General features: G+C 39.3%; 1 long non-coding RNA gene across 6 annotated transcripts; it reads right to left on the bottom strand.

Moving 5' to 3' along the window:
* Positions 1-21,454: 21,454 nt before the first annotated feature.
* LOC149253252 (uncharacterized) lies at positions 21,455-66,279 on the bottom strand. Of its 6 annotated transcripts, XR_016266164.1 has the most exons (4): positions 65,926-66,279; positions 65,760-65,840; positions 42,997-43,331; positions 42,609-42,846 (listed from the first exon to the last, which is right to left on the bottom strand). It is a non-coding gene; the product is annotated as an uncharacterized LOC149253252 (long non-coding RNA). The 6 variants fall into 6 exon arrangements; XR_016266169.1 differs by lacking the exons at positions 42,609-42,846; positions 42,997-43,331 and adding an exon at positions 21,455-21,720 and having other exon boundaries at positions 65,926-66,277; XR_016266167.1 differs by lacking the exons at positions 42,609-42,846; positions 42,997-43,331 and adding an exon at positions 41,308-41,663 and having other exon boundaries at positions 65,926-66,277.
* Between the last annotated feature and the right edge of the window lie 5,810 nt (positions 66,280-72,089).

Genomic DNA, 72,089 nt, shown 5'->3' with positions numbered 1-72,089 from the left:
ATAATCACAAGCAAAACTGAAGAATCATAACTGCAGTTCAGGCCAGGCATTCGGAGTAAACCAAAAGCAAATGTCATTCAAGTAAATCAAAACCAAATCCCATTATATTTTCCTGAAGGGTTTTTTCTTTCAAAATTGGAAATTCCAGTGTAAAACAGTTACATAGCGGTACTGTAAAAACAAAGTCGTAAACGTTCAAACCGTGAACGACAAACCCTAGGTGAGGGTTTCAAACACCTACTCATACATAGCTATAAACACACAGACCTTTGAATGACAAACCCTAGGTGAGGGTTTCGAGAGAAAATTGCATCCACATATAGAAGATGGTAGTCAACGAAACAATGGAAGTCCAGACCTCAAAACGATAGAGCATCACTCACAGCGTGAGTCAAACGACAAGCATTGAGCCATACGACCAGACAGCGTGAACTGAAACTAGATCGAGGACTGAAGAAAATACAAAGAAGCAGAGCCTACCGGACCAGACCGAGGCATACAACGCCGAGACCTCCAATCGTAAACCCTCAATACCTGCACAGCGAATGACACACATGTGTTAGAAAATATATTGTTTCAGAAGTGAAATTTCTGTTGAGGGAAATGTTCCCCTAGGGCTTTTGGGTTGAAACCCTAGCAGACTGAAAGTTGTCTATACAGAGAAACACACATTCACACAGCCATTATGCTATTATAAGAAAATTCTATGATAAGGGAACGTATCTTAGGCCCTATTTTTGAAAAGGTCCTCAAGGGTCCAAACCCTTCTTCAAGTTCCTCTTGCTCCTTTGTCCTACAAAACAACCAATTCCAAAGAACACAGCAGTATATGGAGAAAAACTTATAAAGAAACCATCTTCATGTTATAAAGAAAGGTAGTTAGTTATGAAATATAAACAACCGTTCACATATGAATTCTAACATGAATATCATAAACATAAAGAAGATTCATATCAGGAACCAAGACATGTGTTTCTTTTATTATAAACAAATAAAGTACAGAAAATGAATAATTTCACCTGAGTCACCTTCCGCAGGCTCCAAGCAAAGCTTCCTTCCGGATCCGTCCAACCTCCTTCCATGACTTACTCCATGATGTCACAAGTAGTGGATGAACATCAACACACAATGAAACAAGAGTTTCTTGTACAAATGGGGGAAGTGCAGAAGGCACAAGGGTCTTCAGACCTGGTCAGGGGGAAAATCTCAGCGTAATAACCTTTCTCTTTCTTCTCTCCTCCTTAGGCCTTCCCATTGAGGTCTTTTTATACCTCTCCCAAAGTAGTTTTTTAGTTGGGATTTGGTTGGGAACAGTTGGGCCACGGACACTAACAGGTGATCAGTAGGTAAAACCCGCGATCTCTGCCCGAAAATAAGGAGTTTTATATTTTTTAAGTGTTTTAATACATATACGCGGGTTGGGTATATGCCTACCCACGTATACACGCGTTTAACGCAAGGCATTGTCACGTATAAGGGATAAAACACTGTTTTTTAAATTTTAGGACCAGGTCTGGAAGGAGGGGTTTCCCTAGGCCATGAGTGCAGCATCACAAACCATAAGAGTGAGATTTGGAGCTATAACAGATGCCCCCTAATATATGAGGTCCAAAGGGGTACATGATGGCCGAAATGTATTAAGCAAGTACATGGAAAGGAAATCTGTCAAACACTGAGGAGGACTTCACCAGAATTCGGCCTGCCAAGCCACAAAAGGAGATCAGAAAAAAACACTCTCTAAGGCGAGCACACCCATGCTCAGAAAAAGTAAAGCATGTCCGCATATCAAATACAAGCGGATCCACTAAGTATACAAGTATAAATGAGTGGAAAATACATAATGGATCATCTGATCATGATCGAACAATTACATGTCTGAATATCACATATAAGACTGTCAATGATGCTGAAAGATGCAACGAATCACTGATATCAAAGACTGATCCCAAAAGGTACCAACTGAATATGATGGAATAGGATGGTACTACACTGCCAACTCAGGTGCCAGCATATAGAATGTTGCCATGACTGACTGCAACATATAAGGTGGAATGGTATCAACTAGTAGCAACAGGAGCAACTGTTAAGTGAACCAATGAATGCTGATACAACCTGAGGTCTTCACCGATCGCCGTGGTACATTTTTACACCATGGGAATAAATGATCTGAAGTCCACCATGTGAGAAATCGTTTGATCACCGGTCATTGATGTATAACGCTAACAAACGTGATACTACTCACCGATAATGATAATGAGCGTTAAGGTACCCAGTACAATCTAACAAGTGTGAATAGATGAGCTGGAGTCAAACACCAATAAGAATCTATCGATCAGGAGACAATGATGGTTTCCCACTGTCGATAGCGAAGGATCCGCCACTAATGACTGCAAACCCCAAGGTCTGCCAAATGGACTCTAAATCTTTGCCCCAGAGTAATGAGTCAGAGTCGATAGGAGAAGATCTGCTAGAAGGAAGGCATTAAGGCATCCTTCATCAATCTAGCACGAGTGTAACCCGTAGGCCAATAATGTGGAAGGAATCGCACGAAAGAGATGTAGTAACCCAACCGAAGTACGTTTCCGGCGTACACAAGATGTGGCTAGCGCATGACAGAAACCCTCTGAACCAACCAATAATGGAAGCTGACACAGAGGCGAGGTATCCACTAATAGGATCAAATGGAAACCAAGGTACTGCACGAATCCCAATGTGTGATCATGTAAGCTGATGTCAAAACCAAGGGAAACCACTCAGTCAAAGACCCATGATACTGATCGATGCTGAGCACAAATTGACCTATCAATAATGAAAATAGGGCCAGGGTGCAGCTCTAGGCCTGTCCTCAGAGCAAGGTGTCGTCATCGATAAGGACAAGACCTGCCAGCAAGAAGTCAATGGGGACCTTCTCAAACCGGCACGAGTAAAGGACCAATATCGCTGATGTGATGATAGACATGACACTGACAACCAGAGATGCTGACTGAAAAATGAGTCAAGAGACACCGCAGAGAGGCCGACTCAGGCTAACTTCCCTTGAACAAAAGCACGACTCAATGTGACTATGTGGCAACATATGATGACTCTGTATAAGTTCGTCATGCTGGAGGCATGAACGAACCCTCCATATGATTGGAAGAGATAACCAATCGGGGGAGAACTGACTCAATAACAAGGTTAAGGCATACCTAAGTCAAACTAAATCCCGCCCAAACGGAGAAGACTTTGCTTTGAGTGCTTTGTTCAAGGGCGACACGACTGACTCTAGCTGCCAACAATAAATGGAAATACTGTCTCGTTCCCGCTCTTTTTGGAATATTTAATTTTTTTTGTCTTTTTCTGTTAAGCTTGAAAAAGAATAAAAGAATGCTATGGTATTGTGGAAAGAACGAGTGTCGGTGAAACAGATGATCTAGTTCCCGGGGATGGAACATTCATATGCTCAATGCAGGGAGGTGAAAACTGGTCAGTGACACTCAAAGGTGTGTTCCTTCCACGGGTCAAGGTGTGTCAAGCTGCAGAAGTCAAAGGTATGCAAGGTTGATTTTGCAGTCGTCATGGTCAAAAGTTGGCTTAAACACGAGTCCAAGTGAAGCCGGTTCTAGGCCAAAAGGTGCAAGTGGTCAACATGCAATGTAGTAGTACAACTCAACGCAAAGGAGCCTCTAGGGTATAAGGCCAGAACAAAGCGAAAAAGCTAAGAGGAATGAGTCTTCAACGCATAAGTCATGGCGGGACTACAGAGGACTCCCGAGCCTACTAAAATCGGAGCAGCATGGGCAACAAATGTCAGTGAGGTGCTAACTACGATGCCCATGTAAAGGATGGCTCTACCATCGTGTCATGATTAAAAAATCGGCGAGTGAATATGGTTTACGAACCATAACACGATGGGATCGACCCTATGGCAGATGCATCGGCAAATGGAGGCTAGTATGCATAATGCAACGGAATAATGGTGTCCCTAACCTATATGCCAGTGAAAACGATACCTGCCATGACGGGTCAGCAGTCATGGAACCGTCTCGAAACTGTCGAAAAACGTCCAAAATGTCCTGAAAATCAAACCATTCTCGACATTCCAAGCTCCCAAGTTAAAAGTCACATGAGGCCAAACAAAATAAAATTTTGAAAAAAAATTAGATTTTGGACTCACCATTTTCACCATTTGAGTTTGAGAGCAAAGGATTTGGAGCAAAAGGAGCAAACTTCCCATAGCCAGATTCAACCGTTCAAATTCTTCAAAAACCTCCAGGTAACTCTTATACTTAGCTTGCAATTGATTGTGACAGGTTTTAAGATTTTTAATTAATGTTTCACCGTTGAATTTTTTGCCAAAAATTTCACTGCGGCGTATACGCGAGTTGGTAATATGAAACCCGCGTACACGCGGGCCCTATACGCGACTGTGTGCACAGGGACCCGCGTATACGCCGCGAACATTTTTTAACCAAAAACTAACGGTTGAAAATCATTTTTTGCTCAGAATGCCGGTCATGTGGCGAGAAAGGGAGCATGCAGTGGTGGATAATGAATTCATGAACGATCCTGATGCTTTGGAAGCCCTACGGGGATGCGGTTTGCTTAAATTCTTCAAACTACCGAATATGAAGGAAAACACACGTCTGTTTGAGATGCTCATTGATTATTGGGACGTCGAGGAGGAAGCCTTTATGATTGACCAGATGCCGCTCAGGGTAGAAGTGGAGGATATCTATTTTATCACGGGCCTTTCCTGAAGGGGAGAGGTAGTACATTCCCGGGGCAGGGCACGGAGCAGTCTCACGATAGAGGACTACGTACAGATATATTGCCCGAGACATCCCAAGAAGGTTGGGAGCCAGATTTCCATCAGACGTGGCGAGTTTATCACTGAGGATAATCCTGTTCACTATAGCTCGAGTGAACGGATCGTCCTCTCTGCATCAGGCATCACGGCTAACCATGAGCGTGGCAGTTGACTGTCTCACTACTGTGTTCGACTGGTGTACTCCTCTTCTGGCCAACATGAAGAGCCAGCTCACTTCTATCAAGAGGAGACAGACCAAAAACTTTGGATATGGGACTATCCTGTGTACTTTCTTTTTCGATTAGGTTCCCGCACTTTGCCCCAGGGTAGCAGTTTCCATCAGCACCCCACGAGATCCACGCATGGGCCGGTGGGCTGATATGATGAAACGTCTGGGGGTGGGGAGGTCCCAAGGACTGCCTTTGACGATGACTTCTTTACCTGGTGGGATCAGCAGATCATCGCCGTAGATGACTACCCCTATGCTGGGCTAGATTTCCGAGGAGATCCTGATCTAGCATTACCGCCGAACGCAGCATGGGGCGAGATTGGTAAGAATTTTTGATTTTATGATTTTTTGGATTTTTCAAATATAATGATGCATTTTGAAAAATATTTTTGATGAGATTCAAATGACTGATATGATGATCATGTTCCAGACATTGGGCCGGTACGACTAGATGGGTTCCCGCGGCATGGATGGTGCGGCTGAGGAGCCGAAGAGGCGGCTGCTGATACAGAGCGGACTCTACATAACGTCCAGCGACACTTGGCGAGACTGAGCTGCTGAGTACCGATGGCTGCCATAGAGGACCTTCCCGAGGATATGCAGCGTCATGTGGTTGGCATGCCACGTGACTGGGTTCGCACTTTTCGGCGTGTGGCCAATGCGATAATTACCTACTTAGCCGCTCATCTTGAGCCGGGGCATTAGATATGCCGGACATGATTATGGACATTTGAGTCTCAATTTTGTATATTTTTGGACAAACATATGTACACTCGAGACGCTTTATGAGATATATATATATATATATAGTTTGACTTTTTTATGCTTGATTTTATTGTGATAAATGATTGATGTGCCAGTCTAATGCTTGATTAGCAATAGAATCAGCTAACCAATTATGAGATAAGTAAATGATCTTTGCAACAACCTCACCCTTAAATACTGGAAATATAAACATGGATCCCTTACCCGATAAATGTTGTTTAATTGTGACACTATCAACTGAGAATTGAGATAAACTACCTACGAGTCGATCCCATGAGAGATTGCCTCGGATAATAAATTAATAACGGCAGTATACATACGCCTCTTGATACCATCAATTGACCAGTTGGATAATAAAGTACCCAAGCTGCGGAAGCGAGATTCCGAGTGTGCCGACTAGCACCATCGGCGAACCCAAAATAGACCAAGTCATCCATCAACACCTGCCACAACGGACCAAAAAGTGTTGATATCAAAAAAACTCTCGACGATATATGTACAAATATACATAAAGTACAAAGAAGCCATTGCTTAATTCCTACTTAAGCAAAGTACTTCTTTAGGTAGAGCCCGTCAGGGGGCTCCGCCAACTCGCTCCTAGGGATGTTTATAGGTACAGTTATTGAACCAATCAATATACTTCCTTCGGCGAATGACTGTGTTGGAGCCAAAGGGACCGTACAAACATCTCTAGTTGGACTAGAGGACCTAGATTCGACTTCATGTGAAGGGGAATGAAAACATGACCAACGATGTAGATCTTCCAAAGGTTGATCTACAGCCGTCATTGCTTCGAATATCGCTTCGTCAGATGGAAAAACAATATCCGAGCAATCCAACACAGAAGTGGAATCAAGGGTCCGAGCATGAGCCACATCACCATCTATCTCTTTCCCAGAGGAAGTAGTAGAATGGTTATCTGCAGAGTTATCGATAGATTCACATCTAGGTTCTACTACAGACATAAGAGATTCTATTCCACCCACCTTGCCGTCATCTGATGTGGTCACAGATGAAGATAAGGTTCCAGGATCCGAAGAATAAGGAGTTTGAACAAACTCTCTCCGTAAAGGGTCTCTGGAGGATGAAATTGTATCTATTCTAGCCGTAGGAGGGGGAAGATCAAATGTACCCATCAATGAAGAGTACATCCCGACTCTTAGATTCTCAGTAGGTGGACGGGGGTTATCCACTAAGGGAACAGTAGAGTCCGAAGTTGCTCGAGGATCGACTGGAGAGTAATCCAATTGATCAACCTTAACGATTTTCCCTTCATGAGGAAAGCAAACGACACGAAACAGAGTCGAAACAACGGCTTCCATTTCGTATACCCAGTTCCTTCCTAAGAGGAGATTGTAGTCTAGGTTAGCATCAATGACTTCTACTTCAATATTAACGACCTTCCCTCCAACACATATAGGAAAGGTCGGGATAATCCCGTATGGCCTATGAGAATGACCATCAAACGCTGTCAAGAGGGTAGGTGAAGGAACAACCGACGGTGATCCAATGGCCTTCCAGCATGACATAGACATGACACACATGGAAGCTCCCTTATCTATAACCGTCCGAAAAATATTCGTTTTCTAGTAGGTAGACTTTATCTGGAGAGCCATGTGATGAGGAAGTCTCGTTTTGACATTATTCATATCAAAAGTGAGAGCTAAGGAATTACTTGGATCCACTGCCCCCATTGCTGATAGCAAGGCACTTCTTTGAGCAAGACATGACTGGAGAACCTCTAAAGCGGACATAGCACATGGACTCTGAGCCAGATCCTCAACAATGGAGTAATTCTGGGTTGCCCTAATATTAGGGTTGATAGTCGCGCGTTTAGCGGAACCTTTCGGTACTAGTGGTATAGTCTCGACAGAAGGTCGCTCAATATGAAGTGGGTTGTTAGTTTCGGGAACTGATCTACCCTTGGAAGTTTCACCTTCACCATAATTGCGTGACCGTGTGGCCACATTAGCGTGAGAACCCATCATGAAAACATTTGATGACTTGTCCCCTTCCTGGTTGCCCCCTGCGGAGGTACCAAGATTTGAACTCGCGCTAGCAAGAAGTTGCTGCCCTTGGGGAAAAGAGTTGGTTAACACAGCTGGAGAACTAGAAGTCCCTTGCTGCCCTAACAAGCGCTGAGCATCTTCAATATTGGGGCAGAGGTGAGTTAAATGGTCTCCACTGCACAACTTGCATGGAAACTTAACTTTCTTTCTAGACTCATTTCTACCACCACCAGCGTTATTGCCGGATTTATTTGCGTCAGCCTTCCCATCCTGGTTCTTTTTCTTACCTCGTCCTTTCTTTTTCCCATTGGAATTTTGATTTCCTTTGGGGTTATCAGATTGGACGGCATTAATCGAAGAGGTTTGGGAAGCCGGAGGGTTAGACGATGTGACTTGGTTGTTAGAAGCAGTTTGTAAAGACAACTGTTGCAATTGGTTCAACAAGTTCACCGCATTTGTGTCTACCGACCCAACGATACCATCCGCGTGGGGACCTGGCTTCGACTTAGCTATGTCAACCTTAGACCCAGGAGCATCTGGCAAGTATTTTTGTAGGATCCCAGACTGAGAGTAGATCAATTCTAATTGTTGGGCCCTAAAAATGGCTTGCTCCTCAGAATAGACTCCAGACGTGGAGACATCCTTAGAGATCTCGGGTTGTAAATATTTCAAAAACCATTCGAGACGGTACTCTGGAGGGATTTCGGCTTTAATGCGCCTCTTTCTCCGTCTCCATTCCTGAATATGGTCAGAAATGTGAGTTGCCTTATCCTGTCGAAAAGTGGCCAGAAGTTCAGTTCCGGCATCATAACAGACAGGCAACTAGAAATGATTTAAGAAAATATTGGCTAAGTCAGCGAAAGATGTAAAGCTGCCCCCTGGAAACTCTATATACCATTTGGCCGCATTACCAGTCAAGGTGCGTTGAAACAGTCTCAACCTAATTGAGTCATCGATAAGGGAGTTAGATGAGCACCACAAATGGAATGTGGTTACATGGTCGCCTGGGTCTTCACCTCTCTTCCCTTCGAATTTTGGAATGTCCGAAGGGAGTTTGGTTGGGACCGGAGGCCAGGCCGGATTGTACTTGATTGGATCGTTTGTTAACTTAGTGAGATCTCGCAAGTTCAAAGTTGCCAGAAACGGAAGCCTAGGAGAACCTTGGGGATTCCACCCAGATTGGGCGGAGCTCCTTAAATTCTGAAAAGATTGGCCTGGATTTTGGAAGGCACCAGGCTGCCTGAAGTAACCAGCAGAACCGGCTGAACCAAAAAGCAAGCCTTGTGATCCAGCAAAATTCGGAGTTCGCCTAGGTCTTCACCTCTCTTCCCTTCGAATTTTGGAATGTCCGAAGGGAGTTTGGTTGGGACCGGAGGCCACGCAGGATTGTACTTGATTGGATCGTTTGTTAACTTAGTGAGATCTCGCAAGTTCAAAGTTGCCAGAAACGGAAGCCTAGGAGGACCTTGGGGATTCCACCCAGATTGGGCGGAGCTCCTTAAGTTCTGAAAAGATTGGCCTAGATTTTGGAAGGCACCAGGCTGCCTGAAGTAACCAGCAGAACTGGCTGAACCAAAAAGCAAGCCTTGTGATCCAGCAAAATTCGGAGTTTGACCAACTCCGGCCGCAAAGCCTCCATAACCAGCAAAGTTTCCTCCTAAAGTATTATAAGGAGTTGATAACCCCTGATACGGATTCCAAGCCGAAGCTAAGGGAGGAATACTTTGAAACCAACTAACTATGGAGTACGGCCTATTCCCTTGTTGGCCGATAAATGGATTCCCAGTTCCCGCGCCACTAACCCCAGGGTTAGTCCAACCTTGGAAAGGATTACTGCTTTGTCCTATAGAAGAAAAAGGCATTGATCCTATCGTCGGGTTGGAATGTGGTATATGACCACTTCCGAAAGGGAAACCCTGGAATGAAGCCGATCCACCCATCATGGACGTGGCGGCACTAAACAGAACTGATGAAATACCCTGTGAATGGATCCCAAATGGAAAGAATCCAGAACCAAAAGCATTGGTTTGGGCATTTCCACTCGTGGACGGAATGGAGGTAGACCCAACTAAAGATGTGCTAGCAAAAGATCCAAACAAAGAAGCAGAGGAGATGGAAATCGTTCCTCCCCCTTGCACCGATGTTGGAGTCTGCATAGTCGTAGCACTTGTAGTAGAAGCCATACTTCCAGTAGTGGTCATCGATGGTAAGCGCGTAGCGTAACCTGGACTTGACGGTCTATGCGTCGGAGTCCCAACGTATTGTAATACGTTCGGATGACTAGATGGTATGGGAGAATTCGGAGCCGCTAACGACTCTGAGAGTTCTTCTACCTCTATGTTATTCTCCGCTTGAAAGAGAACTCGAGAAAGAACTGGAGTGTTCCTCTCTTGTTCCGCAGAAGTGTCAGGCCTTGCTTGAATACTAATGCCCCCGAGAGGAGGATCAATCCCCGATGCGTCAACTGCCATGGGACGAAACCCACCAGCAGTATTACCTCTGCGCCTTCTAGGAGAAGGCTCTAAACTTGGTGGTGAAAGACCACGAAGTCTTCGAGACCGTCTGGGTGATCGGTCAGCCACTTTGAATTTCTTGTTAAGATCTAACTAAAGACTCAAAAAATTGAAAGCTAGACCAACTAAGAGCACAGAGCACACACTATAAAGTCCCTAAAGATAACAACCAGTCAAACAACTTCCAAGTATTTCCGCTCCGGGTGATTAGGACCAGACACCAAAATACAAGAAAGTGAATGAAGGGGCCTTCCGAAGATAGTCTGGGATGATGAGGGCCCAGTCTTATCAGCGAAGGTATCAGAGGAAGTTACGCTGACCTCCTAACAACAACCTGCGCCGGTGCAAGCCCCCAAGCTTCGCAAGGGTGCCCTCCAGTAGTACCGTTGAGAGTGATGCAACGTCGACCTCAGGTGCCACGGGATTCCCCTCCGCAGCCACCTGTGTAGATCCTTAGGAGTAGCAACTATGGATACCAACTTGTCGCAGAAGCCAGGCGGAACAGTGGTGAGGTAAGTTCGGACAAGTAGGAGAGGGGGCATCTCTCTTCCCTGTCTTCACAGACCCTCGTGCTTAACTCCTAGATCCGGAGCTTTCCTGGTCTTCCTAACGCTATTGGATTTTCACTCGCTATTCAGACTCCTACGTTTGACGTTTAAATGGCCTTGGAGAGTTAACTCTCCACTCGCCTAATCCAAGGCCCTAAAATCCTAAAACTTGTTGGTGTATCTAACTTACAAAAAAGTTTTAGTGAATTTTAATTAGCGCTTGATTTTAAAATAGGTTGTTTTTTAAGTCACGAGATAACGGAAATGAAACTAGTGGTGTTTTTTGACGCAAAAGAAATTAATAAAAACCTAACTACATGCACATGCACTTGTTTTCATTTTTCGATGAAAAGCAATTTCTACAGGGTTCAGAGGAACTTCTAATAAAACAAATTTTTTCTTTTCTTTTCGTTAATTCACGCTTCACACTCCCAAAAGTTAACAAAGCTATGTATGCCTAAAAAGATATGCAAATCTATCCTAATGCAACAAAAATATGCTGATGCAAGATTCTAAACCACTCTAAAAACAAGAAATGAAAGTTGCTTGCTTATCAATTTTTATTTTGCCACTTAAAATGTCTAGATGGAATATGATATGCTACCATTCATTTCGTCTAAACACTAAAACAAGTTCCAAGACAAACATAAAGCACTTTCATTCACTAAAAAGAAACCAAATGAAAACAAAGTTCAAGAAAGAAAAACTAAGTTTTTCAAAAAGTTTTCTTCAAAAACAACAACAAAAAAGTCTTTTCAAAAATGCTCTCAACAAGACTGAAACTTTGTGACTGAAGAATAGGCAACAAACACTTTTGCAAGTTGACACCACACAATGGATGAAAACTCAACAAAAGAAATGTGTTTAAGGATGCTCTTAACAATCAAAAGTAGCAATGAAAGCTTTGGCAACAAAGACCAAAAAGATCAAAAAGACAAATTTCAAGAAAGTGTCAATCAACAACTTTCATGAAACAAAGAAGTGGATGGTCACAAAAAGCGGTTTTGTCAAGCAAACAAAAAATCACCAAAAGCAAGATTTAACACAAAGATTGAGATCAATCTTCCTGCCCTGATGAATCAGAGCAGCCAAGATTCCTAGCAAGAAATCTTGCGTGCTTTAGCAAAAACGATGATGCTTGCAATAACAAAAACAAGACCAATACCCCTTACAATCAGAGAGAATTTGGAACAAGATGCTTGCTGTAAAACAAACAACTGATACTAGAAAATGACTGTTTCACACTGAATCAAACTACCAGACAGACCTTCAGAGATAAAAAGATTTAAAAATCTTGAAAATTGCTATATTTACGCCAATGTACTGATGTACAGACTGCGTGTATACGCCACTGTAACTAAGGAAACCTGCGTATACGCGGGTTCACTTAAGGAAACATGCGTATATACGCCTCTGTAACTAAGAAAAATAGCATATATAAAAGGTTTCAAGACAAATAAAAAACAAACTGAAGAAACTGGCAAAACTTATAATTCAAGAACAGACCACACAGCAATAGCAAGCAAACAGGCAGCTGAGCCCTGATTGGCTTGAAAACACCTAAACTAGGAACAACAAGAGTGTTGTCCCCAGTGGAGTCGCCAATTCTGTTGAGGGAAATGTTCCCCTAGGGCTTTTGGGTTGAAACCCTAGCAGACTGAAAGTTGTCTATACAGAGAAACACACATTCACACAGCCATTATGCTATTATAAGCAAATTCTATGATAAGGGAACGCACCTTAGGTCCTACGTTTGAGAAGGTTCTCAAGGGTCCAAACCCTTCTTCAAGTTCCTCTTGCTCCTTTGTCCTGCAAAACAACCAATTCCAAAGAACACAACAGTATATGGACAAAAACTTATAAAGAAACCATCTTCATGTTATAAAGAAAGGTAGTTAGTTATGAAATATAAAAAACCATTCACATATGAATTCTAACATGAATATCATAAACATAAAGAAGATTCATATCAGGAACCAAGACATGTGTTTCTTTTATTATAAACAAATAAAGTACAGAAAATGAATAATTTCACCTGAGTCACCTTCCGCAGGCTCCAAGCAAAGCTTCCTTCCGGATCCGTCCAGCCTCAAGCCTTTAACAAACTCCTTCCATGACTTACTCCATGATGTCACAAGTAGTGGATGAACATCAACACACAATGAAACAAGAGTTTCCTATACAAATGGGGGAAGTGCAGAAGGCACAAGGGTCTTCAGACCTGGTCAGGGGGAAAATCTCAGCGTAATAACCTCTCTCTTCTCTCCTCCTTAGGCCTTCCCATTGAGTTCTTTTTATACCTCTCCCAAAGTAGTTTTTTAGTTGGGAGTTGGTTGGGAACAGTTGGGCCACGGGCACTAACAGGTGATCACTAGGTAAAACCTGCGATCTCCGCCCGAAAATAAGGAGTTTTATATTTTTTTAAGTGTTTTAATACATATACACGGGTTGGGTATATGCCTTCCCGCGTATACACGCGTTTAACTCAGGGCAATGTCGCGTATAAGGGATAAAACACTATTTTTTAAATTTTAGGACCAAGTCTGGAAGGAGGGGTTGCCCTAGGCCATGAGTGCAACATCACAAACCATAAGAGTGAGATTTGGAGCTATAACAAGTACAGAGCCTAGAGAGAACAACCAATGGAAATTGCATCCACTTTACTTGAGAATTTGCAGTGAGAGCCGAAGACAGACATTCCACCCAAAGTTCTGATTAACTGCGGCGACGAAGGAGCAAACCAGGTCAGAAGCTATGGAAAGAGAATTACAAATTGAAACAGAGAAGAAAGACTACCTGCGTTTTAAGCCGAGGATGAAAGAATGCCATCGAGTTGAGCCTGGAGACAAGCCAATCACTAAGTTGCCAACCAGAACGAGAAATACCAGCACAAAACTTGAAATACGGCGGCCTGTTGAACCAGCAGCAGAAGGAAAACAAACCACAACAAAAGTATCACTTACCCAGGTGGCTACAGGGCAAACCACAACTGCTAGTGAACCAAGGTTTAAGAACAACCACATTCACAGCAAGGAGCCAGTACTGGAAACAACCAGAGGCGCGCCCAAGGCTCGCAGCAAAGCTGCTTACCAAAACTTACAGAGCTCAGCAGAGCAAACCCTCGGCAAGCCAACAGCAAGTGACCAAAATGAATGACAAACGAAGGGTTCAGGCATAGAAAGGAGCGGGAATACGAAGTCCAAGGCAAGTACCCATTCATAATTGTGTAATTGAATGCCACATAATACAAACCCAAAATATCCGACAGTGCATTCCTCCCACGTGTAATCACAACCGATTTATTCAATCAAACATATAAACATCACATAATCATTTTAATTACGACAGACTGTAAAGTGTTGGGATGGTCCCATCAAAGTGGTATCAGAGCAGGTTAAATTGATTAAAGACATGGAAATAGGAAGGCGAGGTCGTGGCAGAGGTGCTCGAAGGATAGCGGAGGAAGGACTGAGAGAGGAGATCAGAATTCTCGCTGCTCGTTTGGAGGCAATGGAGGCAGGGAGAAGAAGAGACCTGGAGGTAGGCGATGACAGCGAAGAGGAAACTAAAGCAGCAACAGATGGACCGGAAGGTGAGACCCCAGAAGTGAGATTGTTGAGGTCTGTTTTAGTGGCAAGCAGTAAACCCAAACCAGAACTCCCAACCTATGACGGCAGCCTATCCATAGAGGTTTTATTGGATTGGATAACCGAGATGGATAAGTATTTCGAATGTGAAGAAGTTAGCGAAGACCGGAGAGTTAGGTTCGCTGCGACGAAATTGAAGAGACACACAGCCCTGTGGTGGGATAGTGTCCAGACGGAGAGAAAGAGATTGAACAAGATGCCGATTAAAACCTGGTCAATGATGGTGGCCAAGTTGAAGGGCAGATTTCTGCCGAAAGATTATCAGATTGCACTACACAGGAAAGTGCAGAATCTGAGACAGAAAGGAATGATGGTAAGGGAGTACATAGAGGAGTTCTATAAAGTAAACTTAAGAGCCAGATATACAGATGATACCGCAGAAAGAACAACCAGGTGTGTAAAAGGGTTAAGATTAGAAATCTTAGATGAAATTAGTATTTTATCTCCAAAGAACACTGAAGAAGCGTATCAAAGTGCGATGAACGCTGAAGAAAAAATTATTAAAAGGCAAAATGCCCGGAGAGGACGAGGAGCTGGCAGGGGAAAAGGCCAGTCATATGGCAGAGGGCGGACTGCTAGTAGTAATGAGGAAGGCAGCAGTTCTAGAACTTCCAGATCAGCGGACAGAGGTGATAATGCGAGAGGCGGTAGGTCATCCCAGCGAGGCAGGGGAAATGGTCGAGGAAGAGGGGCTCGTTATCAATATTACATGTGTCATAAATGGGGACACAGATCGTTTGAATGTCCAGAGGCAGATCAAGCTGGATAGCGGGGTACATATGTTGCACAACTAGAAGAAGCAGCGGCACCTCCCCAAGAAGCAGAAAATGCTCCAGAGACAGGGGAAGCCCTGGTGCTGCACAAGGTGTTGTTAAAACCAATCAAGGAGGTTACCGAACAGACACAGCGGAAGGATTTGTTTAGAACAGTTTGTAAGTCACGGGGTAAGTGTTCTAAGTTAATTATTGACAGTGGTAGTACTGATAACTTAGTGTCCACAGAGATGGTAGAAAAGTTGGAGTTGAAGCGCTTGAAACATCCCAACCCTTATAGAGTCTCATGGCTGCAAAAAGGTCGTCAGTTGCTGGTGGATGAACAGTGCGAGGTGGAGTTTCAAATAGGCAGATATAAGGATAAAGTCGTTTGTGACATCATGCCGATGGATGTATGTCACATACTGCTAGGCATGCCTTGGCAGTACGACAGGAAAGTGGTACACGATGGATTGACGAACTGTTATAAGTTTGTCAAGGATGGAATCAAGCGTACGCTTGTGCCCATCAAAGAAGAAGGGACAGCAGGGACAAGTGAACCAAGAGCATTGTTGGTTAGTGGAAAACAGTTTCTAAAACAAGTTGAGGACAGTGAGATGGGTTATGCAGTTGTAAAGAAATCAAGGACATTGTTGTTGCATACAGTGGTATCATATTTACCTACAGAAATCCAGTAGATGTTGCAAGAATTCACGGATATAGTGGTGGATGACTTGCCAGACAAATTACCCCCCAAAAGAAGTATAAGTCATCATATTGACTTCATACTCGGAGTCAGTTTGCTGAACAAAGAAGCATATCGAATGAGCCCCAAGGACAATGAAGAGATTAGGAAGCAGGTGCAAGAATTGCTAGACAAGGGATTGATAATGGAAAGTTTGAGCCCTTGCACAGTGCCAATGGTTCTCGCCCCCAAAAAGGGAGGAGAGTGGCGGATGTGCACAGACTCGAGCCATCAACAAAATCACCATCCAATACAGGTTCCCATTGCCACGGATGGATGACATGATGGATTGTTTAAGCGGGGCAGCTTATTTCTCTAAGATAGACTTGAAGAGCGGGTACCATCAGATTCGGATACGAGAGGGGGACGAATGGAAGACAGCTTTTAAGACGAATGAGGGACTGTACGAATGGTTGGTCATGCCATTTGGACTGAGCAATGTGCCCAATACATTTATGAGGTTGATGAATGAGACGCTGAAGGAGTACATCGGGAAATTTGTGATAGTGTCCCTGTGCGACATACTAATTTTCAGCAGGACAAGGGAAGAACACCTTCAACATGTACGGAAAGTTCTGGAAAAATTACAGCAGAATAAACTGCTCATAAACTTGAATAAATGTAACTTTCTGCAGAAGGAATTGATTTATTTGGGCTTTGTAATAGCATAAAATGAACTGAAGATGGATCCGGAGAAGGTTGCAGCGATAGTTAATTGGCCATCTCCGAAAAATTTATTCGAGGTACGTAGCTTTCATGGACTAGCGATTTTTTATCGGAAATTCATAAGGAATTTTAGCGAAATTTGTGCACCTATGTTGGACACCATTAAAAAGGCCAGTCGGCCTTTTCGATGGACAGATGCAGCGGAGAGAAGTTTCCAGTTATTAAAGAGAAAGATTACTGAGAGGCCGATCCTGAGATTGCCAGATTTCAAGAAGCTTTTTCAGGTTCGCTGTGATGCTAGCCGTATGGCTATTGGAGCTGTACTCAGCCAGAAGGATAAGCCTGTAGCGTTCTTCAGCGAGAAGCTAAATGAAATTCGACAGAAATATTCATCGTATGATAAGGAGTTTTATGCTGTTATATAGGAATTAAAACACTAGAGGCATTACCTGTTGGGAAACGAATTTGTGCTGTTTTCAGATAATTCTGCACTACAGTATGTAATGCAAGAGCACAAGTTGAACCACAAACACACCAAATGGGTGGAGTATTCATAGAGTTTCAACTTCGTATTGAAGCATATTAGCGGGCAGGCCAACAAGGTGGCAGATGCACTAAGTAGGAGAGCTCTACTTCTGCAGGAAAGCACTGTGCAAGTGCTGGGTTTTGAGCACTTAAAAGACTTATACCACACTGATACAGATTTTAAGGATGCCTATGAGGCATGTTAGAATCCCTTGGTGAGAGATAACAGTCCATGGTTGGACTACAACCTACAGGAGAAACTACTGTTTAAGGGAGGACAACTATGCATATCTGACTGCTCGATGAGAGAGAATATTATTCGGGAGAAGCATAGTGGAGGTCTGGCTGGACATTTCGGCATAGACAAGACACTCGAGCAACTCAGTCATTTCTACTTTTGGCCAAAGATGCGGAGGGATGTGCAGCGATTTGTGGCTAGACGTAAAGTGTGCCAGTTGGCGAAGGGTCACAGTCAAAGCACGGGACTGTACACACCGTTACCTGTTCCAGGCAGACTGTGGGACTCAGTCAGCTTGGACTTTGTCTTAGGTCTACCTAAAACACAGCGAGGTTACGACTCGATGATGGTTGTAGTGGATAGATTCTCGAAAATGGCGCATTTCATCCCTTGCAGAAAAACCAGTGATGCCACTCACGTGGCCCACTTTTTTTCACAGAAATTGTCAGGTTACATGGGTTGCCTAAGTCTATCCTATTGGACAGGGATGTGAAGTTTACAGGACACTTTTGGCGTACCCTGTGGAAGAAAATGGATACACAGTTGAGTTACAGTTCTGCTTATCATCCGCAAACCGACGGACAAACAAAAGTTGTAAACAGGAGTCTAGGAAACCTGCTACGAAGCCTGGTTGGAGAGAATTCGCGGATGTGGGATCGAGTGCTGGCATAGGCAGAGTTCGCTTATAATGACTCGCCTAACCGCAACACAGGGTTCAGTTCATTTCAAATACTGTACGGCATGCATCCTCGTGGAGTGCATGAGTTGCGGGATCTTGGACTGCAAGAAAGGCGAAGCGCAAATAGGGAAGATTTCGCTAACACGATGAGAGATTTACATGAGCAGGTAAAAATCAAATTACAGGACAGCAGCCTAAAGTATAAACAACAAGCTGATTTGAAGAGAAGGGAAATACAGTTTAATGTGGGAGATGAAGTCCTCACACATTTGTGCAAGGAACGCTTCCCTAAAGGTACATACAATAAGTTAAAGTATAAAAAATAGGACCCTGCAAAGTCCTTCAGAAATTTTCGGCAAATGCCTATGAGAGACAATTGCCACTCGGAATAGGCATTTCACCTATCTTTAATGTATCAAATCTGTTTCCCTACACGGTTGACGCAGAAGAGAAGGAAGAAGATGGAACCATGAGGCCTACATGGAATACCCAGGATGGAAGAGAAGCTTGGATGAGACAGATTCCTTACGTTCAGCTTCTCGAGATCGAGCGCATTATCGACACTCAGGGGGCCAAACGAACTCGGCGGAAGGAGTATCTGCAATACCTGGTCAAGTGGAAGAACCGTCCTATTGAGGACAGTTCGTGGCTTGATGCCAGGCAGATTGAGCAGACAAGTTCTTCAGTTGAGAAGCTCATGGACCGGAGTCATGATTTTCTTTTGCCCGGGAGCCTGACGCAGGAGCATCCAGCGCAGGCCCCATGACCGGGTGTCGGTCTCTGCCAGGTCGAAGAGTTGAGTTAACTTTTTATTTGTATTTATGTTAGTTGACAGAGTAGGAGGTAGGATTTTTTTATTTTTTTTAATCTCTAAATTAGTCAAGGGTAGGTTTGATCGATTAGGTTTATTTGTTTGTCTGTTGCTAATAAGTCATGGATTAATAATTGTTCTGTTATTTTAAAAAGAAAAAGACAAATGTGTCTAAAAGGAAAATCTTGTCATAAGGACATAACCGAATGACTAATAACCATGTAACTGTAAAGTCTATAACTGAAAAGCATCTGTACAGTTTCATTAACTGGAACCATAAACATATAAATGTAATAGCAAAATTCATGTACTGGGTTCAGTACCTCTCGCACTCGAATAATAACAATAACAGAGAAACTAAGTTCTGTCCATCTGTGTGTTCTATTGTATTCTATTGTGTTTTCCAATTGAAAAATATCTGAACAGACAATCTACTGTATACAGATTATTGAGTTTAATTCCTTTTTCTTGTTTCCTGAGAGAAAGAACCAGTTCTCATAACGAGACAGAAGAATAGATACAATACAAGGGTTTATAATTCATTTGTAGCAAATAGTGAAGATAGACCAAGAGTGATACAAATAGTTTCGGTACAGGCCAAGCACACACGGCCGGACGAAAACTTCCACCATACATATAAATTGACAGTCATACAAAATTTCCAGCGTATCTATAGCGTTCGTGCACGTTCATATAATCACAAGCAAAACTGCAGAATCATAACTGCAATTCAGGCCAGGCATTCGAAGTAAACCAAAAGCAAATGTCATTCAGGTAAATCAAAACCAAATCCCATTATATTTTCCTGAAGGATTTTTTCTTTCAAAATTGGAAAGTCCAATGTATAACAGTTACATAGTGGTACTGTAAAAACAAAGTCGTAAACGTTCAAACCGTGAACGTCAAACCCTAGGTGATGGTTTCAAACACCTACTCATACACAGCTATAGACACGCAAACCCTTGAATGACAAACCCTAGGTGAGGGTTTCAAGAGAAAATTGCATCCACATACAGAAGATGGCAGTCAACGAAACAGTGGAAGTCCAGACCTCAAAACGATAGAGCATCACTCACAGCATGAGTCAAACAACAAGCTTTGAGCCATACGACCAGACAACTTGCACTGAAACTAGACCGAGGACTGAAGAAAATACAAAGAAGCAGAGCCTACCGAACCAGACCAAGGCATAGAGCACCGAGACCTCCAACTGCAAACCCTCAATACCTGCACAGCGAATGACACACAAGTGTTAGAAAATATATTGTTGCCGAAGTGAAAGTACAGAGCCTGGAGAGAACAACCAATGGAAATTGCATCCACTTTACCTGAGAATTTGCAGTGAAAGCCGAACACAGACATTCCACCGAAAGTTCCTACTAACTATAGCGACAAAGGAGCAAACCAGGTCAGAAGCTATGGAAAGAGAATTACAAATTGAAACAGAGAAGGAAGACTACCTGCGTTTTAAGCCGAGGACAAAAGAATTCCATCGAGTTGAGCCTAGAGACAAGCCAATCACTAAGTTGCCAACCAGAATGATAAATACCAGCACAAAATTTGAAATACAGCGGCCTGTTGAACCAACAGCAGAAGGAAAACAAACCACAATAGAAGTATCACTTACCTAGGCAGCGATAGGGAAAACCACAACTGCCAACGAACCAAGGTTTAAGAACAACCACGTTCACAGCAAGGAGCCAGTACTGGAAACAACCAGAGGCGCGCCCAAGGCTCGCAGCAAAGCTACTTACCAAAACTTACAGAGCTCAGCAGAGCAAACCCTCGGCAAGCCAACAGCAAGTGACCAAAATGAACGACGAACAAAGGGTTCAGGCATAGAAAGGAGCGGGAATATGAAGTCCAAGGCAAGTACCCATTCATAATTGTATAATTGAATGCCACATAATACAAACCCAAAATATCCGACGGTGCATTCCTCGCACGTGTAATCACAACCGAATTATTCAATCAAACATATAAACATCACATAATCATTTTAATTACGACAAACTGTAAAATGTTGGGTTGGTCCCATCAAGTGCGGGTCTTCAACTGCGATCAGGACCCCTGTACACGCCTATCCCCCGCGGTCTATTCCTCCGCCGTTAATATCCATCAATCTAAACTATGTGACGGCTCCCTTTGCGCTTGTTTGCTTATGATGGAATTCACCTTTCCACCAAGATTCACTCTGCCACACTTTGTTTAAACACTCACAACACTCATACAACAGTTAACGAGTTAACATTGGATCGCCATCGATCCTTACAGTGATTGATGGTCGATCAACAATCTTGTGACACAAAATTTAACTCACAGTAAAGAATATATATGTAAATTATACACAAGCATACAGAAATCCACATAACACGTATATCTTATATTATACACAGAATTAGATTACATTCTAAGGCATTTCAGTCTTAGTCACAAATTCTCCTCTCGACTACATTGAATCCACCCTCCTTGTCTATGCTCCCCATCAAAACACGCAGGTTCATAATATATAGAAATAACTATAGAATCATGTATCATTCTAGATCCATGATCTTCTCCTAAAATCGTTCAAACAATCCCTAAATCTCTCAACACACATACATGGTAGATAATTACATTAAATTAAGTCTTCTCAAGACTTATCAATTCCATCAAATTAGCTCATTTTTAACAGAAATTTGCTCCCAGTTTACATGATTGTCCACGTCTCCTCCTCCATAGCTTTCACTTTGACTTTTGATTAAGGGTGGTCGGATGGCAACTCTTAAAAACAAGTCACTAAGCCAATCCCTGGTCGGATGCTCCTGCATCAAATACATATATTATATACAATATTTCAAAAATAAAAACCATGTCTATATACAAGACTTTCATCTAAATATACACAAAGCTTAATTAAAATTCCATAATCATTATAATGAATAAATAGTTAAAATGTTTTTAAAAGTTGAGAAGAATGTTAAAAAATTTAAAGCATAAATTAAATAAAATTTCTCTATTTTATTTTTAAATTGAACATCAACACCATATAATATTTGTATTGAAATCAATAAATAATCTAATATACGTATTTTGGAATATTCATTTTAATAAATAATATGAATAGTACTTTTTATTTTAGTATTATATATTATTTAAGAGATGCAAAAGTAGATTTTATTTAGAGTACATACAATTTTGGTTATATATAATATCTAGATTAAAATTAATAACATATCTTAAATTTTATATATGTTTGATTTAATTGTAAGTTATATATATTATATTAACTATATAAGTTTGATTATATAATTTTTATTTTATATTTATATATAATTTTTATTACAAATTTTAAATGTATAATATTGGATAGATGAAAATAATTATTATATATAATAATTCCATAGAAATTTATATAAATTAAAATTAAAATTTTAAATTTTTTTTTGGTAAGCTTGGTTGGATTATATCTTCATCATGTCCAACTTCTCACCCCAATCCGCCGATAGCACAATATTTGAACCCAAAACTTCAATTGAGCTCTCCCAAAGAGTCTTTAAAAATTAAATTATTAAAAGGTTAAAAAAGGCTAGAAAAAATAGTTTTATAATAAATTTTTATTTTAAATTTGGAAGAAATTTTAAAATATAATTTAATAAAAACTTTGAAAATTGAGTATAAACAACCGTGCTATTTTTAAAATTTAATTAGAAATGAATCTCCACCCCACAATTTTTTATGAGACTCTTTTAAAATTTAAATAGAAATGAATCTTTGCCCTACAATTTATGAGACTCTCTAGATTTTATGGATGATGGAGTCAACCATTTGACAATGTGTAGATGTTTTTGATAGGGACGCAGGCAGAAAACTTAGGAGAGAATAGCTTCAAGGCTTACAAGCATTAAAATTATTTTTTTTTAAACAATTTTCCAATGAAATGGAATGATTTTTTTTTTTGAAATTTCATTCTTGTTCAAATTTCAATGTCAAGGTTGTGATAATATATGCACTACTCTGGTTCACTAGGATTAATTATTTGATCTACTATGATTTTTTGAGAATAGGTAAAGTCTTATATAAGTGGTTCGTTATAGCTATATGGTGAGTGGTTAAATTCATTCCATATAAATTTTTCTTACTAAGCATTTATATGATGAATATTTCTTGTTCTTTTGAATGGATTTGGAAGATATTTCCCCCATAAAAAATTATATAAATAGAAATGAATTAATATCAATTTTTTCAACACTCACATGATTACTTCATATATTCCCTTTATATATTAACATTATAATAAAAAATTATTTATATTTGATAATATATTGATAATAAATAATAAATTCACTGAAGAATAGTTTAAAGGTATCGCAGTTCGAATCGGCCGTTTTGTTTTTCTTTCGATACCGCTACCCCTGCAGACTATCCCCTAGTCATACAGTGGTCAGATCAGGTTTTTGTCGGTTTCTATGGTGGTGGAGGACCTCGTGGACTACGAGGAGGACCCCATGCCTGAACAAGAAATATGGGCGCATCAAAAAAACCCAGTTATGGAGCCCTGGGGCAAAAGCCTCCCTAGATCGACAGTTGCTGTTCATTCGCCTCTACACCCGCCGTGCACCGGAAAAAAGCAGCATCCGACTGTCAACATTGAGGATATACCGGAGTTGGAGTGCCATCCTCTCTTGCCAGCCACACTGCATCTGCTGGGCTCTTGCATGCAATCCTCCCCCTCCTTTGACTCCCCCCTACCATACCCTTCGCAGCGTCCCCTGACTTCCCCCTTGCTGGCCACCCAGCCCATCAACCCTTCCTCCATATCCTTGGCTCCGGCTGGCCCCTCCAATGCACAGCACCCTGCTCAATCTTTCTTTCAACCCGGCTCCTGCAGTTTTAACCCTCACTCGCCTATACGCTCGAGCTGCTTCAGCTCTCTGCTATTGCCTGCTCGTCCGACCAAATCAGCCCAACATAGCACCTCGGATTCGTGTCGAAATCTTCTCAAAGATTACCCAACAAGCAGGCGCTCCGACAAGCAGAAAAAAGGCCGGTGCCTCAGAGCCATTGACTAAGAAATCAACTTGAAATTCGGGGAAGACGTTCAAATGGCGGATGCAATGGATACAGCGCAAAAAGTTCTGGTAGGTCGTGTCCGAGGTCGGACCTATTCTGTGGAAAGATTGCAGCAATGGACCGAGGATATTTGGGGCACCCTTCTGAAAGAAGTACCAGCTATAAGAGTCTTAGCCAGAGGCTGGTTTGCTCTACACTTTCATAGAGCGGAATACACAGAATGGATATTGTCGCAATTCTAGCATATTGAGCTAGCACTAGTCCTACTGAAGCGATGGGATCCCCTCTTTGATCTGGAGCGTGAACAGCGTGGCGCTGGGCCTATTTGGATCAGATTGTCGGGGTTACCTATGCAATTTTGGACCCCTCAAGTGTTCAAGCGTATTGGAGATGCGCTGGGAACTTATCTTGAGCACGATCAGTCCTACGAAAGAACAGGAATTATGACTATGGCAAGGATTTTAGTACATCTTGATACTAGGGCTGGGCTGAAAGAGAAAATCACATTACACCGCAGGCATTTCTCACGCAAACAGCTACTAGACTATGAAGGTGTCCATTTTCGGTGTAGAAGGTGCCACAAAGTGGGCCATTTGTACAAGGACTGTCCATTGCTCTCGGAGGTGACTTCGGAAAATTTGAGGGGGACAAAACAACAACCTTCGGTTGAGCAGAACAAAGGTGATATGAAGCAAGGAGAGGGAGACAAGAACCAAGGCGAAATACCATCAGTGGCTGGGAAAGGAGCTTCAAAGAAGGCAAATAACAGGCGGAAAGCAGCGTCCTCACCGCCTCGTACCCGCTCCAAGTCTACAGTGGACAAATCTTCTGCCCCGGGTAATGAGTCTTTCCCCATAACCTCTGCACTTATTTCAGATGTTATGTATTCTGTTCTGCTTACATCTCTGCATCCTCAGCCCTCTGCCCTGGGCCCTATACCCTCCATACCATGCTCCATTGCCCCTCTCCCTCCCGCATACTCCACCACTCCCTCCTCCCTCAGGGAGTCTTCCTCTCCCCTTACCCTTTCTGCCCCCCTGACTAGATCGGGATCTCATCCTTACCATCTTCGTTCTCGCGTCCGTCCTAAAGTTTTGGGACTGGGACTCTCCCTTGGACGATCCACTAAACATAAACCTACTCGGGGCCATCCATCCAAAATCAAATCAGCCATACAGTCGGTCGTGGCAGATGTTGTGCAAGGCCGACAATGCACCATTGAAAGGGCGCTTAGAGCAATTGAGCCCTCTGCCCTTGGTTCCCCATGATTTGGCTCTCCTTCAACTGCAGGGGATTAGCCAACCCCAAAAAGCGTTTCGCTCTCAAACGGCTAGCTCAGGAAACCAGAGGTGACATCCTCTTACTACAGGAGACTCTTAGCACTTCAGACATCAGCACGAGAACCCTCCAGACCATTCTGACAGGTTGGGTTTTTCAGGGTTTGGATGCAAATGGCAAATCCGGTGGCCTTGCTATTGGTATAAACCCCAGGGCAGTCAAGATAATATCATCCTAGGGTGGATGGGGCTTCATAAGAATGGACATCTCTGTGGGGGAACTTGGACTCACATTAAAAGTAATCAACATATATGCCCCAAACCAGAACAGAATAGCATTTTGGCTTAATTTTCAGGAAAGTAATCTTGTCACAAATTCCACCATTATTGGAGGAGATTTAAACTTTTCCTTGGGTATGGAGGAATCCTGGGGACATCATGCACAATTGGACCCTATCTCGGAGCAAATGAGTACTTTACTGGACACCTACAAGATGGTTGATGTTCCCATGAACAAGAAAGTTCCCACTTGGCATAACAGGAGATCGGGGGAAGCTGCTTTAGGACGGAGTTTGGACAGATTCCTAATCCATGAAGACCTCCTCCGTAAACTACCCCTGTACAGACAATGGGTAGGCACTGGAGGCTTATCCGATCATCATCCCATCTTTCTTCAAGTCAGTGGACCAACAAAGAAGCCCTGTCCTCCCTTTAAATTCTTTTCAGGCCATCTACAAGATCCGGATTTCATCAACCTTGTCACTGATTTCTGGAGATCACAACCTCCGCTGAGGGCTCAGAGGATGGCGTCGGATTTTTGTGAAAGGCTCAAAGCTCTCAGGATAAAGACTGAGGAATGGTCAAAGAGGAAGAAATTGTGAGATGATCAGCATCTCATTGATATTGAGTTACAGATTGCACAGCTTACGGATGAACGGAGGCTTGGATTCCTACTGGAGGATTCAAAAGCTCATTTGAACACCCTGGAGAAGCAAAAAATTAAGTTGCTACATGACAAAGAAGAACAGTGGAGGTTGAAAAGCAAAGCCATCTGGCTGCAAGCGAGAGGTAGTAATACAAAGTTCTTCCACAACTTTGCAAATCGCAGAAAGGCCTCTAATACTATCTGGCAGCTGCCTTGTGAACCGGAAGTATGGGCCTCAACGCACCAACAATTAGCCAGATTGGGTACAACACATTTTAAAAGGAAATTTACAGCTCCGACAGTCACCAACCTCCCGGATATCATCAACCTGGCAGGGCATTTTCCAAGGTTTGTGGAACCTGATGCTGTTGAGGATTTGATTCAACTAGTTACCATGGAGGAACTGGAAGGAACACTAAAGTGGTTCAAGAAGGACAAGAGTCCGAGACCGGACGGCTGGCCAGTGGAGTTCTATCTAGCTTTCCTTGAGCTGTTGGGGAAGGATCTGCTGGCAGTCATTGAAGAAAGCAGAATCAATGGTCATATACACCCTCCCATGAACTTCACCTTCATAGCCTTGATTCCTAAATCTGACTCCCCTGCCTCGTTCAATGACTTCAGGCCCATATACCTCTGCCACTGTCTATACAAAATCATTGCTAACCGCATCAAACCCATCCTATCAAATCACATCTCCCAGGAGCAATTTGCTTTCCTCCATCATCGCCACATTCAAGATGCCATTGGAACAGCCCAGGAAGCCCTACACTCCATTAAAAACAAAAACCTCAAGGGCATCTTTCTCAAAATTGACCTATCGAAGGCTTTTGACAAATTGAATTGGCTTTATCTGAAAATGATCCTCACACATTTGGGTTTCCCTCCTGTTCTCATATCCTGGATCATGGGTTGTATCTCTTCCGTCTCTTTTGCTATTCTTGTAAATGGATCAACCACTTCTCCATTCAATATAGACAGAGGGATCAAGGAGGGCTGCCCTCTATCACCTCTCCTTTTTTTGCTGGTCATGGAAGGACTGAGCAGACTTATTGCAAATGCAAAAAGGAGCGGGGGATTTAGTGGGTTAAAAATCATGGAGCATTTTTATCTATCGCATCTACTTTTTGTAGATGACATCCTGATATTCTTGAATGGGAGTGTCCGAGACACTACCTCACTGTATGAGACTCTGAACCTTTTCTGCAGAGCTACTGGAATGGAAATTAACAGAGGCAAATCCACTATCTCCCTATCGGATTGTACTCTGCAGGGATCACAGCTAGCCATACAGAAATTCTCCTTCCAAGAAACTGATCTGTTGGAGGGACTCAAATACCTGGGCTTCAGGCTTAAAACTGATGGATACAAGATTGCAAACTGGACCTGGCTCATCACAAAGGTGGAAAAGAGAATCAGTTGCTGGTGTCATAGACTCCTTTCTAGAGCGGGTAGGCTTACCCTCATAAAATCAGTCCTCGAAGCCACTCCGGTGCACTGGATGTCGCTGCCTTGGATACCGAGAGGTATCCTCCACAGAATTCAACAAATTTGCTGCAAGTTCCTCTGGAATGGCAAGAAGGAGGGCAAGACATTTGCCTGGGTAAAATGTTCCAAAATTGCTACTCCAAAGAAGTGGGGAGGTTGGGGACTTAAATTACTCCCAGCTTTTGCACAAGCCTTGGCTGCCAAACAAGGATGGCTCCTTCTGAAACAAAATACTCTATGGGCGGAGATAATACATCACAAATATATCTGGCCAATGAACATCACCGACTGGATCAGAAGGCCGAATTGGAGTAGAAAGGGTATTTCGGGGATCTGGAGAGCTATACTCAATTCTATGCCCATTATAAAAGAAGGTTTGCTATGGAAAATTAGGAATGGCGCATCTGTCCGCATTGGTATTGACCCATGGCCGGGCTGTGGAAACTCCCATATGTTACCAAATGCTTTGGTACATTATCTAAATAACAGAGGTATTAAGTTCCTTTCACAGATTGGAGACCAGTAGAATTCTACCTTCTATTCACAAGCCTGGTTGAATGAACAGCACTAGCATACCCCAATTCAATGGAGTGGAGCTTGGCAGAGCTACATACATGCCCTCACTGAAACACATGTTAGATTAAGGACTGAAGAGGATGAACTCATATGGGCACTCTCAAAATCTGGACAATATACTCCTAAATTGGGCCATGACAAATTCATTGAAGATAGAAAACCCGAGATCCTCAAAAGCTGGTGGGTCTCTCTATGGAAATTAAACACTCCTCCATGCACTAGACTGCTGATGTGGAACATTTTGGAACACAAGATCCCCACTGGATCCTACCTTAAAAAAAGGGCTTTTTCGGGACCTTCCCGATGTGTGTTGTGCTTTCAAGATGAAGAATCAACCCATCATCTATTCCTCTCTTGTCCTACCACCAGAATTATCTGGTCACAGGTCATCCAATCTCTTAACTTGAATATGAACTGGTAGGGGGGGGATATCAATACAGCTTAAGAACTTTGGTGGAGCACCTTGGCGGCGGAAAAACTCAGAAACCTCCCACTCCTGGTTTCATGGCATATATGGATCAAGAGGAATAACATCATCTTTGAGGACAGACAAGTCAACTGGAACCTTCTCCACCCAATAATCTGCGCGGATTATGCAGAACTACCAATAGACAACAGTCATGACAAACCCAGGATCATTCGACAGGTGCTGATAAATAAAGAAATGTCGTGGGCCTATTTTGATGGGGCCGCCCAACAGCATGGCTGTGGGGGCAGCATACTCTTCCACCTAACTGAAACTCATTATTTTCATATTAGTATGGGTCTGGGACCGGGAACAAACAACCACGCCGAATTGATATCACTCCGTCATCTTTTATATTTTGCCATTATGAAAAACTGCCGAAAGTTGAAAATATTTGGTGATTCAATGAATGTGATTGATTGGTTTCACAACAATGTTGTTTGTACTGCATACTCATTGAGGAATATCTTGGAAGAAATTGTTTTTTTCAAAACATTTTTTGACCAGATATCTGTTTCTCACATCTACAGGGCAAGGAATGGAACTGCTGACCAGCTATCGAAAAAAGCGACGCATTGTCCTTTAGGCTAGTGGATGATCGTTGAATTTTCTCCAGCAGGGACATACCAATACTTTCACAGGCCTTATATAGATGGGGCTTTCCAGTGAGGCAGCAGCCTCTTTTTTCTACAGATTTATGATCATGAACTTTTTTATTATGCTTTGTATATTTTCAGTGATTTTTGCTTGTAAAAAGGACATCTTCTATGTACAGTCGATGCTATCAAAAACTTTTGTGATGGTCCCTGCACCAAATACTATACACCCTCTGGGTTATTTTCTGCTTCTAGTCTCTTGACAGTGGACGTGTGCCACAGTTTCAGCATATGCCTTTGGGCATTTACAGCATGTAATTTCTTTTTATGAAATTATGAATTTTCTTTTTTGGAAAAAAAAAAAATAATAAATTATTAACTATGCATACACATACTTTATATTAATAAAAATATTGATAATAGCGACGTAATTGTGTAATTCATTAATGTTGTAACAATAATTACCATTATATAAAATTTATAGTATAATATTATACATTTATGTATAAATGGTTTGTTATAGCTATATGGTGAATGGTTAAATTCATTCCATATAATTTTTTCTTACCAAGCATTTATATGATGAATATTTCTTGTTCTTTTGAATGGATTTGGAAGATATTTCCCCCATAAAAAATTATATAAATAGAATGAATTTATATCAATTTTTTCAACACTCACATGATTACTTCATATATTCCCTTTATATATTAACATTATAATAAAAATGTATTTATATTTGATAATATATTGATAATAAATAATAAATTATTAACTATGCATACACATACTTTATATTAATAAAAATATTGATAATAGGGACGTAATTGTGTAATTCATTAAGGTTTTAACAATAATTACCATTATATAAAATTTATAGTATAATATTATACATTTATGTATTCCTATTTATTTATCATTTTTAATTTGGTTTGATATTTAAGTATTTATATTAAAAAAAAAGCTACTTGGTTGTATTTAGTTGGAGTGGTAAAGATAAACTACCAAAATTATTTTAAAATGATTCATCTTTATATGTTGGAATAAAATAACATAATAATTTTTTTTTTTTGCTGAAGCAACAGTCGTACCTTCTATTTCATTGTAACTATAAACAACTTACATAATATACAACATTCCCATAGGAATTTTGGGCCAAAGAAAACCCAACCGCTTACAGCCAAGGCAACACTGAGCCTTGGTCCCTAAAAAAAAAAAAAACTACCATTACCTCAAAATACAAACAAAGTCGAAACCGTGCGAGGCGGAGACAACAAACAAATTAAAATTTAGACCACCACTAAAAGGATTTCGAGTTTGGAAGGTGGAAAGCCCTCACGCATGTAGAGCGCGCGAAAGCCACTGATTCCCACCAAGGCACGAAACCTGCCCAGAACAACGCCATTATCCTTGACCGTCGATCCTCCATGCCAGATCCAACGGCAGAGGATAATATCGCAATACCAAGTAGCCCAGTGATTAACCACGCGATAGCCATCCTGGACCCACCAACATGCTCGATTGTTCCTGACCATTGATCCGTCTTGCTTGATCCAACGGCCGAGGTGTATATTGCATGGGCTTAACATACCGAAGATTAGCGCGCGATGAGGGCGGTATTCCTTCCCCATACTATGCCACATGTTGCTTGGTGAGTGGAATCGCTCCCAACTTCGTAAAACCACTTCCTGCATGAAAGGCATGAGATGGACGATAAACCACTTCCCGAGCGGTATTGCATCCAAAAAAAGCAAGATGGGGGTTTTAAGGCCGCCGGGAAAGCCGAAATTCTAGCCCCACTTACCATCTCTTTTCCACTAACTCATGTACCCTTGCTGAATGAAAATCCATCTTTTCGGTCAATTTTCCGTAGAACTGAATCTGCTCAGCAACTCCGATCTGAAACTTCTGTGTTCATACTGTCGAGGGTTGGGGAGGCCGACAACGCCCTGAATCCCCAGAATATCCTTACTTCTGATAAAACACTGCATAAAGAATCCAAATCAACTCGATCCTGCCTCTGTGTGTTTGTTTCGAAACACCATTATATCCTCATCTGCCTGGTCGTGACATTGCGCCTTTAATCTATTCAGAGGCATCTTAGGCCAATTCATCGCAACCCTGCTATTATTACAGAGTACACCTTGATTGGCCAAGATGTCCGCCAATTTGTTTGTGGTCCTTCGCACATGGTTAAAACTCACAGTGCGTAAACCACGGAGATGAAGCTGAATCCTTTGAAAGACCTAAAGTAGTCTCCATTGTTTTGAAACTTTTCTAGCTTCGTGCCATAGTTGATTCTTTTGATTGAGTTTATGATTAACTCTGAATCAGCATCTACAATAACATTTTGGAGATTATCTTGTTTCAGGAATTCCAAACATTGCTCCAGAGCCATTAACTCTGCCATATTGTTAGGGGCTCTTGCCAAATGGCAATGAAAAATGAAAAGGAGCCATTTTCATCTCTTAACACCCCTCCACAGCCAGCAATACCCGGGTTATCTTTGGAAGCCCCACCAATGTTGTATTTTAAAAGACCATGAGGGGGAGGATGCCAATAATCCTGCTTAGTATCCATTTTCAAAACCTTCATGTCCAGGCCCTGTGGAATAATCCCCTGCATGCCTACCTTCCAAAGAATCTGTGTTTTAGCTTTTGAAGGTGGATTTTTAGGGAAAGTTACCACTATGGTACTTGTCGTTTCCTTAAGTTGTCTTAAGATCTACTCAAAAAGGTGTTGGGAACATTTTTCATTCTTAAAGATTCTGTTGTTCCTTTCTTTCCAGACAGTCCAAATTATGAAGCTTGGTGTTAAAGCCCAGGGTGAGCCTAGAAGTTCAGAATCAGAGAAGTTGCGTCTCTAATTGATTAGGGTATTGATAATACTTCCTTTGTCCCTATCTGTCTGCTGGAAGATAGTGGCAAATGTATCCCACAACCAAGAAGTGAAAATACATTTATTGAGAAAGTGCTCCATTGTTTCCTCTTGGGCTTCACAGCGCTGGTATCTGGAAGGGCCCAGAACACCCCTCCTACAAATTTTATCCCAAGTCAAAAATTTCCTATGATGAACCAACCACATGAAGAGTTTAATCTTCATCCATCCTTGATGTTTCCATATGTTCTGTCAAACCCTGTCCGAATCATTGGAATCCAGCTCAAGGAGTAAGTTTTTTGCCTCCATAAGATTGAAGGTGCCTCCATTATTGTTGCCCCATATAAGTTGGTCATGCCCCCCTATCACTAAAAATTTCCTTTGTTCCAATATTATCAGAAGTGCCTCTGCTTCGGCTTTCAGTGGGTTGTCTTCCTTGTGATACAAATCCTTCCAGGTTCTCCATTTTCCTTCACTGTTGGTTTGATCTCAAAAATCTTTTACCTTAAATAACCTTTTGGTATCTGTTTCTTTCTTGAGGTCTAGGAGGTTCTCTCTTAACAGTGTAGGTTCTTGTTGCCATTTGTCCTCACAAAACAAAGCAAGATCACCCTCTCTGATTTCCCAGAAGCTGTTTTTTTGTACTAATCCTCTATTCCCCTAGGCCTTATTCCAGATGTGTGAGCCCTTTATGATGTCAAACATCCTTATTAGATCATTATCTTTCCAATTGCAGACATATTTTTCTTTCCAGATTCTAGCCAACTGCGCCTTTGGCTCTTTCACCCAGCGCCACCATAATTTCGCCCCTAAAACTTTACTTAGTATTTCTGAATCATCCCATCCAAGACCACCATAATTTTTAGGTTTGCATATCTTCTCCCAATCTACCAAGGCCCATTTATTTCTTTCCTCCCCCTTGGCCCAAAGAAAGTCTCTTTGAATGGTTCTAAAAAGTTGCAAAACTCCTTTTGGACCTGAAAGGGCTGATAACATGAAGACGAGGATTGATTGGAGAACAACTTTTGTAAGCACTAACCGACCAGCAAGGTTTAAAGATCTAAAGGTCCATTTCTTGATTTTATCCTGCATCTTATTAATCACTGGCTCCCAAATGCCCTTGTGCAAAGGCTTATTAGTAAGAGGAACTCCAAAATATTTAGAGGGAAGGACATCCCTTTGAAAGCCTCGAATCCTGGAGATATTTTTCTGAATAGCTATATTGGTGTTAAATAAAGAAATCTTAGATTTGGAGAGATTAACTTCCATACTTGTAGCCATGGCAAAGTCAAAGAGGATATGTTTGTACGCTAGAGCTTCTTTGACCGTGGGGATTTCTGCAACATAGTATCATCAACAAATTGTTAATGGGTCAAAACCTGACCAGTCTCTGAAAGTTGGAGGCCTTTGATATTACCAACTTCTTTTGCATGCTTGATAGAACGACCTAGTCCTTCCATCATGAGGATGAAAAGAAAGGGAGAGAGCGGATCACCCTGCCTAAGGCCTCTAGAAGGAGTAAAAGTCTTGGAAGGAGAACCATTAACCAGAATTGAAAAGTTGGAAGAAGTTACCAGGAACATGACCCATCTTACCTAGTTATGATCAAACCCAAAAGCAATAAGGACCCTCCTTATATAGGACCAATTCAGCTCATCATAAGCTTTCGCTAGGTCCAATTGCATTATCATACCCGCCTTCCTATTGCTTGTCAATGAGTGCACCACCTCATGCACTTGAATGATGTTATTGAGAATTTGGCTGCCTTCCACATAACTAGATTGCTCTACAGAAACTAGAGTAGGAAGAAGTGGTTTGAGTCTGTTAGCAACAACCTTGGATATGATCTTGTAAACCACATTGCACAAGGCTATGGGTCTAAACCTGTCTAAAGTCTGAGCATTGTCTTGTTTGGGGATCAAGGAAATGAAGGAAGTATTGAGCACCTTCAAAATAGTTCTATTCAACCTGGAATCTTCCACTACGTTCAGAATATCATAATTAACTATATTCCAGCAAGCTTTAAAGAAATCCACATTGAAACGATCAGGGCCTGGCGCTTTACCATTCTGCATTTCTTTGATGACCTCACTAACCTCCTCTTCTGTCACTGGCCTATTGAGATTGAAATTATCCTCTCTAGTAACTAGTCTAGGAATATGTCCGATTAAATCCCTGATAAAATGCTCTCTATCTGAGATGGTTTCCTGTGCTATTCCATGAAAGTGTTGAACTAACACATCTTCTATATCTTCATGGGAATTAAAAAGATGACCACCCTCATCCTTGATCAAATAGATTCTATTATGAGATCTGTTCACTATGGTTGATCTATGGAAAACTCTAGTGTTACACTACCCTTTTTCAGCCATTGAACTCTAGATTTTTGTCTCCAAAATATTTCCTCTTGTTTACATAAATTATCCCAGTCTTGATGGTGTTTGGTGACTTTGTCATTTCTATCTTTACTAAAGCCCTCTGAGATAAGGGTTTGATTGAGTTCCCGCATTTTATCTTCCACAACGTTTTTCGCTGCAAAAATATTGCCAAATTCATTCTTGTTCCAATCTTTAATTCTTAGTTTGATGTGCTTTAGTCTTTTGTGTAGTTGGAACATACTTGTACCCTGAATATGCAAATCTTCTGTCTACCAATTTGTAATGTTGCTGATGAAGTCAGGGTGTGTGAGCCAGATATTCTCAAATCTGAAAGCTCTGTTCTTGGGGGTACCAATGCCCTGAACCTCAAGTTGAACAGGCCAATGGTCTGAGCCTCCAAAGGGGAAAATTTTCGTTGTCATTTCCTTGTTGCTGAGCATAAGGTCCTCTGAGATTATGAATCTGTCTAACTTTGAGGCTACTTGAGACTCTCCTCCTCTTTTATTGTTCCAAGTGAAGAGACCATTACTCATGTCAGTATGAACAAGCTTCATATTATCTATAAAAGTTTGAAAAGTTGTGGAGTCTTTGCTTAATGTTCTGGTTCCCCCTTTTTCTCTGACAGTGATTTGATCATGTTGAAGTCCCCACACAAGATCCATGGTACATCTACATGTATGTCTCTAAGCTCCATAAGAGAATCTAGAAACCCGAGTTTATCATCCATTCTTTGAGGGCCATATACATTCGTAACTAGATAGGTCTCCCTATCTCCCACCAGCTGTATAACCACTAACAAATAATTTATAGATGCCTCAGCATCTATTATGCCAATCTTTTGGGGCTTCCAAAGAGTAAGTATGCCCCTTGCTGTGTTATCTGCTTTAACTTCTAGAAACTCAAATCTATTGAGCCATTTGTTGTGAATTTCTTTTATTTTTTGAATGTAACATTTAGTTTCCTGGATAAATATCATATCCGGAGCTTCTTGTTTCATTCTATTACTAAGAATTCTTTGTTTCCTTTTACTACCTAGACCTCTGATATTCCGAGATGTAAACTTTATTATTAAAGATTCGTAAAGGAGTAGTTGGTTAGATCTTTCATCTTACCTGAATCTATCATTAGCTTTCAGCATTCCATCAATAACTCGTTCTGCTTTTTCTTGCCTCTTCTTTCCTGGGTTTCTGGGCACTAATCCAGGTGTGATTTTCATAGTTTTCACACCTTCGTTGCCCTACCTTTCATTTTTTCCTTGCTTGTCCAGCCCTTTATCATGAGTTTTCCATAGGAACAGCTGTTGTACTCTATTGAACTCTTATGGCGGTAAAGATTCTACTCCCCTCATGGTCCCCTGTTTCAAGAACCCTTCCATATCTAAGTGTTCCCTGTAAAGAATCTCTTGTAGTTCATGATCCTCCATTTCCATCTCACTCTGGGTCATTTCTTGGTCCATCTCTGGTTCTACATCACTCAGCATAGTCTCTTTCTGTTCGTTGATATCCTGTGTTTGTACTCTATCTTCTTCTTTCTCCTTCTCCATTAGGTTTTGATCTAGGTGGACGTTGGTGGCCACCCACCTATCCCACTTGGACCCCCACAACTGTCTCTTTCAGTTTTTTAGTTTCCTTAATTATAGCACAGTTTACTATTTTTAGCAGTTTTTCGGGTCCTAAACTTTCGGAGCCGTTTTGAGGCCAGCGATTTTTCTGATAAAAATCGTCTTTTCCGTCGTAGTCCTCGGAGAGATCTTTCCAACGGGCTATCATGCGCGTCAAACGGAGATAATACGACCAATTCGCGACCTCGGGAAGTTGGCTGTCCAACTCACCCCAAAACAGGGCCCACAATTTGGCGTTTCATCTTCTAGGGTTAGGTTTTGGAATGTGAAGGGTTTTCCATTGTTTCTCAATAATAAATAGGCCTTCGAGCCTCATTTTAAAGACACTTCGAAACAGTTCAGAGGCATGTAGCCATCACATCTCTTTTCAGAGATAAGCTACCATCGCCCTAGCTGGTTTATTTCCATTTTTGGTTGTAAGCATATTTCAGTATTTTCCATTAATGAAATGAAGTATTATTTCCGCTGCATCTTTGTGTATATGGTTATCTCTGTAATTTGTTGTGTTCCTGTTTAAATTCGGATCAGTGGTATCAGAGCGGTTTGCTTTTTCTCTGTTTTTCTTTGCATGTCCCCAACGAGGTCGGGATATAAGGAGTTACGGCTTGAATTGGTCGAACCTTTGCAAGACCAGCCTCGCAAATCGCGACAACCTCCCATGGCGGATGAGAAGAAAGACGAGGGGGCAGGACATCCTATCAGAATCTTGCTCGAAGAAGCCCTCGAGCGGCAAAGGAACGCGATGATGGATAGCTTTGCGTAGATCCTTCAGCGGCTACCCAGAGGCGATGCATCGGCTTCCAACAACTACTCTGGAAACGCCACACCGTTTAAGGTACAAGTTAATTTTGAAATCCCCATCTTCGAGGGTCAAATAGACGCAGATGTCGTAGATAAATGGTTAAATCTGCTAGATGGGTATTTTTCTGTTCATGAATTTTCAAGTCGGGAAAAGATTGTTTTCGCTCTTCTCAAAGCAGCCCCCCACGTCAAGGACTGGTGGGAAGCATACTGCGAGCAGAAGGATGAGAGTACAGGCTCACTGTTTTCAACCACCCCCACTTGGAATGACTTCCGGGATGCCATCAAGGAGCAGTACTACCCTGTAAAAAGCTATGAGGACAAATACATCAAATGGACCACACTGCGGCAGGGACGAGGCCAAGATGTACCAGAGTTCACAAATATTTTTCATACCCTTCGCACACAGTTGGGTATCAAAGATTCTGAGCTGCATCTGGTACTCAAATACCGCGGCTGCCTACACAGATACATCCAGGAAGAGATGGAGTTCTTGAACATCTCCTCACTCGGCACAGCATACCGATATGCTATCAAAATCGAGCAAAAGTTCAAACAGAAGAAGCGAGACTTTGGATCTGCAAATCCGAAGCCCAAAGGACAAAGCCAAGGCGGGGTGACCCAAGACAACCCCTCTATGCTGCAAGAAAAGAACAACACCACGAAGCCGAAGAAGGACACAGGAAAGTGGTGTGAGTTCCACAAGAGTCCCACTCATAACACAAGTGAGTGTCGGACCAAGCAGTCGCTGGTGGCCGAGTTGAAGGCTTCCGAATCAGATGCATGTTCTGACTCTGAGTCAGAACCCAACAAGGGGAATGACAAAGGGAAGCAGATCATTGATGCGGATCCCAACGCCACTGTTGCTACTGCCAAGATCCAGAAAAATGAGCCCGAAGATCCAGAGGAGGGGGAACGTCTTTTCCACTCACAGATGTGGGTGAAGGGTTCACCGCTGCAATTTATTCTCGACAGTGGCAGCCAAAAGAACCTCATTTCAGCAGAAGTCGTGAAGCGGTTGGGCCTACCAACTACACCACACCCACAGCCGTACAGTATCGGTTGGCTTCACGAAGGACGAGATCTCAAAGTTCGCCAGCAGTGCCGCCTTCCCTACAGCATCAAGTCCTTCACAGACGAGTATTGTGTGATGTTACACCTCTGGATGTTTGTGATGTACTATTAGGCCAGCCATACTTGTGGAGGCGACATGCTGTGTATGAGTCAAGGCCTCGCGCCGTCATCATTTCGTTGGATAATTCATTATACAGGATACCGGAGGTAGCCCCACCTACCGCCACCTCTTTGATCACTGCTAAGAAAGGCAGCAAGCTCATCTCACAGACTAGGAAATTTATTTTCTATCTAGTTCGCTCCCAAAGTAAGGGGAAGATCGGTTCTACATCCATGACCCCCGTGAAGGGTTCCTCCACACAGCAGCAACAACAGAGGGATACAGTCTTGACAGAACACAGGAACAACTTCTCCTTACCCGGAGGGGTACCACACAATTTTCAGGTGGGCGACAAAGTTTGGTTACATTTGCAGAGGGAGCGCCTTACTAGAACCCATCAGAAACTCAGATCGCTTCGACATGGTCCTTACACCAGTAACAAGGCTGTGGGAAATAATGCTTTGAAGCACAACATTCCTCCATTCCTTCACTTGCACCGATTGTTCAATGTGGACCATCGCCGACCATGCTTCCCACCATTTCTGGACACATCAGAGATTACAGAACAGCTCACTAGAGACCCAGCTCAGCAGAAGCTTCCTCATCTCAGGGAGGAACTCAACGCAATGGGGACCATTGCTTCCTAAGGGGGGAGGAATGATCCAGGTGGACGTTGGTGGCCACCCACCTATCCCACTTGGACCCCCACAACTGTCTCTTTCAGTTTTTTAGTTTCCTTAATTATAGCACAGTTTACTATTTTTAGCAGTTTTTCGGGTCGTAAAATTCCGGAGCCGTTTTGAGGCCCTAAACGACGTTTTTTGGGAAATCCACCGCCAGTGATTTTTTTGATAAAAATCGTCTTTTCCGTCGTAGTCCTCGGAGAGATCTTTCCAACGGGCTATCATGCGCGTCAAACGGAGATAATACGACCAATTCGCGACCCCGGGAAGTTGGTTGTCCAACTCACCCCAAAACGGGGCCCACAATTTGGCGTTTCATCTTCTAGGGTTAGGTTTTGGAATGTGAAGGGTTTTCCATTGTTTCTCAATAATAAATAGGCCTTCGAGCCTCATTGTAAAGACACTTCGAAATAGTTCAGAGGCATGTAGTCATCACATCTCTTCTCAGAGATAAGCTACCATCACCCTAGCTGGTTTATTTCCGTTTCTGGTTGTAAGCATATTTCAGTATTTTCCATTAATGAAATGAAGTATTATTTCCGCTGCATCTTTGTGTATATGGTTATCTCTGTAATTTGTTGCGTTCCTGTTTAAATCCGGATCAAGTTTCCTTTCATTACCTGATCTACTTTTGTTATTCCTTCTTCTTCTTCGAGTACTTGGAACCTGTTCAGATTAGCCTGCTGCCCTTCTGTTTGATGTTGCTTTGGCCTCCTCTTGCCCCCTTTTCCTCTATGTACCACTTTGTGAAATCCTTCAGTACCTTTCATTGTAGTCGCTTTACTTCCGTTCTTTATTTTGCTGAGAGGGCAGTGTCTAAATAGGTGCCCATGCTCATGGCATCTCCAACATCTGAAAGGAATATGTTCATAGTCCATTGTTTGCATCCATCTTCATAAAAAACTTCCAAGATGACCTCATCCGGTAGAGCTCCAGAGAGATCCATCTCCACACATATTCGTGCGAAGGAAGTGTACTTTCCCCTTTTGGTGGCCTCAGAAGATTTGACAAAACGCCTTAATTTGTTTCCTATGGCAGATAACGATTCAGGTTGCCAGTAATCAAGAAAGAATAGAGTATTACCCAAACTGGGACCGAAGTGAAAGTTTATCACTCAGGGACAAAATTCATCATCCACGGTCGCATGTACAGGCCTCCTACCGTTGCACAGAAATAGAGCCCTCCTTCAAACACCCTGTCTTTATCCTGAATATTTGTGACGACCACAGTAAAGAAACCCTTTAACCCAAGATGTAAGTCAATGCTTCCTTTCGGTTTCCAATTATATTTAATCCATGTCTGTAAAGCCTTTTCAGTGGGCCATAATCCCATGACTTTACAAATGATAGCATATGTCCCCATATGGTCCCTGTGCACCTGCAGAGCAGGATCATTTAAAACTACTCTGGGTGTGACCTCAGCTTTGGGTTTACATGGCCCCTTTTGTGCTTTGCTTTTCACTCCATGTTCCTTGTCTTCTTCCTCATTTTCTTTATTGCTATTATTCTCCCTTGACTTGTTAGATTCTTGCTCCTCTTCCGTGTTCCTTATCCCTTCTCCTGAAGGACCTCTGACACTAACGATTTCTTGCCTCGGCTAGCTACTGCCTGCCTGTAGGAGGGAGTGCAGCTCCCCCCTTTGCGCCCTTCCATGGATTTCTAGACCTGCAGACTCTTGAAAACCCTAGCTCTTTTTGTCGCGAGTCGTCCTCATCGTAAACCTCATCAAAGAAAAAAATACCATGGATTATCAATACCACATGCCAAAAAACCCAACATAATAAAACACTTAATATAAACATAAAAATAATAAAAATTTCTATTTAATAGAAGGTTTAAGGTGATATTCAATTCATATGAAATTTCTAAAGATGATAAGTCCATTTTATTTATAACACTTGAAAAAAATAACAATCATTTATATATATAAAGTTTACATTCAAATAAAAAAAAAAATGGATACATTTTTATCTTTATAATCATAATTACAAAGAAATTTTATAATCTAAAGATAAAAGTATTTTTCATGTATTAACATATAAATTTAATTGAACAATTATTAACACTTTTTATGTAAAGTAATGCATTCGAGAAATATGTGCATCTTTAAATACATGAATTGTATATAATATTTCGTAAATAAAAGTCATATCTTTTTGCATTTTTTTATCACTGGCTCTTTTTGCATTTTTTTATCACTGGCTCTTCAATGAATCAAATTCTATCTTGAATATCATAGATTTCTACCCATCCATAGTGCATAGAAATACCAACAAAAAATGTGACTAAACTATATATAATATTCCAAAGATTGATAACCTTTTAAATAACATTTGTTATAAAACAAATTTTACTTAACCCAAGATCAAATTTAGCAAGATTTTGTCAAAACTTTTGATGTTAAAAAATGATAAAGATATATGCCTAGTTGGAGGGAGCACATGTAATATTCCACAAACAAAAACTCATATTTTATATATCTAAATAAAACGAGTTATCATTAAACAAAATTATCTTTCGTGTTTTAGGTGCCAAAAGTATTGGTATTCAAAACATTTAAAACAAAATAAAAGAAGTTAATATATTGAAACTATCCTTGTAGCCCCTTTATAGACAAAACAATGGCTAAAGTTCTATTATTGTAGCCTAAGTCATTTGAACTTGTTGGAATGTTTAGGCTTCAAAGTAGCAAACCTAGTGGGTTTAGTGAGAGCAATGCTAGTTGAGCATATATGCTCTATGTATTGTTTGTGTGACTTGAACCCACGTGTTTTCAAGTGCTTTGGCGTGATTTTGGTCCTTTTAACCATAGCATCAACATTTATCGTTTTTGTTTTCTGTGGAAATTAAAACATTATCAATAAATATCAAAATCCACATAGATATAATGAAAATATGAGGACCATGTAACGAATATGAAAAGACAATGCATTAACTAACTATTAATAAATATCAAAATCCATATAGATATAATGAAAATAAGGGAACATGTAACAAATATGAAAAGACAATGCATTAACTAGTCATAAAAAAATATGTCAATGTTATTATGAGCTAATATATATGGCATATAACTTACCTCTCTTAAATTATCTTGAAGTCTAGATGAATGTCACAATGGTTGAGGAGAATGTGATTTTTGCTGACGATCATGTCCACCATCATACATGTGCAAAGGTGTTTTAGGAGATGTATATTCATTACTCTAAACATTAGATTATACATAGATATAAGTATGTGACTCAAATAGAATTAAATGTAAAAATATGATAAAATTATAAGAATATAAATAAATATGATCCTACTTTGAATTGTGACATTGGATGTGAAGATGGTTGTAGCATTTGAACCATTTCATTTCCATTCTTCTTAAGGCTTCGACAATCTTTAGGGGTTTTCATTGATTGAAATGGTTCCAAAAGGAACACCTACACCATAAATAAAAAATAACACACACACACATATAATCAAAACAAATCAAGGATAACAATATAAAACATCCATTTCTCATCCCATCATTATGGTAAAACATAAAAATATATATATTAATGTTTTTTTGTGGAATAGGTTATATGGATTAAACACTTACTGGCTCAATAACCCCTTGAAAACCTTGAAATCTAGGCAAGCGTCGTAATAGTTGGTAGCTTGAATTTAGGGAATTTTGTTGATTAGGCTATGCATATCAATAACAATGAGAAATTAGTATACAATTATAATAAATATAAATATTATTTAATGTTAAAATGTCTAAAAAATTAATATATGCAAAAGAATGGACTCAATTGTGTTGTCATTGTCATGATTAGTTTCATCAAAGTTTAATATATGGTTGTGCCCATCTAATCCTTCTTCCCCCACATCATCAGGAACTTCAATCCCTACTTTTTCTTTTAAAGCAATATCTATGCGCTTCATTGTTTCCATATGTCTACAAGGTAGACTTTGATCCCAATGTTGAATTTTTTCACAAATTTTTTGCTTTGAAGTATCATTGTGCTGATCAAATGCAACAACTCACTGTGAAAACAAGTTTCAATGAATTTAGTCCACAACAATAAATTCATATTAATAAAAAACATATACAAATAAATACTAATAAATACTTACAGCTGAAAGAATTTCTTCATTGAAAATATTAATAAAAAACATATACTAATAAATACTTACAGCTAAAAGAATTTCTTCATTGACAAATCTTTTATATGCTTGTTGTCGTGCACGACATAGCCTTGCATCTAAATCATATTTTATTTTTGCATTTTGCCTTTTAACTGCACTCGTTGACTTGACAGCACATTTAGCATTTGCATCTCTTACTCGACCTCTTTGACGTGGAGGAATTGGTGGGAGATTGTGCGTGATAGCGTGATGGTGATTAAGGCCAGATAGCTTAGATCAACTCAAGATCTCCACTCAGCCACCAACAAGACAAGTGAACACACACTTGGTGCCTTTGATAGTTACCTCCCATTCATGTCTATTTTCCTCCATTTTCTTACTTCCTTATAAATGAATATGTAAACAATAGTGTTGTTAAAAACATCATAAAAACACTTTAAAGTAAAAAATCAATATTCATATCTATTTCTTTGAGGTTAACCATAACTATCAACTTTTTAAAAATATAGGCCTAAAAATATGTTCTTTTATAATTTAATAAATTAAATTTTATTATTATTTGAAAATAGATAATAATTAAATATTTAAGTTAACTATACACAATAAAAAAATGAGAATAAAAATATATTAAATATTTACTTAAATTAAATATCCATTAGTTTTTTTAAAAAAATCCTTATTTCCCTACAATTTAAATCAAAATATATGTTTATTAAAAATCCTCAAGATGACACCCTTGTTTGCTAGATTTTTGGAGTGGAATTGCCTCTAGAGGGCCATTAAACAACTTTGTTGGTTAAGGAAAGAGTTTCATGACAAGAGTAAAAAATTTCCAACTCCAAGACAAGAGTGTATCAAAGAAATTTGCACTTGAAGAAATTGGATCCCTCTCCACTCATGCTATGATGGTTATTAAAAATTTTCAATATTCAAGCAGAAGATGGTCTAGTGTAAAAGTGATGTAATACCTAAAACATCATAAAAATAATAAAGTAATCTTCATAACTCATACATTAATACATCCATTCTCTACCACGAATATCTTTAATTAAATTTAATCCAAAAGCCTATATCTTTCGCTGGTTAAATAAATCATTAACCAAGTGAAATTCACACTTAAAAATCTATTAAATTTCTTAAAGAGAAATCTACTCTAGACAATCTATTGGATTTTTCTCAAGAAACAAAGATTTAAAACCTCAACTTCATCCTATTATTCATTAAGGCCAGTGATGTATTCCACAAATTAGATTTAAAACAAACTTATCACATTGTTGTTAAGGGCCAACCACGTCTTCCACAAATTTGATCTACAACCATACTTCTATAGACTATGACAATGGTCAAGTGCCTATCTTCTACCAGAATTGCTCAACCCATAAGAACTTGCTAACAAGCTCTTCCTTTTTCGAACTCTGATAATCTATAGAAACGCAAGAATTCAAATTGTTTTGAGAGTTGAATCCTTGCAACTACTCCATGCAACTCCTAAGCTTAAATGTTCTATTTCCTCATAAATGAATTGGGTTGCACAATAGATAGCTTCGCATCTTCTCTTGTGTATAGATGACTCAAACAATCATATGGCTTACAGAAATGCACTGAGATGGACTTCAAATATCTATAACTTTTCATTTACACGAGGTTTCGTTGCAATGTTTCAATTTAAAGTTAATTTGAGTTGAGTTTATAGTGATTATAGATTTGATATATCTAATAAATATTTTGTTTAATGGTTCGAGACATGTTTTAGGCAAATATTACATATAAATTTATTTGTTTATGAGTTTGGAATCAGTAAATGTAAATGTTGTTGGTTTTGAAACCAACAAATATGATTCATCATTAAAACAAAAATTGTTTAATGGTTTATAATTTAATATTTTAATTCAATTTACTTAAATTTGTATTGATTATACATTTCAATATTAAAAAAAACATTTACTTTGTAACTAGTAATCCATAATAATTAACCCATGATACTTGAATTCCTACATTTTCTCTATGACCCCTGATCGCTGAATTCTTAAAATCATCAATCCATATCGTTGAATTCTTAAAAGTCTGCAATTGATTTAAGGATGTTTGTTACTTTTGAAATGAAACCAAAAACGTTTGTCAATTTTGGAATGAAACCATAATGCACTAGGCATGGTATTTCGTTCAAGTCCTCGACTGCAACACTACAGCCTCTACTTTCGAGCTACAATCACTGTCTGGGAATCTAAAACACTCTCCGCAACTAAACATTTAAATAAGACAATCGAAATTCTAACAAAAAATGGTTTTGACAATCGAAATTCTAACAGAAAATGGTTTTGATTGATGCCGCTAACTTTGACTCTAGAGATGGTAATATTTGCTTTGCAACTTGCAGCAATTAACCACAGAAAAATCATACAACACCAGCCTATAACTACCATGCTGACCAAAATGGCCTGCCACAAAGAAAACTAGAAATAAGATAACAGAAACCATGATAAAGACACTGTCAAGCTGATGGCTCAAAACTGGAAATAAGATAACAGAAACCATGATAAAGACACTGTCAAGCTGATGGCTCAGAATCTGAGCCTGCCTTTTTTGAAGATGAATATTAGTTAAATTATTCTTATATTATGATAACAATTTTATTATGGACCGGTCTTTACACATTTCCATAATACATAAAATTAGGATTTAAGACCCTCTGATTCTCGCTTAAAGGTCACAATCTATGTCCATTTTAACCATTTAGTTTCGTGGCTTAGATTTTCTTTATGAGCTCACATTCCACAGTCAATGTATCGTTGTTCTAAGAAGTTTCCTTTATTCCAAATCGAAGAAATAAAATTTAATATCAACCTCTGTGTCCTGCAGTCAACTCTCAGAGATCCTGCAAAGACAAATATGTACAAAGGTGTTTCAGCGGCATACACTGTTATCATTTTAAGCTAATGGATACTGCATTCGTGGGCAAAGCCCTGTGGTTTCGGGTTATAACCTCTGGAAAAGGACCAACTTCTCATTATAACTCTCATTAAGTAATAAGTGATTAGCTCCTGATCGATGAATTCTTACTCAATAAGATAAAATATTGTTTGATTTCTTTGGTTCCAAATAATTTTCCTACAACACTGTGAACTTATCATAAAGTCCTGTTTTCTTATCAGAAAATGGATCAGTCAGGAATTAGTTTCTTGGATAGGTGTTTCGTTTATTGATCAAAATTTTTACAAGGGTAAATTTTAGAATATTTTTGAAATTTAGGTAAGATTTCAAAATAATTTTTCAAAATATTTCAAAATTTATAATTAAAATATTTTATTCTTAAAAAAAATGGCACCTTTAAGATATCAAAGTTTTCCATATAAATCATCATTTCTCTTTGGAAACATGCTAGTTTTTATTAAATTGTTTTTTGATATTTTTAAATGTTACAAAAGTCTGTGAAAGAAGAAAGAAATAAATTATTTTAACATGGCTAAAGATAGTTTATGGGACAAATTACTTCTTTCATCTGCTTGATGTATCTGCCCTTTTCTGTGAAGTTTCAAAATAAATACTTAACTATTACAACTAAAAAATCTTGTTGACTTATGAATATTATTTAATAAAATTTTGTTTTGTTTTAATTAATGAAAATAATTAAAAAATCAAACTTAACAAAAAGTGTACCATCATGTGAATATTTTTTTAATAATCATGTTGAATTGGTAATAATTTATTGAAATAATAGGAATAAAGTTTAAAATTAATTCATTGATTATCACTATAAGACCAAGATGTATCTAATAGTAAAAGTATTTATTTTTTAGTTTTATCACAATAAATTAAACATATTTTTAGAAATTGAATCTAAGTAAATGGGAAAACAAATCATATTGAAATTTTAAAAAATACAAATTAAAAATTAAAAACTAAACATCTACAGCTACTTTAGTCTTGCTGCAACTAAAATTCACAAAAGAGTCTGAGCACAAATAGTACACAGAGATTTCCCATCTTAAAAGTGAGGGGAAAAGGAAACTTGAAGAAAGGAGACTGAACTTGAGTGATGCCACAGTAAACCCCTCACTACGAATCATTTTCTCAAACAACAGCGTGTGTCCTCTCTGAGGAAGGCAACCTGTTGGAGATGGGAATTGGCGTGTGTCCTCTCTGAGTAAGGCAACCTGTTGGAGATGGGAATTGGCGTGTGTCCTGGAGCAAGCTGTTGGAAATGGAAATGCATGACCGCGTGCATTTCAAACAGAGGGCAAGGGCGAGGGCGAGGCTCCGTTATGATCATCAATAATTCTGCGACTAAGGCTACCAAATCCAAGGCACTCGAATGTGGCGAATGATCAATGAGTGCTTTAGATTTGACTGTTTCTCGTGTTATATAAGCCTGGCATCACCAATTCACATTTTTCACAATTATCCTTCATCTTTATAAATGGAAACTGGGCTTTCTCACCTAGACGAACGACGCAGTGCTCGGATTTGAGCGTCCTCGTGAGGATGATAACACAGGTCTGCCAGTCAAAGAAAAGAAAAATGCATCTGAAAGGTCATCGAAATGAAACCGCGGCCACCATTACAGTGCACAAGGTATAGATCTGCCAGACAAAAAAAAAATGCATGTGAAAGGTCATCGAAATGAAACAGCAGCCACCATTACTGGGCAAAGACTAAAAACAAGTCACTACAGGGCAAGCTTCATTTTGAAGGAATCATATTTCGGCAAAAAATTACCTATGAATTTGGAGCAACAACCTCCAGTTAAATGAAGAGAAAGGTTTCCAGAGCAACCTCCAGGCACAGGAATGAAATCGAAAAGTCTGGTATCCACTTTCTTGATCTCGAACGAATTCTCCTTCTCCACCTGAACAATTCGGGAATTCTTCTCCTTCTCCACTAGAACAATTCAGGAATTCTCTCTCCACCATGCAGGGGAAGGAATTCTCCCTCCACCATGCAGGGGAACAATATGCGGACAAGCGACGGCGACCATCGTAATTAAGTTGGGTTGGTGGTTCATTTAAGATCAGCATGAATAAATACCCTCGATTAAATGCCATTAATAGAGCTGCAGTGGAGGCGGAAACGCGTCAATTCGAACCACCCAGACGACCAGTTACATCAACCATGCTTCCCTGAAAGCTCATGCTCTTCGCCAGATTTTTTGGGAGTAGCATGCCATAGCATGCATGCATGTATGATGGGTACTGTGAGGGACAGCGATGGCGGGCACTGTCAAAATGATGTCAAGGATAGGTCGCTGAGAGTTTCGGCAAAAGCTAACCAGCCATATATTGGGTATTAAATGCCCCTATGGAGGCTGGCCCATCTATGTATGTCGAGCGGGTCATGGGGGCGCATCCATCTCCATGGATTGTAACTCCGGTGGCCACCTTTGCGTTTCCGGCAACGAACGCGGGACCCACCAACCGCGAGCCTGCCACCCCGTCTTGCCTTTGACAACAGCGACCTCGCACCAAAACGCTATTGACTCCCGTTCGAAAATACTCTGCCTCTGCAACCCGCCTGGACGAAACGCAAGAGCTCTGTTCAACCGCCGATTGCTTCCCCTCGCAGGCTGGTTCCCGGGCTCGTGGTACATTCCTAGTAAAGATTTTCTTATATGTATATGAAGGATATGCGGAGCCTAAACCTAGATTTAGTTATAAATTCAATGACGTCTTTATTAATTAGTTCCGTGGATTAAAACGTTAGTTCTGTGAATCAGAATGGATAGTAAAGGGAAAATGTTACAGATCTATATTAATGCTCATTGGAGCAATCTCTCACTCTTGCATGGTTTGTTTGATGCGTGCTCAAACTGAGGCCGCCCTATGGGCATTCGCTGCAGCCGACGTGCTGAGCATTGGAATTGCTTATTGTGACTTAAATTGCCATCTGGGTTGGCTTCTTGCAGACCCTCTGCCATTTTTGAAGTTCAATATGGCAAATACTGCGGATTGAGGTGAAAGAGCTGTGTTTAAGTTAGAAACTCATTTTAAAGCATTCATGGTTTTTTAAGTCATGATATGATTTAGGGTTAATCTTCTAGCTTTTGATTTCAGTTATTTATGTCTTGTTAAAGTTTGTTCTATAATGCATCTCATTTGTTCTACTATTTACGCTGTTCTGAACATTTGTAAATTACTAGTATGAATTTGAATATGAAACCTTAAAGAACCACATAGCAGCAAACAGAGATTCATATGATGGAAGTTTTATTTTCATGCAAGGAACTCTATTATTTGTAATGGATCGTCATTGTGGTAGATTCATCAGAAATCAAGACTCTTGTTCAGCTGACTTGGTTTACACCATTATTCTTTGGAGTTTAATCAGAAGAGACTACTTGTGTAAGAGCTGGATGGAAAGCCTCACCCCATTCTAGTGGAAGAAGAGTTAGAGATTAATGTCCTGGGTTAGTGATAGACAAAATACTCTTTTCATTGAGAAGGTCTCCACTCCCATTGTCCTGATGCTCAGATATATGCCTTCTTTGCATAGACAGAAGATTAAAACGTGGATTAGTTTCTAGTTCCACCTATTGTTTAGTCCCAGGGTATTCCACCTCTGCTAAGCCCAGAGCCACATTTTTCAAAGAAGAAAGGTGACCTTGGTCTATTCAGAGTAAAGAAATTGTCTCCAGTCAATATTATTCATGATGCAAGTTGTCTTTCTTCCATTGATCATATATACAAAAGTAAAGTGAGTTTCAGCCATGCAATCAAAACTTTTTGGATAACAATTTTCTGACCATCAATATAAACGTTTTCTGTTTTTTAGATGATGTATCTTATATTTCACTACTGAACAAATATATATCAAGAAATATACAAGTTGTCCCGCCTTGTGTAGGCAAAAATAGCCAGCTTAACCACTTTGGCTACAATTTTGAAAGATTCTACATCTTTCCCAAAAATGCCAAGCCCAGCTGTAATCTTAACTACCAGCCCTTGAATGCAATGCTAGTTAAAGAGTAATCTCCCCTAGGATATTCAATCATAAGCTTCTAAAAAAATAACATGCATATCATATGGACACTTTGTTATGTAATTGTTTTGGACTTCATCTGAGCATAACAAAGTGGAACAAACTAATTAAAGTTGTATAACAGTTTTTTCTTTGCAACAGATTTTGCATGTTATTATGTTTCTTTCAGCAATGTATTGATTATACCAAGATGAAGCATTTGAAAGCCTATATACTGTTTTGTGCATGGGTAGGAAATATTGAAGGGGAGATAGGGAATTATGCTGTAAATGTATTTATATCTGGTGGGGTCTTCAGTGTAAATTCTACACACTACAAAAAATTGCATTTCAAGTGGTGTTCAATATTCATAGTATGAACTGTTGCTCATATGTTTAGTCAATATTCGTGTTCCCTCATTTGTATAGGGATTTGAAGAATGAGGAAGTGGGAATTGATCAATGAGTTGGAGGTTGAGGACCCAGAAGGGATGATAGAGTTTTCAGCGGAAGATTTGACATGGACAGAAGTAGCAGGAGACCAAGTCGCAATTATTCCATATTGTCGACTTGAGGATTTTATAAGGGGAGAGCAAATGAGGGAAAGTGCACCTACTCAATTTGTTGCTAAAATTCGACGAATTAAAGATGTGAAAGATATCAAGAGGACAAATTCTTCAACATATCTAGAATATGTTGTGTGAGTCTCTCTCTTTCTCTTTCTCTATCTATATATATATATAATTTTGATTTTAAGTTCACTATGTCAAACATGCATAAATATTTTATTTAATTTTTGGTGAATTCTTGATCACAGATATAGGTGTGCCTATGGTCCAAATCATGTACAATCCAGCAATGTGGCTGAACCTGGATCTACAACTAAGAAACGTCTTCCACGTCACAGCATCAAAGTTGGTTGTCAGTGTCACTTTATTATGCGACGACTTGCTCTTAGACAAAATGATGTCGTTCTAATATATACAGCATGCAGACATATTGATGACAAAAATGTGGTTTGTCATGGAAATGAGGCAAATGACATGCCCAAGAAATTCAATTTTGCGCCGCATTTAACAGAGCATATACGAACTATTGTTAAAGATTTGGTTCGTGATGGTTTTAATGCTACGATGATCTGGGAAAAATTTATCTTTGATTTAAGGTATGGATCTGGTGAGTTTTTCACAGGGGCACCTCGAGATTCTTTCATGACAAGAAAGGATGTGTCAAACATGTACAATAATATCAAGAGGCTAGAGTATGTGAAGCATGAAAGTGATCCAATGAGTGTGGATTGTTGGGTTAGTGAGTGCCCAGAGAGCTTTTTCTTCTACCAACAACAAGATGTTGTTAAAAACATTCATTTCATTATAGGCATACAAACTAAGTGGATGCTTTCAATGATGGTGAGATACTCACACAACAACATGTTATCAATGAACTCCACTTTTAGCACTAACAAATATGGGGTAAACATATTTACCAAAACTTCATTTATTCTACTTTATTTCAATGTCGTCCTCTTATATGCTTATAATCTTGTTTTCTTATTGTAATGCAGTATCAAATGTACACCATAATGGCTTTTGATGATCATCACAATGGGATTCCAGTGGCATGGGTAATATCATCACGGAATGGTACTCCTGATATTTGTAAATGGATGTCGCAATTATTTGCAAATGGGAAAAAGGAAAACCCAGATTGGAATGTCCGAGCTGTCATCACAGATGATGCAGCAACGGAAATCGAGGCATTAAGGTGAACCAGTATTTTCTTTTTAGAAGAGATAAAAAGCAATAATGTTCAAGGATATTCTCTTATAATGTTATATTATTTCAGGACTTGCACAAACTGTACACTATTATTGTGTGTATGGCATGTCCGTAGAGCCTGGTTGAAAAATGTTGGAACGAAAGTCAGGGGAAAGGAAAATAAAGTCCGTATCTTCCGTGCTCTGGGATTAATCATGCATTCGTGTGAAGATGATGCATCTGTGCAACATGAAATTCAAAGTTTCTTTGATGAATTCAAAGAAGAAACTGTGTTTTTGGATTATTTTGCAACCAACTAGTTAAACAACAACAAGCTATGTAAGTTTCCTAAGGTTGCATTTTATCAATTTATTTTGTAATTGACCATTTTCTATTGTTTTTTCGCATCTAATATATGTTTTTTTTCCAGATATGTGGGCAAAAGCATATAGGGACTTCCCACATTCCAACCAGGATACTAATAATGCTATCGAATCTTATCACCGGTATCTAAAGCAAAGGTACCTCTGTGAGAAAAATAATGCGTCCCATAGAAGGGTGGATTGGCTGTTGCACCTATTATTAAAAAAGGTTGAGTTGTATTCCATTCACATGCAACGTCTAAAAAATGATGGTTTTGTCCGAGCTTCAAAAATTGAGCAACAAATAAATTTAAGTGCGTGCAAAGCAAAGAATATCCCAGATGAAGATTGTATGGCTGATGGAAACAAGGAAAGTGAGTATTTGGTTCGTAGCCAAACTACGGCAACTCGTGATACATGGTATCATGTCATCTATAAAGGGCTGAACCTAAACTTTTGTAATTGCAAATGGGCCCTAAATGGCAATATTTGTAAGCATATTCTAAAAGTTGAGATGGTAGTGACTAGCAAGGTTTCAAGGGGCAATGAATTGCCTAATGTCTGTAGGTCTATTACAGAAAGACCTGGATATTTACTTGATTTAAATGAATCATTTGTAATGAGCCCAGAAATTGAAATGAACCTTCCAGCTTCTCTTTCCACTGATTCAACCATTGTAAGGCAAGATAGCGCCTTAACAATCGATGAGGAAATTAAACTTGTGATGTCATCAACTCATAAGAGATTGAGGGGTTTATTACAAATAACACCCACATCTTTGGAGCAAGCATATGCACTAAATCAATTGGTAAAAAATGTAAGCCAAGAGTACAATAATAAGAAATTTGATGTTGTAACTCCATCCAAGGTCACTACCAAGAGGCGACATAGTTTCTTGAGCCCAACAAAAAAAGGGGGGCAAAGTGTTCCTGCGTTGAAATCAAGAAAATATGGACCACAGTTTCTAAAGGGTGGACGGTGTCGTGGAAGGAAAAGAAGCATGAATGAACAATTGGAGATTTCTTCTACAAAAGAAATCAATCTGGACCACACATCTAGAAGGGTACAAGGTTCTATTTTGCAAAATACTGGTATGGAAATATTAATTGATGTACCATTTAATGTGAAATTCAAAATATCATTATCTTCATTGCCTTCAATGCGATTGCATAACAACGTGTTTTTTTCTTTTTTGTTACAGCTGAAGAATCCACATCTCATAATACTTCAAGTTGCCAAGTTCGTTTATTTCATGAGAATAATCATATAATGTGGATCCAAATATGGGGGGGTTCATTGATTCATTTTCCATTTGATTCACCACGTTCACCTCTCTCGTTTGATCATCGAACCCCCTGGTTGTTTCCACCAATGGCACCAAATTCATTCATTGGGCAGCCTACTTCAACCCATAACATTTTGGTTCCACACCCTAGGGTGATGCCCCCTATTGTACAACCAGTCGGATTGTATCGCCGCTTGCACTCTATACAGGAAATAGCGGGTGAAGAAAACAATCAAAGTGCCAGCGATCAATGGCAAGATGACAAATATTCGAGCTAATGAGTATTCATGGATATAATATGGGCATAACCCTATAAAGGGATCTCCTAATCCAAGAACATGTTGTGAGCATGATGGGTTGAAAATGTTTTTGGATATGTACAACATTATCTAATTTCAATTTTGTATGGTTATTGAATTGAGCTACTGAAATCTTTTTGTTGAACTCAAAGCATATAAAATCTCAGTGTAAATGTTGGCTGAACTCTAACAAACTCCAGGAAAAGGTTATTTGTCTTTTCGCTACTATAAGCTTGATACATCCTTTTTGGATAACAGTATAGTGTATTGTACATAAAGGCAGAATTGGAACTCTTATATATCAGGCTGGCTCATTATTGTAGATGTTATTTTGGCATGTTGCTTCAATACAAAATGAATTTCAATGAAAATTGGTGAAAATTGGTGAAAATTATTGACATGCTCAAAGTCAGTCCTTTGGTGTCTGGAAATTATTGAAAATTGTGGAGTTCGAACAGCAGCTTGCCCTCAAACTTCACAAGAGGTTTCTTTGTGCTAGTCTGGGAGGATTTACCCCAAAAGCTTTGTTCTTGAAGCAGTTTTTGGTTAAACTGATAGTTTGTGACTGATTTTGGGAAAACCTGGTTTGGGTGTTTCAGTTGGATCAGATTAGTATTTATTTGATCAGATTTGAGCAATATTAGCTTTTTCTTCTGCACTCATAATTTTTGTCAGGTTTAGTGAAAATGATGATCCTTGGTTGACGTGGATGCGTATTTTAGCTCTTTAACAGACTTTGAACAGGTTTGGAAGTAGCTTTGTTCTTGACTAGTGCAATCGATTTTATTAGCTGTGAAGCCTCTTTTCCCCAGTGTTACGATTAGTTTCTGTTCAGCAGGAAATTTTCTCGGCTCATGGGAAAATCTATTTTCTGGTAAAATGATTTTCGATCACATGTTCTACTTTATAGCCTGCTTATTTGCGTTGCTGGAGCAGTGGTTCAGTGGGAAACCAGTTGGAGTTTTACCTCTACCGGCCCAGGTTTGATTCCAACTTTTTCGGTGTTTGCACTGCCTCTCGTGTAGTTGGAATACCCAGAGCAACACGTCGCAGGGGATTTACCCCAGTCTAGCCAAAAATTGGAGACTCAAGGGTTCCTGTCTAAAAAAATGACCTTTGATCAGCTTTCCAAGGGCATCACAGGAGATTAACCCCAGTCTGGCCAAAAAAATGGGGAGTAGGGAGTCCCTGTGTAAAACAATTACCTTTGATCAACTCTCTAAACTAGACATTCTTTTGCCAATTTCTGGTGTAACTTGTAAGGACCAAAATGGTGATGATTGCTTTTAGTTAGCTTTTGTAAGCCTTTACTGGTCAGCTTTTACAGGTTTTCTGAAAGCAATAATACCTGCTCGCTTGGTAGATTGATGTTCCACTTCAACCGTAGTTTCTGTTATGTTTACGTTAGATAGTCACTGTTCAGCTTTTGGAGATTATTTTAGTTTATTGGAAGTAACTGATTTTCTTTTATTAGAAGGATTAAGAAAAAAGAATCCTTATTGGGGTTTTGAGATGGACTGCATTTTGGTTTTGTAGCATTTTCTGTTAGGTTTAGATAAGAGGGGCTGGAAGGTTGTACTTTGCATCTAGAAATTTCTGTTGTTTGAGTGTGTCATGGGATCTCTGTTATTTGCTGTTACCTTTCAGAAAAATGCTTCGTTAAAGAATTTGCATCATTATGTTTGGGTTTATCTTTCGGGAATTCGTGCTTTTAATCGTTAATAGCATGTCTTAGCTTTATAAAATATATTCAATTCTAACTGAAAAAAAGTATTGACAATGCAGAAAATGGGGCTTCAGAGGATGAAGACACTGGGAACATTCCTGAATCATTTTACACCAATGGGGGCCTGAAACTAAGAGTGGTTTGGACCATCAGCTCCCTTATTGCAGCCTCTGCAAGGCATTATCTTCTTCAAAATATCATATCTGAGCATCCCACCTTGGAAAATCTTATTCTTACTGATTCAGATCAGCAAGGAGTTCTATGCATGAATAGAAGTCAATTGCAAGAATTTCGTGATAAACCTCTTGCAGCCTCTGCTTCATCTAACAGAACCCAAGTCCCTGCACTAAACATGAAGCTTTGGTATGCCCCATGTCTGGAGCTCCCATGTGGAATGGTGTTGAAGGGTGCGACACTGGTCTCAATTCGCCCTTGTGAGTACCCAATATGCAAGGAAACTGATGGATTTTTAGCTGGAGCTTTCGAAGGACCATTCAAGACTGCAGCTAGCCTGCTTTCAAAGCAGAGGACATATCTTCTGGAAATGAATTCATTCTAGGCCTCTGAAGTTTGAACATAGGCAGTTAGCTCAACTGTTACAGGATTCTCTATGATTTATCCCTAGTTTCTATACATTCAAGAAGTCTGTGAATGGAATATCAGTTGATATCAGAGTAATTTGATCCCCCTTTGAATTTGGTGCTTCCATAAATTGTCCAAATGGGTAAAAGTTGGGCAACCATTCTGATTATCAATGAGCTGGAGTGGGGATGCTGTTACCACTTTCCCTTGCTCGACAATTTGTCCAGATCCACTACAATCTTTTGAAAAGTTCATAAGAGTACTTTTCAGCCCTGCATTTCCTCTTTGTGTCACTGATATGCCAGTGTAAGAATTCTTGATGACCATTTGATTTATTGTGAGGATGCCCCATGTCTGGAGCTCCCATGTGGAATGGTGTTGAAGGGTGCGACACTAGTCTCAATTCGCCCTTGTGAGTACCCAATATGCAAGGAAACTGATGGATTTTTGGCTGGAGCTTTCGAAGGACCATTCAAGACTGCAGCTAGCCTACTTTCAAAGCAGAGGACATATCTTCTGGAAATGAATTCATTCTAGGCCTCTGAAGTTTGAACATAGGCAGTTAGCTCAACTGTTGCAGGATTCTCTATGATTTATCCCTAGTTTCTATACATTCAAGAAGTCTGTGAATGGAATATCAGTTGATATCAGAGTAATTTGATCCCGCCTTTGAATTTGGTGCTTCCATAAATTGTCCAAATGGGTAAAAGTTGGGCAACCATTCTGATTATCAATGAGCTGGAGTGGGGATGTTGTTACCACTTTCCCTTGCTCGACAATTTGTCCAGATCCACTACAATCTTTTGAAAAGTTCATCAGAGTATTTTTCAGCCCTGCATTTCCTCTTCGTGTCACTGATATGCCAGTGTAAGAATTCTTGATGACCATTTGATTTATTGTGAGGATGCCCCATGTCTGGAGCTCCCATGTGGAATGGTGTTGAAGGGTGCGACACTGGTCTCAATTCGCCCTTGTGAGTACCCAATATGCAAGGAAACTGATGGATTTTTGGCTGGAGCTTTCGAAGGACCATTCAAGACTGCAGCTAGCCTACTTTCAAAGCAGAGGACATATCTTCTGGAAATGAATTCATTCTAGGCCTTTGAAGTTTGAACATAGGCAGTTAGCTCAACTGTTGCAGGATTCTCTATGATTTATCCCTAGTTTCTATACATTCAAGAAGTCTGTGAATGGAATATCAGTTGATATCAGAGTAATTTGATCCCGCCTTTGAATTTGGTGCTTCCATAAATTGTCCAAATGGGTAAAAGTTGGGCAACCATTCTGATTATCAATGAGCTGGAGTGGGGATGTTGTTACCACTTTCCCTTGCTCGACAATTTGTCCAGATCCACTACAATCTTTTGAAAAGTTCATCAGAGTATTTTTCAGCCCTGCATTTCCTCTTCGTGTCACTGATATGCCAGTGTAAGAATTCTTGATGACCATTTGATTTGTTGTGAGGATGACAAGAGTCAGGAAATTGTTATTTGTATAGAGACCACCATTTCTAATTTCTGATAAGTTTTATCACATGAAGGCTATGTACAAGTTGGGTTGAAAATTTCCAACATCTCTCATTGCCATGCAAGGATAAAATTATACAGGACAAGTGAAAGAATATGTCCTCAGCAAGCATAGCCATAGTTTACCTTTAATGTTTTGGAGTATTGGAGGACTACTGTTCACTGAGAATCCCTATTTCAATAAGTACCTTCTCTTCATCTCAAAAAGGACTTGTAAATTTCAATCTGTAGTTGTAAAGCATAATAAAAGCTGTCCACTGTCAGGTTGTGATGTTGTTACCACTTTCCCTTGCTCGACAATTTGTCCAGATCCACTGCAATCTTTTGAAAAGTTCATCAGAGTATTTTTCAGCCCTGCATTTCCTCTTCGTGTCACTGATATGCCAGTGTAAGAATTCTTGATGACCATTTGATTTGTTGTGAGGATGACAAGAGTCAGGAAATTGTTATTTGTATAGAGACCACCATTTCTAATTTCTGATAAGTTTTATCACATGAAGGCTATGTACAAGTTGGGTTGAAAATTTCCAACATCTCTCATTGCCATGCAAGGATAAAATTATACAGGACAAGTGAAAGAATATGTCCTCAGCAAGCATAGCCATAGTTTACCTTTAATGTTTTGGAGTATTGGAGGACTACTGTTCACTGAGAATCCCTATTTCAATAAGTACCTTCTCTTCATCTCAAAAAGGACTTGTAAATTTCAATAAAAATCTGTAGTTGTAAAGCATAATAAAAAGCTGTCCACTGATTTCAGGTTGTGGGAGCTAAGTTGCTGCTATTCAGCGGTGCCAAGCAATAAATAAATACAAAATACTAACTACAAATTGATAAAACAAATTTGTAGATATCTCTTGTTCTGCTTGTTATTTTTGTTAGCAGTTTCAATAAAGTTGATCACGTGGAGATCTGTTGCTCTACTTCTCTGTTTCGTATGGGTTTTCTCAACGTTTTACAACAGCACAAACAAATTACAAATATTGATGCGGTACTTAATAGAGTGAGAGCTCTCCTTTGCCATCATGACTCAAACTCAAATCAGATACATCCATATTCATAGCTCCCTTTATGAGCTTATTGTATTTGCATCGAGTATAAATGACTATTCTCAATATAAGGTACTGGTCTTGACATCTTCTCAGACAAGGTCCCAAAAGGGCTTATCTGGGCTCAGATTATGTCCTGGTCTTAACTAAGAAAACTAGCTCTGCTGATTTAAAAGTCCCAAACTTATCTTCCTTTCTCTTGAGGGGAATAACGAAAACCATTATGATGATTGTGAGAGGAGGTCTGCTTCATTTAGCCATGAAGGGCTTTTACGTTCTCCAAGGGTGGGCATCTTGGTCTTAATATCTTCTCAGAAAAGGTCCCAAAAGGGGTTATCTGTGCTCAGATTATGTCCTGGTCTTAACTGAGAAAACCAGCTCTGCTCATTTAAGGTCCCAAACTTATCTTCCTTTCTCTTGAGAGGAACAATGAAAATCATTATGATCATTGTGAGAGGAGGTCTGCTCCATTTAGCCATGAAGGGCTTTTAGCTCTCCAAGGGTGGGCAAGTGATCACATTTGGATACAAATCCAAATCTCTGTAATTTATATTTAAGTAATTTTATTATTACAAATACGAAAAGGATATATTTTTAATCTCTCTTTCCAGCTATTGAGGTTTAAGACAAAGGTATCAAATCTAACTTTGTGCTTATGCGCATTCTTAACATGGTTGTGATTATGTTGCTTTGGTAGGTAGACATGATTCGGATATGGTTTACAATGGCTGTTTTGGTAGGTACATATGATTGGGTTCTTGGTCAGTATTGGCTATGAATGAGTGAATATGGGATTGGCTATGAAGTTTCTCCATGCTGTCATCATTCTTAAAGAGAATCAGAATTTTGCTTTCATCATTGATGGTTCTATGTTTGTGTCTGTGAGAGAGTTCTTGAACCTCAATATCCAAGTGGGAAAAAAATTAATATATGAGTAACATTGTGTCCATAATGTTTTCTAAAGAGCACGCTTTCATCATTCTTACACAATGATGATTTATGTTTTCATCATAGATGGTTCTATGTTCGTGTATGTGAGAATATTTATTATCCAAAAGATAGAGAACCCATCACTTGACACTCTAATGAAAAGCAAAGCCTATTACTTGTCACTGTAAATTGGTTCTTGCACGATTGAGTTGATCTTTGGTTGTGTTCTTACCAAGTGTGGTAAGTTACATTCTGAGTGGATCCTAAGTATGATATCATTGAAAACATGAATTCCAGTAAAATATATTTAAGGGTATATATACCATCCAAAAAGATGTAAAACTTACAATACAATGCAATTGAAATATATATATATATATATATCACAGAGTGGGTTTATATATTTGTGTGAGAGGCACAATTTTGTTGTGAAGAAATTTGCACTTTTTGGAGTCACTATATGGCGGGGATACATTAATTAAATATCTGTTAATGCATTACATTATGTCACTATATGTGTAACTCGGTTTATAAAAACCTCAACTTTAAAAACTATGTACTTTTCTTGATCCCCGTTTTAGATATATTATTTCACTTGGTCAAATGTAAAGTGATATTCATTTTAAACTTTGAAGTTTTAAGAGAGCTTCGAACTCATTGTAACGTTTCTTTGTAAAAGACTCTGCTTTACTTACTAGTTTGGATGTGAAAGATGCATGTACATGAGGGTAACGGAATGCTGTAAAGGTTACCTAAATTGCCATTGAGCAGGTAGTGGTGTACAAGTACTTGAGCTCTGAACAGTTTAGGGTTGTTGCTAGTTTTGGGTTGTTACAAGTGGGAACATTGTTTAGTTTTGGCATGCTATTGAAGTGTTCTTGCCATATTGTGTGGATATTGAATGGAGCATTGTTCTAAATGTTTGATAACCTACTCTGTTCCATCAGGATTGTTGTAGTTGCTGTGTATATGTTAATAAGCATGGTATTTTGTTACATCTTTCTTCGTTACACTTTGATGAATATGGATGGTGATGATGTACTTCCCCGTTATGGTTTATGGCATGCTTTTTATGGTCGCACGTCACCATTGATTCTGGTGTAAAGTCAATAGTGAGTGTTCTTGATTAGATGATTAGCTATGGCCATTAGCTGAGTTAGACTTGTGGTAACGAGATGGCCAATATTATGGGGCATTACGCTTTAAATTTGTAGTTGTTATTGTTGGTGTCATTCTTGCAAATTCCAAAGCCTTAGTTTTTGGTTCCGGTGCTGGAAACATGGGACACTAGACTCTAGAGCATTTCTTGTGCTTGTAAGAAAGGTGTCCTAGTTGGAAGATTAGTGTGGGTGTGATGAACAAGCGACATGTCAAGAAAAACAAATGTCAAGAAAATGGGGGATTAAGCTTTTTGAAGCAAAATTTATCATTATGATTTTGACAAAGTTTACGGACTCCATATTTTTAATCTTTTAGGCAATTTTGAAAGATTAGCGTTTCTTCACTTATGTTCTTTATTTATTAACTTTATTTATTAAGATTATGGCATCTTCAAAGGCATCATGGGCATGTAGGGCTTCATTGATATATGCGTACATTGCATCATTATAGGGCAAACCATGTACCTAAGAAAATTAACTTCATACTAGGTTAGAGTTTGTCATTATTATGCATCAATGTTCCTAGGAGGGTTTCATGGTATGGAATTCTTAATCTCACATTAGATTACGCATCAACTATTTTTGGCCTGTCATCATATAGATATGGATATAGCTAGGGTTTGCATCAGAAATGACTTATACTTCTTAAATGTTGTGAAAAGCAACAAACCAGATGTAAATAACCTTCTTTTGTTACTTTCATTTATTCCCATGGCATCCATCCAAGTGGAAATCAACACTATTAAAGAGGTAGCATCTGAAACTTGAAATTAAAATTAAATTCATACGAAGCTACAATAATATTCGCTGAACCACTAGTAAGTTAAGAATAATTAGTTCACCTCAAATATAATGTACATAATTGGACACATGAATTCAGTTATAACATGATTGGACATCTAAGGTGAATGATATTACAAAACCAAAAAAAAGTACATTAACGAGTACTTTACTGAAAGAACCACAGTATGAGAATCCCAAGAAAAATGACAACCATGGTGTATACACATAGTCGAGACCTATATTGATGCTGATCAATGTTTGCTAGTGGAATGAATGATGATCCTGAATCATCTCTGGCACCTGCATCTACACTTGAGATTGCTCCAACCATTAGATCAGTAGAGATTTTATGGATCTCCGCAAGGTGCTTTATCGAAAAAGAATTAAATCGAGCACTCCATATTTTTGCCTCTCTGTAGAGGGGCTTCAAATTGTCTGCGCGAACATTGTAGATGCCTTCCATGTGATTACAGATTATCTGAGTTTGTCAGCACTGTTATGTTATTCACCCCATTGTGTTTTGCCTCTTTTAAACCTGCAACAAGTGTAATGTAGTATGCTTCGTTATTGGTTGTCTTTCCCTGCACTTCCCATATTCTATAAATCACATGATTTTTTGCCCCATTGTGAAGGACAAATTTTAAAGATGCCGGACCCCGATTGGGGCGGCATGATACTTCAATGCACAATGTCCACTTTTCCACCATTCCATGGGCTTAGAAGCACTGCATAGTGACAACAACAAAATAGATTCATGTTAGAATACTTTAACATGACAAAATATCCTGATTGAAATTGATTATTTTTATGCTACCTCAAGTCTGAATGCACATCCTTGAAAAATAACAGAAAATCAAATATCAGATAAGACTTTGGGCATATAGAACAAACTTTAACTCGAATGTGTTTAATTTTATATATGGATGAAGAAATCCTATGGGGCAGGAACTTGTCACTTTGTATGTTGGGATGAATGCATGTTAAATGTAGAAATGCCAGTATTCTTCACATAATGTAAAAGCAAGGAAGGTTTCTTAATGACCAAAGCCTACATATATCAAAATATTTAAGATTCAAAAGATGCAGTTTGCAAACTCTTAATGATGTAAACTTTCAACAGCCAACCAGCCAGAGGCATGACATGAACACAATAATCATGAAGTTACATTTTAGCCCTGAGCTTCACCAACTCAAAATAAAAGTTAAAATCAACTAATTAAACTAAAGTGACAGATCACAGCTCCTGGAAATGGCATATAGAAACAGGTTTCCATAGAACAAGGATCCGACTTGACTATTAATCTCTCTCTACTGGTGAAACCTTACTGTATTTAAAAGTAGCTGGAATATTAAATTCAAACATTTTCATCTGGTTCATAATCACCAAGAAATTTATGAAATGCTATCAGAAAAGCTTAGAGTTTGGAACACTTTTTCCATCGCACATCTCAAACAAATGTTTAAATTGCATTATAGACTGACATAAACGTATCACCATGATCTGTGCTCATTTGTCAGCATTAGTTCTAGAAAAAATTGAGACAACGAATGCAAAATAGTTTCCGCCTCTTAAAAACATTTTTGCAAATGATTCTAAACGCAAGTGCATATCCTTCATATACATATAAGAAAATCTTTACCATGAATGCTTTAAAATGAGTTTCTAACTTAAACACAGCGCTTTCTCCTCAATCCGCAATATTTGCCATATTGAACTTCAAAAATGGCAGAGGGTCTGCAAAAAGCCAACCCAGATGGCAATTTAAGTCACAATAAGCAGTTCCAATGCTCAGCACGTCGGCTGCAGCGGATGCCCATAGGGCAGCCTCAGTTTGAGCACGCATCAAACAAACCATGCAAGAGTGAGAGATTGCTCCAATGAGCATTAATATAGATCTGTAAAATTTTCCCTTTACTATCCATTCTGATTCACAGAACTAACGTTTTAATCCACGGAACTAATTAATAAAGACGTCATTGAATTTATAACTAAATCTAGGTTTAGGCTCCGCATATCCTTCATATACATATAAGAAAATCTTTACCAGGAATGTACCAGGAGCCCGGGAACCAACCTGCGAGGGGAAGCAATCGGCGGTTGAACAGATCTCTTGCGTTTCGTCCAGGCGGGTCCAGGCGGGTTGCAGAGGCAAAGTATTTTCGAACGGGAGTCAATAGCGTTTTGGCGCGAGGTCGCTGTTGTCAAAGGCAAGACGGGGCAGCGGGCTCGCGGTTGGTGGGTCCCGCGTTCGTTGCCGGAAACACAAAGGTGTCCGTCGGAGTTACAATCCATGGAGATGGATGCGCCCCCATGACCCGCTCAACATACATAGATGGGCCAGCCTCCATAGGGGCATTTAATACCCAATGTATGGCTGGTTAGCTCTTGCAGAGAGTTTCAGCCATTGCGGCAACTACTGTAAGGGAGAGTTTTGGGAGTTGCGTCAAGTACTGTAAGGGTGCATTAATGGATTTATAGAAATGGAAATAAGCGTTGCCTTGTCCACACTCAATTGTTACCACTCTTGTTTCATAGCTTTCAAACAAATCAATCTATAGAAATAGAAATAAGCGTTGCCTTGTCCACACTCAATTGTTACCACTCTTGTTTCATAGCTTCCAAACAAATCAATGTACTGGACCAATGAAAATGGATACCTATATAGATACTAATCACTAAAAACACTACATTTCTATGATACAACTTATAATTTTCATTTTTAATTACTCCTTATAAATAAACATTCTAATACCATTAAAAATGTAAATTTCAAAATCATCAAAATTCTTTATTACAACAATAGAACATATACCTTCATTTTCCTTTCCCTAGAGGACAATCCATTTATAATCATCCTTAGAGGACCAACCAAAGTTACCGACGACCCAATAAAACACAACACCAACTTTGAAAATGGTTGACTAGAAACGAAAAACCTTACCTAACTGAATTGGTCCTAACCTAGGACCAACCGAATAAGGTAACTCTGTCTGACATTAAGATTGAAAAAAATATATTTATAGTCCCTTTTTTCCATTATTTTTATATAAGATTTCTTTTTTTAAATGCAACTTATTCGGTTAACAAAAGCGATACTTACTTCGGTTAATTCATATGCAATGTGATTCATTTGCCACAAACGTTGAATACTACGTTGTGCGAGGCATATATTGCCCACAAAACTATGGATTGTAATGGATGGAGTGAATCTCACTCCTTGTAATCCATTTTTGTAACAGTTTGCCTTTCGAGATTGGGTTGTTTCCTCAATTTCCTCTAATGGACTGAAGGTTAAAATCAATTCATGGCCCCCCTGCCTCGTAAGCTTGGTTCACCAAATGAATTTAAAAGATTGAATATTAGAGCAAAACAATCATCAACAGCTTGTTCATTGACATTATATTATGGAAACAATTTATAGATCTCCACCACTCAAATAACAAAATTTCAGCGCTTCTTACATATTTGGATCTCTATTTCAACTGCTTTGACGTGGACAAGACAAATTCCATCTGAGGGGATCTAAAAACGAAAGAGACACTTCAATTTTTGTTTGATATAGAACCAACATATAGAGTTCACCCTAATTTTTGGAGTTCGAAAACGCAGTTGCCCTGTTTATTGTTCACCCGGTTTTATCTGGAAATCCACTGTCCCAATTTCCTTGTAATTGGCCGATGCTTTATGCTTTCGCGAGTAATTAAACTATACAATCTCCATTACAACGAATCCTGTGAGCTACGTATACCTCTACGGTATGGCGAAAGGTCCTAGGATGGCCAAAGCTGACTGATCTTGCTAGGCGTTTGACCACTATCCGCTCACGCACATTTATGCAAATTCTAACTTTCAATTTAGAAAGAAATTGAAGACCAAGAGAGGTTAACCTAAGCGAGTGACCCACTAAAGCTATGTACATAAAATGAGAAACTAACTTTGCATTTACTTGATAAATCGCTGGAACATAAACTAGATCTGTGACCGGAACCACCAAAAATGCTGAGAACACTGGTTCTTTCTAACGAATGGTGAATATGGCTACTGCCACTCGCGGCCTCCTATTCCTTCTAAGGCCAGGCAACTGCTCACACAATGGGTGACTTATATACACTAATAATGGTGACTTATATACAATAACAATGGGTGACTTATATACAATAACATTTGCAGAAATAATGGTTATTTATAGGTTTCACAAGACCATGTGGGTTCGACAAAAGGTTCAGTCGACCAATATTTTTCAAACTTCAAACTCAGCAACAACTAAAATTAAGATGACCATTCATTGCCTTTCTCACAAAATATTTAAATCAAAAGGTAAGCATGTGCAGAGCGGTATACACCATGTGTTTTAATACAAGAAAAAAATAAAAATGTAAACATCGTTAGATAAGCACATACCCCGGTTTTTTTTTCTTTTCAATTCTACCCATTCCATACAGCTCTGTCCTGTACGGTTTCCAATATTTTCGCCTCGGCTAACTGTACAGCGATAATAAATATTTATTACACAAAAGGCCAACAAAACAGCTAATTGTTCTAGACAAAACACTCGAGGTGTCTTTACCTGAATTCCAGAGGTCCCTGTTACAACCCGCCATGGCGCCATAGATTTCAGAAATGGAACGGTGAAAATATTTTATATTGAAACGCTGTGATGCTGATGCCGATTCAAATGATATAATACGAGTGAAATGAAGAGATAGTGTTAGACAGAAGATATAGAGGGTAGGGTGTCACCGGTATTAACAGTCACACATCCAACACTCTGAAAACTTACAGGCGTGCCTTTCACGCCACTGCAGCGTCGCACAGGGGATGTCCTTCAACCCGGCGACGTAATGGATACGGCTTGGTCTCATGACTTCCATTGATATTCTGCCCCACGATATTCTGCCACAGATTTTATTAATATATCAGGGTAGGGCAGATAAACGTCAGTCTTATCAGTCACAAACCTAACACTATTAAAACTTGAAATCTGTCAATACAAGACAGTGTACAGTCACATCAAATACAATAGGGTACTTCACCATCTGTCAATACAATACAGTGTACAGTCACATCAAATCATGTCATAAAACTGAGTACAGTGCTGGCATTAAATATTTTAGAGCCGCCACAGATTCCGGACTTAATGGGGATGATATACAGCATTATACAATATGGTGTTGATATACAGTGCATTAAATTGAAATTGATTTAGTACATTAAATTTAAATTGTTTTCCATACTGTATACCACCTACCCAACATTAAATTAACGGTTAAGACACGGCCCTGGGCTATGGACTTTTTGTGTAAAATTGTTGGGTTAGTATGATGTGAGTTTCCTCAGATGCGTGCCAGGTCAGATGGACCTGCTGACATCGATTTCTTGTATGGAGGTTGTCCTTGCGTCGGTCCAATTCAAGTTATTCCGAATCGCCGGAGGTTTCTGGGGCATTTGTATTTCGTATGTGTCAGTTTTTTTTGGTCCTCTCCCGCAAAACCCTCCCTAATGTGAAATGCACCTTTGAGTGCAGGGCTTTAGTGTCCAGGTTCTTGATATAGATCTACACGAGTCTCCAGAGTAATGGCAATCAATGCTTGTGTAGTTTTAGTTTTATTAATGTATTGGGGTAATATATATTATTGTTGGATTTTGTATTATAAAATATATTGTGTCATTGTATTAATGGAGCTATAGTTTCACAAATATTGATAGGATCAATCAATATTAATATATTTATAGCTCTGTTAATGTATTGGGGCATTATTATCATCTCTTAGATTTTGTACCAAGTAAAATCCAACCAATAACATATATTGCCCTAATACATTAATGAAGTTATAACTTCATAAATATTAATAGCTATTGTCATTTTCTGGTTCAATGTAATTTTTACTAACAATTAGATTATGTTTTATTTGCTTGATATTTAGTTAAATGGTGTTAGAATGATTGGCATGTATTACTTTGGAAATCAATATATAGATCTCATTAAGAATTTGTACAAATGAGAGGTGTTGCATGTCTTTTTTTTAGATTTTGAAAATGGGTGTCAGTGTATAGAGGTATACCATGGGAGCCCTTTTGTTCATGTCTAAATTGTTTAATGTAAATAAGTTTACATATTTCATCTTTTCTTTTTCATATATATATGGATGATAATATTTCATCTTTTCTTTTTCATATATATATATATATATATGATAATAAATTTATAATTAGTAAAAAAAAAATTAATATTTTTAATTGTTTTTTATTTATTCGTGTGACTTTACATTCTGATTTGATGTTTGGAATTACGCTCACATTAAACACCTTTAAAAAAAGAAGATGATCTTACTTAAGGTTGGGATATTAGTTTTACCTAAATATTATTTAAGTTATTACTATCTCAATTTTTTGTTGCATTTATTACCGGTACAAATTTGTTTGTTTTTTTCACATAATAGTTTTTTACATATAAGTATATATACTTATATTGTCAAAATCTATTATATCAATTGATAAAATCGAATTTGGGTGAGGAAAATATAACCCCAATTAATATAAATATATATATATAATTAATAATAATTAATAAGTAATTATTTTTGCGCATGCCACGTGGATAGGGATGACACCTATAATTTCACGTTCTAATTTAATATTCACGGTATATTACTTATTTGTTCAATTCTATTATGGATGAGAGTTTACATCATCCAACTCTACTTTAGACGACAGCCACAGCCATGATATTTTTGAATGTGAATTCGTTTCAATGTATTTTCTTTGGAGTAGGAAGATTCCAAACCTCCAAATGTTTGATATAATTCCATGAGTTACATAATCAAGTTATGTATAAAATGAATCAAATAGATCTCGTTGACAACGACTTTTCACGTAGCTCTCGCCACATCGTTAAGTTAATTGGGCAAAAGCATGATTCCCATACCACATGTGAACGTAACCACATGTTGATAATATCTTTTAGTGGTCACATTTGATATTTTCAACATGTGGTAAGTACATTGGATATTTTTATACATTTTATAAATATATTAAATAAATAATTGTTGTTCATATACTAATTAGTGTTTTGCAATTTTGAATTTTTCATAATCTAATATTTTAGATGCAATTTAGTTATAAATAATTTTTATAAACATTTTAAATTTAAAACTAAAACTAAAATAGATTAATCATTTTAATTATCACTATAAGAAGTTCAAATAGCTAAACATAAGTTTAGAATACTAATAATGATGATGCAATAACCAATTGGTTATTGATTTAATGGAGAGTATAATGTTCTTATCCTCACACTGAGAGCACGAAAAAACAAAGGAATTCTCTGTTAATCCATTAATTGATTTGTGTTTACTGTTCAAAATTGTAAGCTCAATTTAAATTCATACTCCCTGGAAATACACACTTAGTACTCGATAGCTGGAGTTTAGTGCACTTGAATTTCCACATTGAAAGGGCTTGGGTTGAATTACACTTGAATTTTTCTGTTTACTAGTGATAACTACATATTCAGTTTATATTCATACTTCGTGCACTTGAATTTCCACATTGAAAGGGCTTGGGTTGAATTACACTTGAATTTTTCTGTTTACTAGTGATAACTACATATTCAGTTTATATTCATACTTCGTGAAAACACACTCTGAGTAATTCTACAGTTGGTGATTATTACACTTGAATTACAATTGGAGATTATTACAATTGAATTTCAATTTTGACAGGGATTGGGTTGAATTACAATTAAACTATAGAGCTTAATGGGATGCTTCCAAGAGTGTTACCATTTGCATGTTGTGACAGGTACATGCCGCTATGTAAGGATTTTATGTGTTTTGCACCTTTAGCAAAATGATGCAAATGGAAAAAACATGAAGCCTACCTTTTCTGAACTAAAAGCATAATACCTAGTCCTTAGTTGATCTATAAGAAGGCTAAAAGTAAACATAAGTTCAAGAACGAACCAACAGAATGTTGGGTTGTGTTATATTCTTTCCACGACTAACCCACGTAGTGAACCGGGGGGTTAGAGGGGGACGAAGCCCCCCCTTCGTTGCGCCGATTGTGCAGTAGGGGGGTCACAGGGGGGTTTGAGGGGGGCAGGTAGCCCCCTCTACGGGATCTGGGGTAACGCCCTGGGAAAAATTTTTTGTACCATATATTAGGTTGGGCGAACCTACCGATGGTTTTTGGTCCATGGGTTTGGACGCAATGGTTTTGGTCCATGGTATTGGATGATTCAACATGTATAAATATGTATTGTAACATTGAAAGAAACATAATGGAAAATCAAGTTCGTAGTCCCGGTTTTGGGATGCAGGGGAAATCTCTGTGTATATGTGTTTTATGTGTTATGTTCTCACATTGCTTATTTTATATGTTTTAAAATTCATATGCAGGTAATTTCTGTACGGGGTTAAAACCTACATTTGGTATCGGAGTTGTTTTGGCTTCAAGGGGACGCCTTTGTTGCTGAGGAGTTTCGCTCGGGCCTGTGGTAGACCTTGTTCAGTGGGAGATCTGCGAGATCAATTCTGGTGGTGAAAGAAGATGGCGAGCAGTGGAAAGATAGAGATCGAGAAATTTAATGGTCAGAGTTTTGAGTTGTGGAAACTCAAGATGGAGGATCTATTGGTGGATAAATATCAATGGATCGTGGTAGATCCAAGTACTAAACCAACGAGAGTGTCTGATGAAGAATGGAAGAAGCTGGATCGGAAGGCAAAAAGCACAATACGATTGTGTGTCTCAGATTCAGTATTGCTGAATGTATCAGGGGAAGCTACAGCGAAGGCTTTGTGGGACAAGTTAGGGACTTTGTACCAATCTAAGTCTCTGGTGAATAAACTGTTCTTGCCGAAAAAGCTGTATAACCTAAGGATGAAAGATGGAGACTCAGTGACAGAGCATCTGAACGCATTTAATACTGTGGTAAGTCAGTTAGCATCTATTGATATTAAAATTTTAGATGAAGATAAGTGCATCAATTTGTTGTGTTCTCTACCAAATTCATGGGATAGTCTGGTTATTGCAATAGGTAGCAATGCAACTGCCTTGCATTTTGATTAAATAGTCTCATCCTTGCTGATGGAGGAGATGAGACGGAAAAATATGGAGAGCCAGAATGGTGATGCCTTGTTTGTACGAGGACGGTCCTAGAACAGAAATAAAAATAAGTCATCGAGTGGGAGATCTAAATCTAGAGGGAGATATAAATCTCCAGGAAAACATGTAAAAGTGGTGTGCTAGAAATGCGGAAAGGAAGGGCACTACAAAAGGGATTGTAAAACTAAAGCTCCTGGTAAAGGAAAGGGATCTGATGATGCTCCTTCTGTAGAGGCGAAAACTACCTCAGATGAAGGTGGGGATGTGTACTTGGCCTCTTCAAGTACACATGTAGATCATGAGGCATGGTTGATTGACTCAGGTGCATCCTTTCACTTCACTCCCAATAGAGAGTGGTTTTGCGAGTATGAGAAATACGATGGTGGTGATGTCTTCTTGGGGGATGATAGGAAGGCTAGAATCGTTGGTCGCAGAAAAGTAAAGTTGAAGTTGCAAGGTAGAAGAGTTAGAACACTTCCAGGTGTTTTGCATATTCCTGCATTAGCCAGAAATCTGATTTATGTAAGAAAGCTGGATGATGCAGGTGTAAAAACAGTGTTCGAGAAAGATACCTACAAGATGGTTCGGGGGGCACTGGTATTGATGCAGGGAGTTCGGACTGGAAGTCTGTACAACCTGCAAGGTAGCACTGTTGTTGATGGGTGCAACATTTCTGTGGTTCTTGAAAGTGGAGCAGAAAATCTAGTGGTCTCTAGAGAGAAGACCATGCTGTGGCATCAAAGGCTTGGACATATTGGAGAGAAGGGCCTTCGAATACTTCATGGTAAAGGTATGGTAGAAGGTATGAGTAATAGCTCTCTGGATTTTGATTTTTGTGAAAATTGTGTATATGGGAAGCAGAATTGGGTGAGTTTCCCCTCTGGTGGTAAGAGGGAGAAACAGATATTAGAGCTTGTGCATAGTGATGTGTTTGGACCTATGAAGGTTCCATCACTGGCTAAGTCTGTGTACTATGTATCATTTATAGATGACTTCTCAAGGAATACATGGATATATTTCCTTAAGAAGAAATCTAAAGTCTTTGATAGGTTTAAAGAATTTAAGGCTATGGTGGAAAACCAAACAGAGAAGAAGATAAAGGTGTTGATGTCAGATAACGGTGGAGAGTTTTGCAGCAAGGAATTTGAAGAAATTTGTAAGAAGTGTGGTATAGCACAGCAGAAGACTACTCCATATGCTCCTTAGAAAAATGGAGTCGCAGAAAGAATGAACAAGATGTTGATGGAAAGGGCAAGAAACATGCTCAGTGATGCCAGGTTAGGACAGGAATTTTGGGCAGAGGCGGTGGAGACAGCATGTTACCTGGTCAACAGATCACCTTCATCAGCGTTGGAGGATAAGACTCCACAAGAGGTATGGACTGGTAAGAAACCCTCTCTTTCACATCTGAGGGTATTCGGATGTGATGCTTATGTACATGTACCAAAGGAGAAATGAACCAAGTTAGATAGTAAATCTAAAAAGTGCATCTTTATTGGGTATAAGGATGGTTTAAAGGGTTATAAGCTTTGGAACCCAGTAACAAGGAAGGTTGTCTATAGCGAAGATGTGGTGTTCAGAGAGGTGAAAGATGTTATTAAACATGAAGTCCAACCAAAGGAACCTGAG

The sequence above is a fragment of the Pinus tabuliformis genome, chromosome 7 (genome assembly GCF_031772625.1).
Source record: "Pinus tabuliformis cultivar Carrire ecotype Pingquan chromosome 7, CPIR1, whole genome shotgun sequence".
Classification (NCBI taxonomy): Eukaryota; Viridiplantae; Streptophyta; class Pinopsida; order Pinales; family Pinaceae; genus Pinus; species Pinus tabuliformis.
This window is presented reverse-complemented; position numbering and strand designations above follow the sequence as displayed.